The 72,089-nt window shown below is 36.9% G+C and overlaps 4 protein-coding genes and 1 long non-coding RNA gene across 12 annotated transcripts; 4 read left to right on the forward strand and 1 right to left on the reverse strand.

Annotated features, from left to right (window-relative positions):
• The first annotated feature begins 22,572 nt into the window (after window positions 1-22,572).
• Window positions 22,573-23,091, forward strand: LOC136071221 (uncharacterized). The gene has a single exon (XM_065782260.1). It carries the CDS (start codon window positions 22,573-22,575, stop codon window positions 23,089-23,091), a length of 519 nt encoding a protein of 172 aa, XP_065638332.1.
• A 448-nt stretch (window positions 23,092-23,539) lies between these two features.
• LOC136071222 (uncharacterized) lies at window positions 23,540-23,926 on the forward strand. Its single transcript, XM_065782261.1, has one exon. It carries the CDS (start codon window positions 23,540-23,542, stop codon window positions 23,924-23,926), a length of 387 nt encoding a protein of 128 aa, XP_065638333.1.
• Window positions 23,927-29,455: 5,529 nt separating this feature from the next.
• Window positions 29,456-43,547, forward strand: LOC111986235 (protein ACCELERATED CELL DEATH 6). Of its 7 annotated transcripts, none has more exons than XM_065782277.1 (6): window positions 29,456-29,859; window positions 29,926-31,001; window positions 31,691-32,518; window positions 32,609-32,656; window positions 41,855-42,396; window positions 42,667-43,547. In XM_065782277.1, the coding sequence occupies exons 2-6, from the start codon at window positions 29,987-29,989 to the stop codon at window positions 43,318-43,320; spliced, it is 3,087 nt and encodes a 1,028-aa protein (XP_065638349.1). In that variant the 5' UTR covers window positions 29,456-29,859; window positions 29,926-29,986; the 3' UTR covers window positions 43,321-43,547. The 7 variants fall into 7 exon arrangements, with proteins under 7 accessions (XP_065638349.1, XP_023873638.2, XP_065638347.1 ...); XM_024017870.2 differs by having other exon boundaries at window positions 29,936-31,001; XM_065782275.1 differs by having other exon boundaries at window positions 29,456-29,703; window positions 29,779-31,001.
• Window positions 43,548-44,566: 1,019 nt separating this feature from the next.
• LOC136071228 (uncharacterized) lies at window positions 44,567-48,290 on the reverse strand. Of its 2 annotated transcripts, XR_010632524.1 has the most exons (5): window positions 47,826-48,290; window positions 47,660-47,716; window positions 45,815-45,883; window positions 45,531-45,604; window positions 44,567-45,270 (listed from the first exon to the last, which is right to left on the reverse strand). It is a non-coding gene; the product is annotated as an uncharacterized LOC136071228 (long non-coding RNA). The 2 variants fall into 2 exon arrangements; XR_010632523.1 differs by having other exon boundaries at window positions 47,660-48,290.
• Window positions 48,291-50,497: 2,207 nt separating this feature from the next.
• LOC112039194 (protein FAR1-RELATED SEQUENCE 4) lies at window positions 50,498-54,455 on the forward strand. The gene is made up of 6 exons (XM_065782280.1): window positions 50,498-50,869; window positions 50,962-53,024; window positions 53,161-53,343; window positions 53,456-53,538; window positions 53,626-53,841; window positions 54,147-54,455. Exons 1-6 carry the CDS (start codon window positions 50,850-50,852, stop codon window positions 54,279-54,281), a joined length of 2,700 nt encoding a protein of 899 aa, XP_065638352.1. The 5' UTR covers window positions 50,498-50,849; the 3' UTR covers window positions 54,282-54,455.
• The last annotated feature ends 17,634 nt before the right edge of the window (window positions 54,456-72,089 follow it).

A 72,089-nucleotide genomic window follows, 5' to 3' on the forward strand; every position in this document is an offset into this window, starting at 1 on the left:
CCTTTTTTGATTCCAAAATAGTTTACAGCGTTTACACTACAGTTTACACAATCTGTACCTGTTTTGTTGTGTTATTAACAATAGGGTCCATAGCTATTTTTTATTCCAATATCGTCTGCAACTATCACATGGGTTGATGTGATATCACATCAACCCCCACTTTTGTTATTTTGTTATAATTTTTATTATCAACAAATGTTAAAATTATTTTATATATTTTAATTGGTTGTATGACTTTTTAATTTTTACCGATTTTCAATTTTTAATATTTGTACCAGTTTACTTAGACTATATTTTTTTGATATATTTTCATTAATTATCCTTTGTTTAGTAATAACAAACTTATAAATTTACATCCTATTATGTTGTTTATTGTTATTATTGACTGACTTAAATTGAATCCGACTTGTTTGCCAACCATATCATTTTATGTTATTATTATTTTTAAAATTTCTATCGAGAACACAGTTTCATATATTCATATCACCTCCTTTTGAAATTTTGAATAAATTTCTCCACCGTCCACACACTGACATGCGTTATTACACTTTACAGTTTACACCGTCTGTACCTATTTTGTTGTGTTATCAGCAATAGGGTCTGTACCTTTTTTTAATTCCAATATAGTCTGCTGTGTTTACACAACAATTTACACAATATGTACCTATTTTGTTGTGTTATTAAGAATAGGGTCTATAGCTTTTTTTGATTCCAATATAGTTCGCAACGTTTACACTACAGTGTACACAATATGTACCTATTTTTTTGTGTTATTAACAATAGGGTCCATAGCTTTTATTAGATTCCAATATAGTCTGCAACTATCACGTGGGTTTTGTTGTGCTATTAACAATAGGGTCCGTAGCTTTTTTTGATTCCCATATAGTTTGCAGCTCTTACACTACAATTTACACAATCTGTACCTATTTTGTTGTGTTATTAACAATAGGTTCCTTAGCTTTTTTTTATTCCAATATAGTTTGCAGTGTTTACACTACAGTTTACACAATCTGTACCTATTTTGTTGTGTTATCAACAATAGGGTGAATAGCTTTTTTTGATTGCAATATAGTCTACAACTATCACATGGGTTGATGTGATATCACATCAACCCCCACTTTGGTTATTTTGTAATAATTTTTATTATCAACGAATGTTATAATTTTTTTTTATATATTTTAATTTTTTGTAGGACTTTTTAATTTGTACCGATTTTCAATTTTTAATATTTGAACCAGTTTACTTAGACTATATTTGTTTGATATATTTTCACTAATTATCCTTTATTTGTTAATAAAAAACTTATAAATTTACATCCTATTATGTTGTTTATTATTATTATTGACCGAGTTAATTCCGATCCGAGTTGTTTGCCAATCATATCATTTTATATTATATATATTTTTTTTAAATTTCTATCGAGAAGATAGTTTCATATATTCATATCACCCCCTTTTGAAATTTTGAATAAACTTCTCCACCGTCCACACACTGACATGCGCTATTACACTTTACAGTTTACATCGTCTATACCTATTTTGTTGTGTTATCAGCAATAGGGTCCATAGCTTTTTTTTATTCCATTATAGTTTGCAGCGATTACACTACAGTTTACACAATCTGTACCTATTTTGTTGTGTTATTAACAATAGGGTCCATAGCTTTTTTTGATTCCAATATCGTCTGCAGCTATCACGTGGGTTTTGTTGTGTTATTAACAATAGGGTCCATAGCTTTTTTTGATTCCAATATAGTTTTTAGCATTTACACTACAGTTTACATAATCTATACCTATTTTGTTGTGCTATTAACAATAGGGTCCATAGCTTTTTTTGATTCCAAAATAGTTTACAGCGTTTACACTACAGTTTACACAATCTATACCTGTTTTGTTGTGTTATTAACAATAGGGTCCATAGCTATTTTTGATTCCAATATAGTCTGCAACTATCACATGGGTTGATGTGATATCACATCAACCCCCACTTTTGTTATTTTGTTATAATTTTTATTATCAACAAATGTTAAAATTATTTTATATATTTTAATTGGTTGTATGACTTTTTAATTTTTACCGATTTTCAATTTTTAATATTTGTACCAGTTTACTTAGACTATATTTTTTTGATATATTTTCATTAATTATCCTTTATTTAGTAATAACAAACTTATAAATTTACATCCTATTTTGTTTTTTTATTGTTATTATTGACTGACTTAAATTGAATCCGACTTGTTTGCCAACCATATCAATTTATGTTATTATTATTTTTAAAATTTCTATTGAGAAGACAGTTTCATATATTCATATCACCTCCTTTTGAAATTTTGAATAAATTTCTCCACCGTCCACACACTGACATGCGTTATTACACTTTATAGTTTACACCGTCTGTACCTATTTTGTTGTGTTATCAGCAATAGGGTCTGTAGCTTTTTTTAATTCCAATATAGTCTGCTGCGTTTACACAACAATTTACACAATATGTACCTATTTTGTTGTGTTATTAAGAATAGGGTCTATAGCTTTTTTTTATTCCAATATAGTTCGCAATGTTTACACTACAGTGTACACAATATGTACCTATTTTTTTGTGTTATTAACAATAGGGTCCATAGCTTTTATTAGATTTCAATATAGTCTGCAACTATCACGTGGGTTTTGTTATGTTATTAACAATAGGGTCCATAGCTTTTTTTGATTCCAATATAGTTTGCAGCTCTTACACTACAATTTACACAATCTGTACCTATTTCGTTGTGTTATTAACAATAGGGTCCTTAGCATTTTTTGATTCCAATATAGTTTGCAGTGTTTACACTACAGTTTACACAATCTGTACCTATTTTGTTGTGTTATTAACAATAGGGTGCATAGCTTTTTTTGATTGCAATATAGTCTAGAACTATCACATGGGTTGATGTGATATCACATCAACCCCCACTTTTGTTATTTAGTTATAATTTTTATTATCAACGAATGTTATAATTTTTTTTTATATATTCTAATTTTTTGTAGGACTTTTTAATTTGTACCGATTTTCAATTTTTAATATTTGAACCAGTTTACATAGACTATATTTCTCTGATATATTTTCATTAATTATCCTCTATTTGTTAATAAAAAACTTATAAATTTACATCCTATTATGTTCTTTATTATTATTATTGACCAAGTTAATTCCGATCCGAGTTGTTTGCCAATCATATCATTTTATATATATTTTTTTAAATTTCTATCGAGAAGATAGTTTCATATATTCATATCACCCCCTTTTGAAATTTTGAATAAACTTCTGCACCGTCCACACACTGACATGCGCTATTACACTTTTCCGTTTACACCGTCTATACCTATTTTGTTGTGTTATCAACAATAGAGTCCATAGCATTTTTTGTTCCAATATAGTTTGCAGCGTTTACACTACAGTTTATACAATCTCTACCAATTTTTTTGTGTTATTAACAATAGGGTCCATAGCTTGTTTTGATTCCAATATCGTCTGTAGCTATCATGTGGGTTTTGTTGTGTTATTAACAATAGGGTGCATAGCTTTTTTTTTTATTCCAATATAGTTTTTAGGATTTACACTATAGTTTACACAATCTGTACCTATTTTGTTGTGTTATTAACAATAGGGTCCATAGCTTTTTTTTATTCCAATATAGTTTACAGCGTTTACACTACAGTTTACACAATCTGTACCTATTTTTTTGTGTTATTAACAATAGGGTCCATAGCTTTTTTTGATTGCAATATAGTCTACAACTATCTCATGGGTTGATGTGATATCACATCAACCCCCACTTTTGTTATTTTGTTATAATTTTTTTTATCGACGAATGTTATAATTTTTTTTTTTATACATTTTAATTTGTTGTAGGACTTTTTAATTTGTACCGATTTTCAATTTTTAATATTTGAACCAGATTACTTAGACTATATTTGTCTAATATATTTTCATTAATTATCCTTTATTTGGTAATAAAAAACTTATAAATTTACATCCTATTATGTTGTTTATTATTATTATTGACCGAGTTATTTCCGATCCGAGTTGTTTGCCAATCACATCATTTTATATTATTATTATTTTTAAAATTTCTATCGAGAAGATAGTTTCATATATTCGTATCACCCCCTTTTGAAATTTTGAATAAACTTCTTCACCATCCACACACTGACATGTGCTATTACACTTTATAGTTCACACCGTCTATACCTATTTTGTTGTGTTATCAACAACAGGGTCCATAGCTTTTTTTTATTCCAATGTAGTTTGTAGCGTTTACACTACAGTTTACACAATCTGTACCTATTTTGTTGTGTTATTAACAATAGGGTCCATAGCTTTTTTTTATTCCAATATCGTCTGCAGCTATCACGTGGGTTTTGTTGTGTTATTAAGAATAGGGTCCATAGCTTTTTTTTTATTCCAATATAGTTTTCAGCATTTACACTATAGTTTACACAATCTGTACCTATTTTGTTGTGTTATTAACAATAGGGTCCATAGCTTTTTTTTATTCCAATATAGTTTACAGCGTTTACACTACAGTTTACACAATCTGTACTGTTTTGTTGTGTTATTAACAATAGGGTCCATAGCTATTTTTGATTCCAATATAGTCTGCAACTATCACATGGGTTGATGTGATATCACATCAACCCCCACTTTTGTTATTATGTTATAATTTTTATTATCAACAAATGTTATAATTTTTTTTATATATTTTAATTGGTTGTATGACTTTTTAATTTTTACAGATTTTCAATTTTTAATATTTGAACCAGTTTACTTAGACTATATTGGTCTGATATATGTTCATTAATTATCCTTTATTTAGTAATAACAAACTTATAAATTTACATCCTATTATGTTGTTTATTGTTATTATTGGCTGACTTAAATTCGATCCGACTTGTTTGCCAACCATATCATTTTATTTTATTATTATTTTTAAAATTTCTATCGAGAAGATAGTTTCATATATTCATATCACATCATTTTGAAATTTTGAATAAATTTCTCCATCGTCCACACACTGACATGCGTTATTACACTTTACTGTTTACACCGTCTGTACCTATTTTGTTATGTTATCAGCAATAGGGTCTGTAGCTTTTTTTTATTCCAATATAGTCTGCTGCGTTTACACAACAATTTACACAATATGTACCTATTTTGTTGTGTTATTAAGAATAGGGTGTATAGCTTTTTTTGATTCCAATATAGTTCGCAACGTTTACACTACAGTGTACACAATATGTACCTATTTTTTTGTGTTATTAACAATAAGGTCCATAGCTTTTATTAGATACCAATATAGTCTGCAACTATCATGTGGGTTTTGTTGTGTTATTAACAATAGGGTCCCTAGCTTTTTTTTATTCCAATATAGTTTTCAGCTTTTACACTACAATTTACACAATCTGTACCTATTTTGTTATGTTATTAACAATAGGGTCGTTTGCTTTTTTTGAATCCAATATACTTTGATGCGTTTACACTACAGTTTACACAATCTGTACATATTTTGTTGTGTTATTAACAATAGGGTCCATAGCTTTTTTTGATTGCAATATAGTCTATAACTACCACATGGGTTGATGTGATATCACATCAACCCCCACTTTTGTTATTTTGTTATAATTTTTTTTATCAATGAATGTTATTATTTTTTTTTATATATTTTAATTTGTTGTAGGACTTTTTAATTTGTACCGATTTTCAATTTTTAATATTTTAACCAGTTTACTTAGACTATATTTGTTGATATATTTTCATTAGTTATCCTTTATTTGGTAATAAAAAACTTATAAATTTACATCCTATTATGTTGTTTATTATTATTATTGACCGAGTTAATTCCGATCCGAGTTGTTTGCCAGTCATATCATTTTGTATTATTATTATTTTTAAAATTTCTATAGAGACGATAGTTTCATATATTCATATCACCCCCTTTTGAAATTTTGAATAAACTTCTCCACCGTCCACACATTGACATGCGCTATTACACTTTACAGTTTGCGTCGTCTGTACCTATTTTGTTGTGTTATCAACAATAGGGTCCGTAGCTTTTTTTGATTCCAATATAGTCTGCGTCGTTTACTCCACAATTTACACAATCTGTATCTATTTTGTTTTGTTATTAACAATGGGGTCCATAGCTTTTATTTGATTCCAATATAGTCTGCAACTATCACATGGGTTTTGTTGTGTTATTAACAATAGCGTCCATAGCTTTTTTTTTATTCCAATATAGTCTGTAACTATTACGTGGGTTGATGTGTTATCACATCAACCCCCACTTTTGTTATTATGTTATAATTTTTATTATAAAAAAATGTTATAATTTTTTTATATATTTTAATTAGTTGTATGAATTTTCAATTTGTACTGATTTTCAATTTTTTATATTTGAACCAGTTTATTTGGACTATATTTGTCTGATATATTTTCATTAATTATCCTTTATTTAGTAATAACATACTTAGAAATTTACATCCTATTATGTTGTTTATTATTATTATTATTGACCAACTTAAATCCGATTCGACTTGTTTGCCAATCATATCATTTCATATTATTTTTATTTTTAAAATTTCTATCTAGAAGATAGTTTCATATATTCATGTCACCTCCTTATGAGATTTTGAATAAAATTCTCCACTGTCCACACACTGAAATGCGTTATTACACTTTACAGTTTACACAGTCTGTACCTATTTTGTTGTGTTATGAACAATAGGGTCCATAGCTTTTTTTTTATTCCAATATAGTTTGCAGTGTTTACACTACAGTTTACACAATCTGTACCTATTTTGTTGTGTTGTTAACAATAGGGTCCATAGCTTTTTTTTATTCCAATATAGTCTGCAACTATCACGTGGATTGATGTGATATCACATCAACCCCCACTTTTGTTATTATGTTATAATTTTTATTATAAAAAAATGTTAAAATTTTTATATATATTTTAATTAGTTGTATGAATTTTCAATTTGTACTGATTTTCAATTTTTTATATTTGAACCAGTTTATTTAGATTATATTTGTATGATATATTTTCATTAATTATCCTTTATTTAGTAATAACAAACTTATAAATTTACATCCTATTATGTTGTTTATTATTATTATTGACCGACTTAAATCTGATCCGACTTATTTGCCAATCATATCATTTTATATTATTATTTGTGCGTTCCCAAAATTTGGTTGTTGGGCCTAACCTCTACTTGGGCTCATAATCTATTTGTTTTATGGGCTTTTGGGTTTCCTATTGTGGGTGGTCCTATGCCCAGCAAACCCAAATATGCTTTTGTTTCCTCAACTTTCTCTCTTCCTCATAGAGTCACTCCTTTACTCTCTTAGATGGATAGCTCTTTCTCTAATGGCTCTCCTTCTCTAGAATTGCCAACCCCTTTCTTCTCGTTCTTGTTTCTCATTTATAGCGTAATGTTAGTGGGAATGCCATGATTATCTCTGATCATAAGTGGAAATGATGGTCCAATTCCATTGTGTTTAAGTGGATGTTTTGTTGGGAGTGGTAGTGGTGGCATTGGAACTGGTTCTAACCTCCAAAAGGATGTTTGGCAGCAATATTCCCCAAGGCCATACCGGGAAGCCGAGACATGGATCCCCGAGCAATTGCATTCCCATCCGGGATGTAGCTGACCGGGCAAAGCCAGCAATGCTCCTGAGGAGTATGGGCCAAGATTGCGGTTCCGACGTACCTTAGATTAAGAATTGTGACACGGGGCCTGGGCCCACGGTTTAGCGGGCTTAGGGCCTTATCTCGTACAATGGGTTAGGTTCTGGGCTCGTACTATTGGGCTTGGGTCAAAGGCCCAATAGACTCGGGGATACCATATTGTACATTAGCCCCCTCTTGATTCATGTCCGGCTACCGAGAACGAATCAAGGATTTGGCAGGCCAGAAGTTTTTTGGGATGCTCAACAGTCAATTGCAAAATGGATAGGACGTTCATTAATGCACCCTTAAAAGGTGCGTTCTGCTAGACTGTTATATTCATCAATAATTATGGCTTGACGGTTCGCGAATCGTCTAACTGTTTGTGAACCACGCCTACGCGTGTGGGGGTTACCCATAGGGATCATAGGTGTTTTCCCGCCTCTTCCCCCATTAAATGCTTTTATCCTTATAAATAGCTCTTCCTGATTTCCCATTCCACTTTTTGCATCCTCCATTCCTCAAACTCCCTCTTTGCCAAGCATACTTCTTTCGTGCGCTCATCTTCCAGCCCAGACACCATTTCTTCCTAGGGTCCATAGTAAATTCTCTTTGTCTTTCCTTTCATTCTCTCTTCCTCTTTCAGTTTTCCTTTAATCTTAGTTTAGGAATGGGCTATTCTTACCTCCTGTCTTCAAAAGCATCCTTGGCTAGCTTTAGAGTAGCCTACAATGTCCCTGGAGATGTTGATATCGCCTATTGTCATGGGGCCAATATCGACCTCCATAGGCGTACCGGCTTAAACACTGTCTTTTTCCCTTTTATGTCTATTCTAAAGGGTAGAGTTAGGTTCCCCGTGGACCCTCTCATTATAGGTAGCCTTAGATTTCACGGCTTTTGTCTCGACCAACTCCTCCCCAATTTTTACCGAGTGGTGAGTTGTGTGAGTAGGTTAAACCAAATATTTTGTCTACAGTTAAACCACCATGATATTAACTTCATGTATAGTCTGTGCGGAAACATTAGGTCTGATTATTACTTAAAAATTAGGGACATGCTGTTACGGCTGATATCATGCCTTCCTGATTCTAACAAAAATTCGGCGGGGGAATTTGTCCGGGTGAGCGGCAATTGGCTTGCCGATGAACTCCCTTGCCCGTAATCACCGCTTGATGTTGGTCGGTACCGAGAACCTTCATTTGCTTCAAGTTTGATTCTTTTACCTAGTTGCTTACATATAAACTAATCAGTTTTTTTGTTGATTTGTTGCAGGAGGAAGAAGGTTTCAACCAGATCTCTGAGTTGTACACGTGAGGGATCTTAACTTTGTACTTAGGTCAGAAATTTTTGTGCACATGGACGGACAACTCCAAGCATCCCATTTGATACTCAGCGTTGACTCGGTATATTCTACCTGGCAAGCATTCAGCCAGGCATTATTAGTAGACTCCCCCCTCCTTTCTTATATTGACATTCGGCACCCCAATTTTCTCCCACCTTCCCTGACTGTTGGTGAAGCTTAGGACTGAGGCCCCCGGTATAATAAAGCAGAGGACCTTGCACCAGTGCGAGATGAATCGGCTGAGCGTGTATCTCAAAGTCACAAAGTCCATGAGCTCGTTGAAGAGCCTAACGCCCCCCCTCACGTAGCCGAGCTAGAAGCCGCTGAGGCCGACCAAGACACAGCTATAGTGAACAGGCGAAAGATGACCGTTGATCGGTTCCTGCCTGACACTCAACCTATGCCCTAGCCTCAAGGCGGGGACCATACCCCCCCTCATCGCGGCGCCAGCCATCTGAAGAAGAAGCAACGTGTTGGAGACCAACCTCCTAAAATTCCAAGCCACGCCCCAACAAAGACTCCTCCCCGGGGCAGGATAACGATCCGAGAACCGGTGGGTGATCCCTAGCCACCTGCCAAGGGCGGTAAGGACGTGGCCTCTTCATCTCGGTCTGAGGCCATTTGGCAGCCCACTTTTAAGCTCGGTGACTGGCCTCTACCAGCGTCAGCCAACATTAAGGCTTGGGCCTAGGGCCAAGGGGGGAGGGTGGCACAAAGCTTGGTGCACGGCCTCCTATTACCCGAGGACGTTCATTTCTTTTTGGACAGGACCGAGGAATCTTTGACAAGGCGATTACAATGGCATACCATAGCGGTAATTTTCTATCTTACTTTCACATTTATTTTAATGCGTGCGTACTCCTTACTCTTTTATACTGACCAATACTGCAATATCAGGTCAGTCAACTAACTCACATTCTCGACGAGAGGATGAAGGAGCTTGTCAAGGATGTCAAGTGGGAGAAGGCCCTGAAGGATGTTGCTGCTGCTACAGCAAAAGATAAAGGCAAAGCCGCCAAGGTTGCTGAGAAGAAGGCCCAATCCTTGGAGAAAGCTCGGTTGATGGCAGAGAGGAGTTTGGTCAAGGCGGAGGATAAGCTGGGGGATGTAGAGCTTAAACTGGCAGAGGCAGCCAGCCTAAATTTGGCCCAGGCTGACAAAATAGCTGACCTAAAGGTGGCCTTCGTAGCCTGTGAGAACAAGTGGTACGACGAGAACTTCGTGGAGCCTATCGTCCATCAAGCCCGGTCACATGGGTTTGGGGAGGGGTAGTTGGCAGGCGTCCAAACTATGGGAGTGCCGAAAGATTCCCCACTGAGGAATCTAGCACAAATTCCATACCCGACTCCACTTCCCCCTGTTCAAAGCCAAGCTGGAGCTGCTGATGAAGAAGATACCACTAGTATGATGGAGTTGGTCCGCACGATTGATGATCATGCAGAGAACATTGATCTTAAGGTTACCAGCAACCTCAACGCCACCGATGACATACAAGGCTAGCTACCACTAACCGGGGATGCGCCAGGGCAGCAGGCCGGCGATTCAACCCAGCTCCCGCCCACTGAACCTCCTATTTGATACTTGCGTTTTAGTTTGCTTTTATTTCTGATGCGTGTTTACTTTTCCCTTTTACTTATTTGGTTTGCCTAAGTCACCGGGTTATGGTGACGGAACAATGGTTTGATTCTTAATTCCCTAAGTTTTATTTGCCTATAGTCACCGGGTTGTGATGAAAAAACATTGGTTTAATCTTTATTTGTTTGCTTTAATTATGAATGTTTGCTACTAAGTTATTGTTTCGGTCATGTTCTTTGATTATCTCTCTTTCATATATACACGTATTCCAAATGACCGGGTAGTTTAATCCCGACTTGCCTCTGATCGGTAATATCCAGGCATGTATGGTGACTAGGACTGGCTTGGAGGAGATCACCTATGTCTAGAAAGAATTGGCTCCTCGGTGATAAGAACCAAGTTTGACATGCGTAGACTTATCTAGGAAGACTTAGTGTAGGGTAATTACCTTCCCTATGACTTGTGTTGTATTCGAGAAATTGGTCCCATCTGCCTGAATAATTCGATGTAATCTCTGTGTGTTCATTGACTAGAATAGATTTGGGAAGCTTGTTTCCATTCTTGGAATAGCCCAATGTAAGGTTTCCTCCAATCTGGTGATGATGATTTAATCAGGAAGCAGGTTCCTATCAGATAGAATTTGAAATTAGGTTTCCACCTGCCCGGTGATTGAGATCAAACCGAGAGGCAAGTTTCTGTCCTTATTGTGAAATTAGGTTTCCACCCGCCCAATGATGGAGATCAAACCGAGAAGCAGGTTTCTATCCTTAGATTGAAATTAGGTTTCCACCTGCCTTTTGATTGAGATCGAATCGAGAAGTAGGTTTCTGTTCTTAGATTGAAACTAGGTTTCCACCTACCCAGTGATTGAGATCGAATCGAGAAGCAGGTTTCTGTCCTTAGATTAATTTGATATGAAGTTGCCTCGTGTTTGTTGACTGGATTTAATGAGCTAACAACGATAAAATCATAAGCATTAATACACCTGCATGAATAACATCACTGTTGTAGTAATTAATAATATGCACATATCACATTACATCCAATTCCTACCCCCGTGTATTGATAGTTAGTGGTAAAATTTCTTTAGATTGTGGGCATTTCATGGCCGGGGAAGCGATCTCTCATCCAAGTCTTCCAAATAATATGCCTCAACGCCCGTGATGGCGGTAACTCTATAAGCCCCTTCCCAGGTTGGGGCCAACTTTCTTGCATTGATATCTCGTGTATCCCCACTAGCTTCCAAAGTACCAGATCTCCTACTCCAAATTCCCTTTTTCTCACGTCCCTGTTGTATCTCTGGGCAAGTTTTTGTCGATATTCTACCAGCCATATAGTCGCCGATTCCCGGCATTCTTCCACCAAGTTCAACTATTTCAACATAAACTCTAAATTCTCGGTAGGGTTGAATCTTTAAACCCGGGCATTACATAAGTTCACTTCTACTGGTATGATCGCTTCCGCTCCATATGCTAGAAAGAATAGGGTTTCTGCCGTAGACCTTCTCAGGGTTGTTCGATATGCCTATAGAATGCTAGGCAACTCCTCTGCCCACCTACCCTTAGCACCTTTTAACCTCCTCTTTAACCCGTTCACAATGACCTTGTTGGTAGCCTTAGCTTAACCGTTGCTCTGCGGATATGCCAAGGTAGAATACCGGTTCATGATGCCGAGACTGCCACAAAACTCACAGAAAGCTTTACTATCAAACTGCAACCCGTTGTCTGATACTAGGGACTCTGGTACCTCGAACCTCGTTACTATATTCCTCCATACGAACTTCTTAACATCCATATCCCAGATGTTTGGCAACACCTTCGCCTCCACCCATTTGGTGAAGTAATCCACGGCTATAAGGACAAACCTTCAGTTTCCTGTTGCTTGAGGGAATGGACCAATGATATCTAGCCTTCACTATGCAAAGGGCCAATGGTTTCTGTTGAGGTACAAATTTTCGGGCCTTGATTTTATTAGCCCACTCACAAAAATACCCACATGAGCCCACACATTATTCTAAACCCACATAAATATTCCCATATATATATATTACCCAAATATTCTCTATGCTATTGGTCTTTCACAAATACTCCATACATAAGCCCATAAATTGCCTTGGGCCCTCTCACAAATATCACCCATTATATCCCATATATTACCCAACTAGAAATTTTCACAAAAATACACATCATGTTAATACCTAAAATTGGGCCACAAAATTATGCTATCCCCACAAAAAATCCCAAGCTCATTTACCTTGTGGGCAAAGCCCAAAAAGGCCCAACAATATCATTTACCAAGCCCGTTGCTACACAGCACCCTAAAACCCGTTGCTACACGGCACCTCTAAAGCCTCTAAAGCCCATTGCTACACGGCACCCTAAAGCCTGTTGCTACACGGTACCGTTGTTACACGGCACCTCTAAAAGCCTGTTGCTACATGGCACCTCTAAAGCCCGTTGCTACACGGCACCCTAAAGCCCGTTGCTACACAGCACCTCTAAAGCCCGTTGTTATACGGCACCCTGAAGCCCGTTGCTACACGGCACCTCTAAAGCCCGTTGCTACACGGCAATATTTTACAAAATCCCTAAATCATTTTTACAAAGCCTAAATACTAATTTGGCACTTATTTTCCAAAAGCCCAAATACTAATTTGGCAACTACTTTCACAGAGCCCAAATATTAATTTGGCAACTACTTTCACAAAGCCCAATTACTAATTTGGCAACTACTTTCACAAAGCCTGTTCGCGTAAAATAATCTGCAAGCACACAAAATTGTAACAAGTAGTAAAGTGTTTTTAGAAAATGAATGTCGAACCCACAAGGATTAACTATATTATTGAATACCGAAATTCACTAAATTAATTACTATTTGGAAAATCGAAAATAAATGGAACATTCTACTATCTGAATTAAATTAAACTATTTAATAAAAATAAATCTATGAATAAAAAATTAACAAAACGTAAAAATCTAAAAGTGTAAAAATATGATAAGAATGGATCTAGAGCGGTTGATTTCACCTAACAAATCCCACACAATTTATTCTTCCTAATTATTAAATTCTAATAATATCCCGTTGATGATTAAAAATTCCTTAAGTATTCAATATCTTCCCTCGAATAATATCAAAAATATCTTCAACTAACAATTCCATATCTCTATACAAATTTAATTAATTGGAGACTCATTACGTACTTTGAATTTTCTGAAAAATCACACTAATCGCGATAAAGCATCTCTACTTTCGCTCAACTAGTGGTGTTTAATTCTAGAACTAAAATAACAAATCACCTCTCGGTCTCATTGCAATTCAATTGATCAAACAATAATTCGTAAAAAATAGTAAGCATTAAGAATAAAAATTAAATACTAAATCATGGAAATATTAAAAATAAAATAATTCAGAATATAAATTGTGTGTTCATTGCTAACAGGGGTTAAAAAGCTTGTTAGCATTTCGTTTATTATATTATATCCTTGTCTGGGACTTTAAGGTTTTGACCCCATAGAGATTCACTTTTTTGTCAAATCTATTGAATATAGATTTTGTTTCATTCTTCAATTGTTTTTTTTTCCCCATTTCACTTCTATAATCAAAAGTTTGGTTGATATACAAATATGAGTGTGAAGTTTTTGTGGCCAGTTTTGGTCCAGAGTAGATGGCAGATAAGAATCTTGCAAGAGTTTCATTTTTTGTTTTTGTGACATGGAGAATTATCATTTCTTTAACCCCATTTTATATATTAGTTAATGGTATTTACCAATCATATAGTTCAACAGAGTCTCTCATGTTGGAGCACCAATTTTTGCATCATGAAAGAGAAATCATTTTAGTTTGCTATGCTAAAAAAGTACGGTATTCTAAAATTTTGAATGTAAAAGGTACAAATTAAATAACACAACTACAGACCCTATGTGTTCTCTAAGAAATGATTGTATGCAACCACTGTATTAGATATTTTCTTCTCCTTTTTCAATCTAATTAATTTTGACCCAAAAAATAGTGGGTACCTAAGTTGGGTGGAGAAGAAAACAAAAACTCCACCCTGCTAAAATTCAAGTTTATGTGCGAGTTCTGATTATCTTAATTGATAAAGTTTTTTATCGTTGAATAAGATATTAGAAATTTAAATCCCATTTACACCAAAAAATAATTAATGTCTTAGTTTAATGATAAAAATCAATTATCATGGAGCATATATCATATATTGAAATTGTATCCTATCTATATAAAAACAAAATAAAATAAAATAATTTTCTTTTATTCCTATGTGTTAAGTTTCAACTAAGGAATTTACGCAATCGACACTAAAAATTGGCTTGCATGGAAAAAAGGAACATAACAAGATTTTTCCTATGAATAAAACAAAGTAATAAAATTTCTGCTCTAGCCAAATAGCCTATACTCCTTTGACTACTTTATTGGTTGTGATAATGCGACTAAGTTAGATCAATTAGTAAATTTTCTTGTTGATCCAATAAAAATTTTAAGTTTGAATTCCACTGCCACTCTCTCTCAAAAAAAAAAAAAAAAAAAAATCAAATTTTAGAAAAATTGAAAAAGTGTAACATATAATTGCAATAATATAAAACTGTTTAACATTTCTAGGAAGATTTTTACTTACGAAAAGGAGCAAAATGACAGACATAAATGTCCAAAACACACAAAACTTGAGTTCTATGCTGTGGATTGGCATCAAATAGCAAATGAGGAACATGGGTGGGGTCTGCCTTGCATGCCTTATAGTTTCAAATCCTCAAAAATTGGATTTAGACACTTAACCAACTCATAAAAAAAACCACTCATAAGTTTGATTAGTGTTTCAGATAAGCAGCCCCCATTAGGGTTAGGACCACTCAAATGGCTTCTGACTCAGCAACAGGTGTCATCTTTTTGTGAGACACCTGTACAATCTTGCTGCTGTCTTATGATGTATGTGGTTAACTTTATAGGATAAATTACAAATATACTTATGTGTGTGTATATATCCTTTCATGAAAGAGTTATTTTATGTTGCAATCAGGCTCAATTGGTATCTTTTGATATTTCTAATGGAGATATCAAAAGTTTAAATCCCCCAATCTAGCTATATGTAAATAGTTATTTTATGCTTTATTTAATGGTATATACCTCTTTGGTTTATGTGGTTAGTTTAGAGCAAGGAAGTCAATACCGTACCGGAGGCTGTACCGGTTTGGCCACCGGTACGATATATTTCGGATACCGGTCAATACCGGTGTACCGTTTCGGGTTTATCGCTATTTTATATATTTAATATATGTATATATACACACACACCCCCACACAAACACATCCACACAAATAAATCAACACAGAGATATACAAATACACCCACCCAATTAATAGTAAAAATAAACTAAATAATAATAAAAATTAGTTTTTTAAGCCAATGCCAAACAGTAAAAATAGTTAGTTTTTTAAGCCTGCCAAACAAGGAAAATAAGCTAGCCAATACCAATTACCAAACACAACATGAGTAAACCCAAAAAAAAAAAAAAAAAAAAAAAAAAAAAAAAAAGAAAGGGGAATGACGTCGTTCCCCTTCCCCTTGAAATCAGATATATCTAATACCCTAAGTCCCTAACCACCCGAGCATCTAAGTGTTTTGGCCTTTGGGGAGAAAGAAAGATGGGGAAAGAGAGAGACTTAGAGATCGTTAGAGGGAGAGTGAGAGACTGCAAGATCGGACCGTGGGAGAAAGAGAGTTTGAGACAGAGAGAGAAAGCGAGATCGAGACAGAGAGAGAAAGCAAGATCGAAATCGAGATAGAGGGATGTTGAGAGAGGGGGAAGACAGATCAGAACGAGAACGAGAAGACAGATCGGCGATTCGATGGCGTGGTGAGGTTGTTGTGTTTCTCTAGGGGCGCGATTTGGTGGGTCCTGTGATGGAGGCGCGGTGGCATGGGTCTGATTTGGGTGGTTCCGATTTGGTTCCAATTTGGTTCTGATTTCAGTAGTTCCGATTTAGTTCCGATTTCGGTGATGTTGCTGGATTGGGGTGGGTCCTTCTTTTGTTGGGTTTTGTTAGTCATTTGTGGGTTTTCTTTGGTGCCAATTTCAGTTATATTGTTGGATTGGTGTGGGGTTTTGTTGTTCATTTGTGAGATTTGTTTGGTTTTGATTTCAGTAATATTGCTGGATTGGTGTGGATCTGATTTTGCTTCGTGGCGCCTCCCTTGCTTTGTCGTCGTCTTCTTCTTCCTTTTCTCCTTCTTCTCTTTTTTCTTTGACTTATCATGTTTCGGTCCGGTATCCATTTACCGGCCGAAACAGTCGGATTTTTCCGGTACGGCCGGTATTTTTTCCGGTACGAAACAGGGAGTCTACCTGTACCGGTGCACTGGCCGGAACGGTAAATACCGGCCGTACCGGCCGGTACGGTACGGTATTGGCTTCCCTGGTTTAGAGAGAAACCTTTTAAACTCTCTTCCTTTATCTTTTTATTGGATGCAAATTTTGAAAATCTGAAAATTAGATTGTATGTTTTTATTATATCCTCTATATTAGCAAAATTTCAAGAAGATTAGAGATCAATAGCTATATCAATTAAATGTTTAAATTTCAAGTTTTTGTAGTATAAAATTACGCATAAAAAATAAGTTTATTGATTGAATAGTAAATAATATCTAATTAGAATGAAAATTTATGTACGTGTTAAGAACATAAAAAAAAAAAAAAAAAAATGTAATCCAACGGATAAATCTTCAAAGTTCATCTATAATCTATAATATCTATAAGAGAATTCTTCTCCTTGATCTGAATTTTTTTATGGTAAAAAAACCCTTATCTAGTATCTAACTTCTCTTACAAATATTTTAGGAATAGGGTCAATAATGTCACACTATTCCTAAAAAAATTCTCTTTTATGTGATTCAAAAAATACCCTTATATAAACAATGATCTCTTAGAAATAGGAACAACAATGTCGAATAACAAATTTAAAACACACGTTTTCTACAACACCTACAACTACTATTGTTTTGAATTAAAAAAGAGAATTTTAAAATTTTAAGCTTTTTTTTTCCCCTTTAAGTTCATCTCCCCCCTCCCCCTAAAATTTAGCCATTTATTATTCCTAATAAAACACCTCCGGTTAATTATAAATTAAAAAAAAAAAAAAACTAAGAGAACTCCTCAAATTTAGGCTTTCATCTTAAAATTCCTAAAATTTAGCCTTCTTTATTCTTTTTTCATCCAAATAAAACATCTTCACGTGATCCTTCACGTTGATCCTCACCCCCCCACCCCTCCCCCTCCCTTAAAATTTAGCAATTTGTTTTCCTTTTTCATCCAAAATAAAATACCTCTAGATTAAAAAAAAAAAAATCTACTAATTTAAAAAAGAATTACTTATTGTGGGGCCCGTAGGCCTGGTAGCCTGGGCCCATCTTGCATTTGGCCCAAGGCCCATGCCGAGGAGGGATGATCGTCCGAGGCTGGTGTATGAAGACCTATACTTTTTTGGACCCCGCCGAGGACATCCCTGTTCTCGGCGTACCGAGGCTAATTTCAGGTGGGGGACAGGCCTAGAACAGGTTGTCACATCCACACTAAATGCGCTCATCTAACCCCCCTGGCCGCATTAATGGGGATGTAACCCCTTGACAGGGTAACATTAATCATGGTGAACCACTCGAGTACTGATAAGGCCTCTGATGGGACGGACGGTTAGAGGGAAGGCAAATGGATGATCAACAGAAGGAAGAATAGGAGAGGAGGAGGAGAACTATATAAGAAGGGCGAGCAAAGCAGTCAAGGGGGAGGAACCTCCTCGGACAAGTGCCGAGGAGCTACCCTTAGTTGTAAATTGGGTTCACTCCCTTTCAATGATGAAAGGTGGCTTGTGTTCCGTTGTTAGTCTGTTAGAGCCTAAACCTTCGCCCCACTCTCTAGAAATGTATTGTTAGGGAACCTTTCTAAACTGAGTCCCTACAATTGGTGCCGTCTGTGGGAAGGAGGAGGAGGAGGGGGAAGCTTCTGCTGGGCGGAAGTCGACCTAGTTTTCAGAGGAGGAGGGGAAAACTTCTGCTGGGACTTCCTCGGTTGGCCTTCGATCAGGTCCAACAAGCTGGTGGGGGGCTTCCTCTTGTAACCCATTGTTAGTAGAGGAGGGGCTTCTGAAGCAAGGAGGTCTGCTTCGGTCAAACAAGGATCGCCCAAGTCCCCGGGAGGGTCCTCGGACTGATCAAGCTGGGCGAAAACGTCAAACGCGTCCTCTTCCCTCTCTGGATCCCCCTCGGCAGCCTCGGCGAATACTTGGGAAGAAGAGGGGACGGCTAGGGTAACAACTTTTGGATCGGAGGGCTCTTCGGGGAACAGAAATCCGTCCTCGGTCACATAAATTCTCTGAAGCCGAAGGTTGTTGGCTCGGATCACGTGCTTCAGAATCGGGAATGATTTCTGGATAGGAGTATACCCCAAGATTTTGTGGGCGGCTCTAACTTGATTGTCATCCTCGTTTATAAAAACTGATGCCCTCAACACCTTCTGCAAATCCTCTTGGTTGACCAGGTAGAAGTGGCGCTCAAAAGCGTGTGGGTCTGCAAGGAGAAAACACCACCACATTAGCAAAAAAAAAAAGAGAAGGAAAAAGACAAGGGAACTTGAAACCCCTCCTACTCCCACTGCCCCACCTGGTATTTCCTTTGTTGTTGGGCAGTGAAGGCCATCGTGCCACTCCCCGGACACGATGAGGAAATCCTCGTTCAACCCCTTACTGGACTCAGGGAGGCACTGGATGAGCCGTACCCTGTCATCCCTCGTCTTCAGGTAATAAGACTTGCCCTTTAGGAACTGAAGGTTGTAGCATCAGTTCACGTCATGGTGGGTCAACCTTAGCCTCATCTTCTCGTTTAGGGCGTCCACACAGCCCAAAATCCTAAAGACGTTTATTGCACACTGAGTGGGGGCCAACTGGAAGTGCGTGAGGTAGTCCCTCATCACCGGCCCCATGGGGATCCTCATCCCCCCTTCGAGGAAGGCGACAATGGGAATTACCACTTCGCCCTCCTGTCTTTGCAAGAGCCAATTCCCATCCTCACAGTATCTCAGACCTACATTGCTGGGAATCTTATAGTCGGCGATGAATTTCTCCATCGCCTCCTCGGTGTAGACGTATTTCTTAAACCTACCCATCCCAATTGACGCCTAAAGGAACTAAGAAAGAACAGGTGAAAGAGAAGAAGGGGTAAAGAAGAAGAGAGCTCAGAGAGGGATAAAGCGACTTACTGGAAAGAGGAGGAGCTCCTCGGACAGGCTTTTTGTACTGGAGATGTAAGTGAGAGTGTGGCTGAACTTAGGAAGGACGCGCGAGAANAAAAAAAAAAAAAAAAAAAAAAATTCTAGACTTCTAGTTACCCAAGTCTCAAAAAAGGATTTCTAGTTAACACATAAATCAAGTGCTATTTTAATATAACGATAAAGAGTATTCATTGAATGGACATCACAAAGTTGAAATACTATCATGTCTATTAAAAAAAGGGAATCTTAATCTGATGATCATCATCATAGAACCAATACTATAAGTTCAATTCATATGATATCTATAAAATAAAAATAAAAATAATAAAAAATGTTAGGGACAAACCCAACTCCATCCAAGTCCACAACATACTTAAGTGTCACCTTATGATTAGTGCACCTAATTTTTTTATTTTTACTAACAAGTATATGTGGTGGTTCTATATAAGGGTCTGTTTGAATACAACTTATTTTGCTGAAAACTAAAAATACTATAGCAAAATAATTTTTAAATATATGAATAGTACCATGGGACCCGTAAACAGTGCACTTTTTCTCCTGCACAATGAATCCATGTGCATGAATAGTGCAGTTACTGTTCATACGCGCTGAAAAAAAAATATGATGAAAACGCAAACCAAACGGACACTAAGTGTTGAAATCTAATCATAAATTGATGAAAATTGTGAAATTGAATTTAAACTTGAGTGTACTATTACCACTAAAGCAGTTTATACAGACCATTCCATATCCATATATATGAATTGAACTTTATGCTTTATAGCTGGTCACCATTTAGGTCAATCTGTGTCCTATTTTCTTCCGTTCAAAAGAGTGAATAATATACTCATACTTTTTACAATAATCTCAAATGCTCATATGACAGATGTTTTAATAAAAGAAGTCTTGACAGATTCTCCTTTACTAATCATTAAAGAAAATATTAATTGTGGTAATTTCTTGAACAAAGACAAATTTAATTTCTTAAGGGTTATTTATGAGTCTCTGACATATTTTCCTATTATAATCATTAATGAAAAAACTTTATGGAGAAGCTTTATTCTCGCAAAATGAAATATATAGGGTCCGTTTGGATATAACTTATTGTTGTTGAAAACTGATTGTTGCTGAAAATACTGTAGCAAAATAATTTTTAAATATATAAATAGTACTGTGGGACATATTTTTAATATTTTTAATACATAAATAGTGCATGAACAGTGTACGCACTGTTCATGAATAGTACTTTTTGTCTCTAAAAAGTCAAGAACTTCGGCAAAAAAAAAAAAAAAAAAAAAACTGAAAACTCGCAGGAGAAAACGCAATGCCGGATTAAGTTGTATCCAAACCAATACATAGTAATACATACATGGATAGAATCATGGCAAACTTTGAAAAAATTTTGAATTCCACTCACTCTGACAAGCTTCATCATAACTACCCTAATACCACTACTACTCAGCAAGAGCACAGAGGTGTACAGGGAAAAGTTTGTTTTATTATATACACTTTAAATTTTAAAGATGATTTTCTTATAAAGCATTTTAAAGAAATTTCATAGAAAGACATTGGTAAAAGGATTTTAAAAATGAATTTGAAAGAAGCTTTGCATGAAAATATTTATTTTCAAAATAATATTTCAAGACATAATCATTTTCCCAAAACCCAATTGCAAACTACTATGAGTTAAAGAACCTCTTTCTAAATTTAAATCTTTCAATTTTTCTAGGAGGTCCAAAAAACTATCATTTTTTCTTTCTACTATAATGGATCTTTCAATATTTTTTAAAGATTCTAATTTTTATTAAATATGTCTAAAAAAATATTATTGTGTCTATCAATCTGTCGGTTAGTTTTATCTCCTGTTAATGTACTCCAATTATTTGTATTATTATTATAGTTATAATTATAATCATCCATATCACTGTCAGAATCAGAATTTGTTTCATAATCCATATTACTATTTAACCAATTATTGTCTATACCTCTTGTGCTATAACCTTCATCATAATCTATATCATCATAGTCCATGTTTCTAATTAGTGTATGCCTAACCTAAGTGTGATCAAGCAAACAGATGATGAGCTGATAAACGTATTTATTCTAATTCCAAGCAATTAGTAATTACTAGTGAAAATATTACTAACCACTAGTATCCTTACTATTAGGACCACCTCCTTGGGAAACTCCATTGTGGGATCACCCAAACAACGCTTGTCCGTCGGCTAACAAAAACGGGCTGACCAATGCGAAACTATGGTTTGCCAACAAGTCTTGAGGCTAATCAACGCTAACAAGGAGCAAGTAGTGGCTATGTAGTAATATATGTTCCTAGTAACTTATATCTACACCATCTTGTTTCTTTTTTGTATTTTCTTTATTATCTTTTCCTTTCTTACCTTTTCACCTTTTCCACACGGTCGAAAGAGGATAAGAGTCACGCCTCCCAGAGACAGGACGATAAGGTGGCCATGCAGCAAAAGACAGATGATCTGAAGAGAAAGTTGCGCCATGCACAGCGACGGCGATCCGACCCAATCCCTGACCTACCCTCTGACGACGAAAATGATGGCGACTACAGGCAAAGATCGATAACACCCCGAGCGAAACTTTCTCCCACAAGAACGAGCGCTATCAGAGGCGTAGCTGTGGTAGCCCAACCCCTAGGGCTTAGGAAGTGACGCCATGAGCAGGGCGCTGGACCGGCTCTCCAGGTCGCCCTTTACGCGTCGCATAGAAGAGGCGGTGCTCCCTTGGAGGTTCCAGCAGCCAACCTTCACCGTTTACAATGGCAAAACGGACCCCGTGGAGCACGTGAGCCAGTTTAACCAGAGGATGACCGTTCACTCTAAGAACGAGGTGCTGATGTGCAAAGTCTTCCCGTTCAGCTTGGGACCTGTGGCAATGAGGTGGTTCAACGGCTTGAGGACAAACTCCGTAAACTCGTACAGACAGCTGACCCAGGCCTTTGGTTCCCATTTTGTCATGAACAGCAGACCTCCTCGGCCCATGAGCGCATTGCTGTCCCTGACCATGCACGACGACGAGACCCTCAAGGCTTACTCGGACAAGTATTGGGAGATCTACAACGAGCTGGACGGCAAGTACGATGACGTTGCCATCAACACATTCAAGAATGGGCTCCCGATGGGGCATGGCCTGAGGAAGTCCTTAACTGGTAAGCCCGCCACCAGCGTGCTGTAGTTAATGGATCGGATCGACAAATACAAATGAGTGGAGGAGGACTTGCTACAAGGTAAGGGAAGGAGAAAGCTATCCCTCAGGAGAGGAGGGATTCCAGGTCGGACTGATATAACAACGCTCGTTCGAGGAGAGATTTCATGGGGCAATCTGGGCGACGAATGCCCAGGCTGTCGGTGCTGTGTTCCGAGAACCGGTGCACAGGGTGCTGGAAAAGATCAAGAACAAACCGTACTTCAAGTGGCCGAATAAGATGTCGGGTGATCCTAAGAAGCGTAATCAGGACCGCTACTGCCAATATCACCTGGACCACAGGTACGCTACGGAGGACTGTAGGAATTTTTGGAACTATCTGGACTAGTTAGTCCGGGAGGGGAGGTTGAAGCATCTCCTGCACCATTCCAGCAGTCAGCAGGGCCAGACTTACCAGGAGCCACGGAGGGACACTACCATGAGGCAGCTCGCTGGAACGATTAATGTGATCTTGGCTGCGCTAGAAAGAATAGGCATGTGCCCTTCGCGAGTGCTGTCCGTGGCCCAAGTGGCCGCCGGGGAGTCCCATTCAGAGCCAAAGAGGGCCAGAAGAGGCTGTCACCCGACCCTGACTTTTTCTGAGGAGGACAAGGACAGGACCATCCAACCCCATGACGACGCTTTGGTGATCACCCTCAGGACTAGGGACTATGACGTCAAAAGGGTGATGGTGGATGGTGGCAGCGTGGCGGAGGTCATGTACCCCGACCTCTATAAGGGGCTGGGGCTAAAGCCCGAGGACTTGTCGCCCTATAGCTCCCCCTTGATGAGCTTCGATGGGAAGCTAGTCACCCGGAGGGCGTGATCAGGCTGCCAATCCAGACCGGCCAGAAGTAGTGGAGGTGGACTTTATAGTGGTGAACACGTACTCCCCCTACACTGTCATTGTAGGAAGGTCTTGGCTCCACACCTTAGGAGGCATCACCTCTTCCTTGCAACAGAAGATGAAATTCCTGTCCGAAGGCCGGATCCTCTCCTAAAATTTAGCCTTCTTTATTCTTTTTTCATCCAAATAAAACATCTTCACGTGATCCTTCACGTTGATCCTCACCCCCCCACCCCTCCCCCTCCCTTAAAATTTAGCAATTTGTTTTCCTTTTTCATCCAAAATAAAATACCTCTAGATTAAAAAAAAAAAAATCTACTAATTTAAAAAAGAATTACTTATTGTGGGGCCCGTAGGCCTGGTAGCCTGGGCCCATCTTGCATTTGGCCCAAGGCCCATGCCGAGGAGGGATGATCGTCCGAGGCTGGTGTATGAAGACCTATACTTTTTTGGACCCCGCCGAGGACATCCCTGTTCTCGGCGTACCGAGGCTAATTTCAGGTGGGGGACAGGCCTAGAACAGGTTGTCACATCCACACTAAATGCGCTCATCTAACCCCCCTGGCCGCATTAATGGGGATGTAACCCCTTGACAGGGTAACATTAATCATGGTGAACCACTCGAGTACTGATAAGGCCTCTGATGGGACGGACGGTTAGAGGGAAGGCAAATGGATGATCAACAGAAGGAAGAATAGGAGAGGAGGAGGAGAACTATATAAGAAGGGCGAGCAAAGCAGTCAAGGGGGAGGAACCTCCTCGGACAAGTGCCGAGGAGCTACCCTTAGTTGTAAATTGGGTTCACTCCCTTTCAATGATGAAAGGTGGCTTGTGTTCCGTTGTTAGTCTGTTAGAGCCTAAACCTTCGCCCCACTCTCTAGAAATGTATTGTTAGGGAACCTTTCTAAACTGAGTCCCTACAATTGGTGCCGTCTGTGGGAAGGAGGAGGAGGAGGGGGAAGCTTCTGCTGGGCGGAAGTCGACCTAGTTTTCAGAGGAGGAGGGGAAAACTTCTGCTGGGACTTCCTCGGTTGGCCTTCGATCAGGTCCAACAAGCTGGTGGGGGGCTTCCTCTTGTAACCCATTGTTAGTAGAGGAGGGGCTTCTGAAGCAAGGAGGTCTGCTTCGGTCAAACAAGGATCGCCCAAGTCCCCGGGAGGGTCCTCGGACTGATCAAGCTGGGCGAAAACGTCAAACGCGTCCTCTTCCCTCTCTGGATCCCCCTCGGCAGCCTCGGCGAATACTTGGGAAGAAGAGGGGACGGCTAGGGTAACAACTTTTGGATCGGAGGGCTCTTCGGGGAACAGAAATCCGTCCTCGGTCACATAAATTCTCTGAAGCCGAAGGTTGTTGGCTCGGATCACGTGCTTCAGAATCGGGAATGATTTCTGGATAGGAGTATACCCCAAGATTTTGTGGGCGGCTCTAACTTGATTGTCATCCTCGTTTATAAAAACTGATGCCCTCAACACCTTCTGCAAATCCTCTTGGTTGACCAGGTAGAAGTGGCGCTCAAAAGCGTGTGGGTCTGCAAGGAGAAAACACCACCACATTAGCAAAAAAAAAAAGAGAAGGAAAAAGACAAGGGAACTTGAAACCCCTCCTACTCCCACTGCCCCACCTGGTATTTCCTTTGTTGTTGGGCAGTGAAGGCCATCGTGCCACTCCCCGGACACGATGAGGAAATCCTCGTTCAACCCCTTACTGGACTCAGGGAGGCACTGGATGAGCCGTACCCTGTCATCCCTCGTCTTCAGGTAATAAGACTTGCCCTTTAGGAACTGAAGGTTGTAGCATCAGTTCACGTCATGGTGGGTCAACCTTAGCCTCATCTTCTCGTTTAGGGCGTCCACACAGCCCAAAATCCTAAAGACGTTTATTGCACACTGAGTGGGGGCCAACTGGAAGTGCGTGAGGTAGTCCCTCATCACCGGCCCCATGGGGATCCTCATCCCCCCTTCGAGGAAGGCGACAATGGGAATTACCACTTCGCCCTCCTGTCTTTGCAAGAGCCAATTCCCATCCTCACAGTATCTCAGACCTACATTGCTGGGAATCTTATAGTCGGCGATGAATTTCTCCATCGCCTCCTCGGTGTAGACGTATTTCTTAAACCTACCCATCCCAATTGACGCCTAAAGGAACTAAGAAAGAACAGGTGAAAGAGAAGAAGGGGTAAAGAAGAAGAGAGCTCAGAGAGGGATAAAGCGACTTACTGGAAAGAGGAGGAGCTCCTCGGACAGGCTTTTTGTACTGGAGATGTAAGTGAGAGTGTGGCTGAACTTAGGAAGGACGCGCGAGAATTCTTGATTGCAAATAAGAAACAGGAAGAAGCAGTTGGAATGGGTATTTATACCCCAAATCGAAGAGTCATGCGGGTTTTCCCGACCATAAATGCGAGACAAACTCCCACCGTTGGATTGGTAACGCCTCGTTAGACGTGGGGAGCACAGAGCCACCTGAATTTAATGATGGGCATGTTACGCACTCCGAAACGTTAGCAACACGCCTTGGGCAGATGAATAGACCCCAGTGCTGACGGGGAGTAAGGCTCGACTGGGCACGGAGCAGGCCTGAGGATGTCAAAATCCTTTTCCCCGCCCGAGGATGCGTGCAGCAAGATTTTGAGGGGCTATTGTGGGGCCAGAAAATCAGGCAGCCTTGGCCCACTCCAAGCCAGGCCCAGAGGCCCGCGCCGAGGATGCATGAAGGGTCCGAGGATGAAAGCGCGAGGACTGGCCCCCGAGGAACATATCCGAGGATGGCTCCGTCCTCGGGCATCCGAGACCTCGGAAGAACACGAGCACCACCCCACCAAAGAGGGGTCCTCTTGAATATCCGAGGAGGAGAGGGTCTAGTGCCACGCGTCGGCGACGGGAGCACGGCGAAGGAGCAAGCCTTAGGCGAGCTGTCACCTCTGCATTGAATGCCCTCAGCTAACGTCCTGACCGCATTAATGAGGACAGGACTCCTAAATAGTGCTGCCTTGGGTGCTGCAACCCACTGGAGGAATGGGGATGTGGCTGATGGGACAGGCTCTCAAGTGGTGACCTGATTGATCGACAAATGGAGGGTTAGGATCAGTTTAGAGAGGTATATAACGTAAGGAGTCTCTCTTGAAAGAGAGACGAAAAATTTGCATGAAGGAGTACTGCAGCGACTTGTATGCTCTCAACCTTTGTAATCGATCTTAAAAGAAGTAATAAAAACATCAAGCCTCGGAAGACCAGTCTGAGGAGCGTCATTGTGCATCCCAATCTATGTTTAAGTTGATAAATCCACATGCAACCATGCAGGGCAGTTGTACCCTTTACTAGGGCCTAGTTCTTGAGCCCACTCTCTATAAATTCATTGAAGGGCAACCTGGGCTTGGGTCCACTCTCTCAACCTGAAGAAGTGTCTCAAATCTAGTCCCTACACTTATCCTTATCCCAATATTTTATATATCACTTTTGTTATTAAACTCAAACAAAAAAAAAAAAAAATCACTTTTATTATTATTGCAGACTCTAGTATACCACTTTCAGATATACATTTAAAAGGAAAATTATAGTTATTGTTTATCTTTAAAATTTATTTATTTTTATTTGTTTGAAAAAAAACATCACATTTATCTTCTTTTATTTTATTTTTTTTAATTCTCACATCACACATGAGCGAGGTGTGACGTGAGATAATATAATAACCACAAATTAGTATACATGAAAATTATATATATACATATTAAAAAAGAAATATAAAAGAACTTTTGAGTACATGCAACATGCACGCTTAGAGGCTAGTATCTAATAAAAGGATATAAAAGAAGTTTGAATGGTTAGTTTGGAGAGGAACATTTTCTTCAAATAAAAAATTGTAACATCGTCTAGCGAGAAAAAATTAAAGTAAAGAAAAGGACTGTTCTACCCAATTGTAGTGTTTGTAATACTTTTAAGTTTATGCGCTAATTTGACCAAACACTGCTTTTGATTGGTCTTTTTAATTTTTTGGCTGAACGCTTTAGTTTTGATTGGTCTTGATATGCTTCAATGCCGAAATTTGACTTCATTTCTAAAATATTACTCGTCTGTCCTTCCCTTAACGAAGAGGAATTACGTTAAGTTTAAGGTTTTATTTTATTTTTATTTTTTTAAAATTTTTTTATTGAGGAAAAGAATTACGTTGAGGTTTTTTTTTTTTTTTTTTTTTTTTTTTTTTTTTTTTTTTTTTTTTACACACACACACACACACACATATATATATATATATATTTTTTTTTTTTCTAAATGGACATCTTCTTTTATTTAGGGCCTTATGCAATCATCAATTGCGTTCAGCCGGCCTTACCACACATTCACATGTCTCACATGTTTGAAAATATTTGCCTCATCAGATAATCTTTTCGAAAATATTAGCCCCATCACATGTCTCACATGTTTGAAAATATTTGCCCCAACATATGAATCTACTTTCTTAAAAGAGTTTAAAAATTTGTCCTTCCAAATTCATAAAATGCAAGTTCTAGGCTTCTAGCTCATAATAAGAGTAAGACAACACAAAGTATAAAAAGCAAAAGGTCCTATAAACAATATAAGACGCAATATATATGCATACATGTACCAAAAACATACACTCGTAGAAAATAACATTTATAGATTTATCTAAAGGCTCTATTTATTATTATCAGCGAATTTATTGCTCCTTACTAATGAATTAGAATGCAACTTTGTGGAAAAAAATGGAAAAGAAAAGAAAAGAAATACATACCTATGTAGCTAGAGGAAGAGACGTTTCCTTAGGGATTCGAGGATTCACAATTTGGTGTGAGTTTTATTCCACTAAGAATAAGATATATTATAGAAGGAGAAGATAAGGATAAAAGAAAACCTATTACATATAAAACAATATTTATGTAATTACATTTTTTTTCTTGATAAAATTATATTTGTGGTAGTAGTGTCACTTCATTATCTCTAAAAAAATTTCATATCCACAATTAAGCTTTTTTATTTATCTAAAAAATTAATAAAACAATAGAGAAAAAGTTGAAAAGAATAACTTTTTTTTTTTTTTTTGAGAAAGTTGATAAGAATAATTAGGTTGTGTTGTTTCTATCTAAAAAAATGACTACAATTTTTTAGTTGATAGAGTTTAACTTAAACTCAAACTTATGCCTTTCGTCTCATATTGTATGTCTAATTTAGAAAAAAAAAATTAATGTAGTTTTTTTTAGGGGTTTCTTTTAATGTAGTTTAGGCCCTTTAGGATAGTTACAAAGTTATTCCATAAAAGATAAACTATATATATACACGTGTAAAAAGAGAAAAAAAAAAAATTGTTATGTTTCTATCTAAAAAAATTACTGCAATTTTTTAATTAATAGAATTTACCTTAAACTCAAACTTATGCCTTTCCTCTTCTATTGTACATTTAATTTTAAAAATAATTTTAATTTAAAAAAATTTCTGCAGTTTGACTACACTTGAGGCAATTACAACTTTTAACCCCAACTCTTCTTATATACATGATTTGCCTCTCTATCCTGCACGCTCTCTCTTTTTCAAGTTTCATCTCTCTCTCTCTCAAATCCCTTGCTCCTGCCTCTGTCCTCCTGCTGCCGTAGCCCTGCTTCTCTCAAATTACTGGCCCTAGACTTGCTTCTTTGTAAAGCCGCCTCTAATCTGCTTTGATCTTGTGCGATTTGATGGTCGATGTACTGATATTGTGATGCATGCAGTGCGGTTCGGAACTGGGAGGAGTGGTGGTAGTGCCGTTTGGTGATTAATTCTTTTCTTTCTCTCTTTCTTTCAATCTTAGATCTGGGTCTCATCTTTCTCTCTCTTTCATCTCAGATCTGAATCTCATCTCTTCTTTCGGTCTTAGATTTGAGTTTGTAGTGTTTTGGTGCGATTTGGTTTCAATCTCAGATTTGGGTATGTGGTATTTTTGGTGTTATTTGATTTCACTAGTTTTGGATTGTGGTTGTGACTTGTGAGCAGTGTTCTTTAGGTTTGGGTTTTGGATTGTGGTTGTGACTTGTGAGCAGTGTCCTCAGTGCCAATGGAGGAAAATCCTGAAAGATACAAGGACTTTGCTTTCATCCTAGAAAAGTTGCGAGATACAGAGTGTTCTCTTCTCCTTGAAAGATTCTTCGACTCAAACACACTTCTTCATGTTGCAGCAAGCTTAGGCCATGATCAGATTGTAGAAGCGATCCTCTCGATACAACAGTGCCAAGAACTTTTAACGGCAAAGAACTCCAGTGGCGACCTTCCTCTTCATGTAGCTGTGAATGCTCAGCATCTGCCTATAGTTCAACTGTTGCTCCAGTCGTCTGACCAGCGCCAAGAAATTTTAACGGCAAAGAACTCCAGTGGCGACCTTCCTCTTCATGTAGCTGTGAAAGCTGGGTATCTGCGTATGGTTCAACTGTTGCTCGAGTCGTCTGACCAGCGCCAAGAACTTTTAACGGCAAAGAACTCCAGGGGCGACCTTCCTCTTCATGTAGCTGTGAATGCTTGGCATCTGCCTATGGTTCAACTGTTGCTCCAGTCGTCTGACCAGCGCCAAGAACTTTTAACGGCAAAGAACTCCAGTGGCGACCATCCTCTTCATGTAGCTGTGAATGCTGGGCATCTGCGTATGGTTAGACTGTTGCTCCAGTCGTCTGACCAGCGCCAAGAACTTTTAACGGCAAAGAACTCCAGTGGCGACCTTCCTCTTCAATTAGCTGTGAATGCTGGGTATCTGCGTGTGGTTCAACTGTTGCTCGAGTCGTCTGACCAGTGCCAAGAACTTTTAACGGCAAAGAACTCCAGTGGCGACCTTCCTCTTCATGTAGCTGCGAATGCTGGGGATCTGTCTATAGTTCAACTGTTGGTCGACTCCAATGTCGACGTGGCTTGTAAACTACTAAAGGAGAAAAATAAAGAGGGGATAACTCCTCTGCAACTGGCCTTGAATAAAAAAGATAGTCGTTGGTTGGAAGACGAGTACGCTGATGTGGCCAAGTTTTTAATTGAGATAGGTCGCAAAGCTGAAGATGGGGAGCTAATGGAATTCGAGTCTGGATCTGGTAAGTCACCACCCGGATATAAGACTTGTTTGGTACTGATATTTAAATAATAATTTTCAGTATTAAATATTATAATATATATTTTTACAATATTTTTTACTTATTCGTCAGCTCTTAAATAAGATATTAAAAATTTCTTATCAAACGGCTGGGCACGCTGATATTTTTGGTTTTTAATTCGCAAAACGAACATAATTTCCTACTTCACTTAGCCAAACACTAAATCTTTTTCAATTTCAATGTCTTATATTAATTATATACTGGGTAAACTTTATGATTAGGTTATCTTATTTTGTTAGCTGAATGAATGGTATGTGCAATGCAATGAAATTTCGATCTCTTGATCACAGGAAGAATTTTACCTTTCATTTAATTTACATGTAATTTCGATAGAAACACAATAAAAAATTTCATATAATAAAATCTAAATCTACAAAAAGACTAAAAAAAATGAATTAATAAATTGTTGCTTGGTTTTAATGGTTGCCAGATGGTCTTGCAATCAGCGGCCCCACCATAAGCATTTCAGGGTGTGCCCAAAATATATTTTTTATTTGTAAAAAAAATTATATGCCTAATTATTTTTAAACTAACATGTTTTATCTAAATTTGAATTTAACAATAATAGAGTAATATTATGTATTTTTACAATAATTTTACAAAAAAATCTCACGCTGAAATGAAACCAGATTGCGAATCTAAGATGAAGAAACAAAAATACGGATTGAAGGGGGACAAGGGTGATAAAGGCGTAATGAGTCGTGACGCTGAAATGAGGATAGCTGTCAACTCAAACAAACCTGAGCTGGAGAGAGGTCCCCAGAAGTCAAAAGACAAAGTTACTAGTATGGATCCTCTATTGTATGAGGCTGTGAAGAGTAAGAATATTGATTTCATTAGAATTCGAGCTGAAGATACGGAACATCCTGCTCTCTCGGACAAAACCCCCGAATTAAATACAATCCTTCATCTTGCTGCTGCAAGCTCAAACAATAATAAATTTGTACAAGAAATCCTAGAAATCCAACTATGCCAAAAATTTGTCACGGAAAAGAACTCCAATGGTGACCTTCCTCTTCATGTAGCTGCAAGTGCTGGGAATATGCAAGTAGTGGAACTTTTAGTCAAGTGGTCTGACGAGCATTTGCAAGATCACTGTAATTGTGTACCACTAATGGAGAAAAATATGGAGGAGAATACTCCTTTGCACCTAGCCTTGATAAAAAAATTCCAAGTGGGTCGTAATTTCGCTTTGAAAGCCAAGTACAATAAGGTGGCCTTGTTCTTGGTTGATAAATGTCCAGAGGTGTCCTTTTATCCAAATAGGGAACGCAAGACTCCTCTCTATTTGGCGACAGAAGGAGGAGATGAAGAGCTCACGAAGCACATGAGAAAAACCAATTTTCTGCCAAAAGGCATATCAATTGCTCACGCTGCATTTAATTATCTCATGACAACCACCAACAAATCAATTGCTCGCGCTGCCATTTATGGTTCCTTCACTGCGAGAAAAGAAGGTAATTTTCAATTTCAGGGTATCTCAATAGTCATTACACTTCTGTTTTCCTTTCCCTTCGTTGTGTCTCATACAAGTAGACATTGATCAGGTCATCTGGGTTTGAATATTTATGGTTCCTATACAAATGGGAAAACAGGTAATTATCAATTTTGGGGTTATGTCAATACACATACTTCCTTTTCTTTTACCTTGAGGAAAATCCGTAATTATCAATTTCAGGTGTCTTATTACTCATTTTTTTAATGGGTGTCCTCAAGCATTAGTTAATGGGCTATTTTTTTTTTAAACAATTGTTATTACTTTCATGGAAGATATAAAAATTATGAAAAAACTAGTTGATTTTTTATTTTCCCATAGCAAGATTCTAAAAATATTTCTTAAATCAATGCCCTTAGCTTACATTAATTTTTTCCTTACGTTTTTTAACCCACTTTACACACTACTATTTGTGGTTCCTATACCACTAGGAAAATACGTAATTTTCAATTTCAAGATGTATCACTACACGTCTTTTTTTTATTTTCCCTTCAATGTGTTTCAATACATAGTCACATAAAAGTGAACATTGACTAGGTTATTAAGTTATATTATTTTTTCTTAGATCATTTGTGTGGGTTTTTATTGGGCTTACCTTGGGCGATGCACCCTTGTGTGGGATCCCTGATCCTCATTATCCCTGCTCTAATTGTGAAAGAGACCTTAAATGCTTAAGCCTGAGGGATTCAACCCAGTTATGTTATATTGATTCTCCATCTCCTTTATTATTACCCAGTTATGTTATATTGATTCTCAATCTCCTTTATTATTATTATTTTTTCCATATGATACTTTCATGCATACGTTACATAGATCTTTTTTTTTTGAGAAACCACCCCAGGAAGAGGGGGGAAGAGACATATCATTAAGGAATATCAGCAAAGTACACAGACTCAAACTCAAGGGGAATTTCCTCCATCCAAACCTGGAAAGGGGAAAATTTACAAGCTGATCTTGCTAAACAGTGTGCTACTTTGTTTCCTATCCTATGTGTATGACTGAAGGTTAAGCATTGAAAGGCCGAAGAAAGGTGGTTGATGTCCTTGATGATATGCCCGTAGCTTGAAGAGTCCATACCACCTTTAGAGAGAGCCTTGAAAATTATTTCCGAATCCCCTTCAAGTTGCACCTGATTCAGACTAAGTTCAAGCGCCAAACCAAGAGCACTGCGAGCTGCCAACACTTCCATCGTTTCTACAGATGTAGGCAGTGGAATAATTTGTGTAAAGGCAGCCATGACAAGACCCCTGTCGTTACGAATCACACCACCCAAACCAGCTAAATTCTTGTCTTTGAAAGTTGCCCCATTGAAGTTGATTTTTGCCTAGCCCATTGGAGGAAGAGACCACCTGGAAGATATTACCTTCTTTACTGATGGCTGGGGAGGAGACTGGGCACACTGAAACTCCAACAAGCTGTCAGCAGCCAAGGCATTTATTTTCGCCAAAGGAGCCACGTGTTCACCTACCTGTAGCTTATTCCTGCGGGACCACAACTGAGAAATGATCATGGCAAAAAGATCAAGGCAATCACTATTTTCCTGGCAGCATTGGATGACATCCATCAGCGACAAACAGTTATTGGTTTTCTCCACAAGCCATGCAAACTTGGTAGCCCAAACCGGGGTAAAAGCACTGCAAGACCAAAGAGCATGCATCGTGGACTCACATTCAAGCGAGCAGCCAGGACAGAGGTCATCGGACACAATTTTCCTTTTTTTTAAATTTGCTTTTGAAGGCAGCGAGTCCGAACCAGCCCTCCATAATACTGTCTTGACCCTACTGGGGACACGCAAGCTCCAAACACCCATCCACAATCTCCTGGTAGCTGTCAAATCCGATGTTGAAGCCTCCTCTTTCCCTTCATTTTCTAAGAGTAGTCTGTACCCCGAACTGACAGAGTACAAGCCATCCGGGGTATGCGACCAGAAAAACTGATCCTCACAACTTCTAATGCTGAGTGGAATTGATTGGATCAAAGCAGCTTCGTGGGGCAAGAATATGTTGTCTATTGCATCTTGCAACCAGCACCGATGATCACTATCAATAAGGACGGAGACCCGAGCATCATCGCCAAGGAATTCCCTTGGGGACACCACACTTCTACTATAAGGATCAGGGAGCCAGTTTTCATGGTAGATCCTAATCAAGGACCCATTACCCACTCTCCATTGCACACCTTTCTTGATCACCTCTCTACCTTTTAATATGCTCTTCCAGGCAAAAGAACCATTGCCTTCTTTGGCATCAAGAATGGATCCGTTAGGAAAGAATTTAGCTTTAAAAAATCTGTGGAAAAGAGAGGTCTTGTTGTCCAGCAGTCGCCAAATTTGCTTTGCTAGCATGGCGTCATTAAACTTCTGAAGTTCTTTAAAGCCTATACCACCTAGGCTTTTTGGGTGACAAAGAGAGCTCCACTTGGTCCAATGAATTTTCCTTTGGTTGCCTCTCTGACCCCACCAAAATTTCCTAATCAAGATCTCTATATCATTGCAAAGAGAGGCCGGGAGTTTGAAACAACTCATGGCGAAAGTGGGTATTGCCTGAATTACGGCTTTGAGGAGAATTTCACGACCAGCTTGGGAAAGAAGCTGTTCTTTCCACCCTTGGAGCTTAGCCTCGACCCTTTCTTTGATGTAGAGTAAACTTGCTTTCTTATTCCTGCCTACTAGGGAAGGAAGACCAAGATACTTTTCATACTGTTTTATCTCTTGGACACCTAAGGCAGCCTTGATCTGATTAGTGATAAGTGAAGGTGTAGATTTGCTGAAAAAAAGGCCAGTTTTGTTGCGATTCAGCTGCTGGCCCGAGGCCTTTTCATAGCACTCCAACAATCCTTGGATTTTTTGGCATTCATCAAGAGAAGCTCTACAAAACACGACGCTATCGTCAGCAAAAAATAGGTGGGTTAACTGAGGGCCTTTTTTGCATATTGACACTCCCCTGATTTGCCTAGCCTCAGCTGCCTGTTGTAGCAGGCTGTGGAGACCCTCAGAGCATATAAGGAATAAATAAGGAGACAGTGGGTCACCTTGGCGAAGGCCTCTAGATAGGTGGATGATCGGAGAGGGTTCGCCATTGATGAGGATAGAATAGCTGACAGTTGTGATGCATTCCATGATAAGATTAATCCATCGAGCATCAAAACCCATTCTCTCCATAATCGCTTCTAGATAAGCCCATTCCACCCGGTCATAAGCCTTGCTCATGTCTAGTTTCAAGGCCATGAAACTAGACTTGCCATGCTGATGATGTTTCATGTAATGGAGCGTTTCAAAGGCCATCATGATATTGTCAGTGATAACCCTTCCTGCCTGAAAGGCGCTCTAGTTCTCAGATATAACATCGGGGAGAATATCTCTAAGTCTATTGGCAAGGACTTTTGAGACAATTTTATACACAACATTACAGAGGCTGATCGGCCTAAAATCTGTGATAAGCTCAGGGGATTTAACCTTAGGAATCAAGGTGATATTGGTACAATTAATTTCTAGAGGAATTTTGCAATTATTCTGGCAATCAAGCACAGCAGAGCAAATATCCACGCCAATTAAAGACCAAAAAGATTGATAGAATAAGGGAGGCATACCATCGGGGCTCGGGGCAGAGATAGATTTCATTTGTTTGACAGCCTCCTCCACTTCCTCCCTATGAAAAGGTTTAAGAATCTGGGCGTTCATATCCTTTGTGACTGAAGGTTTGACCGCCCCCAAAATTTCGGTAAAATTCGAAGGTTGGGAAGAGGTAAACAGGCCTTGGAAGTATTCACACGCAATATTTCTAATCACATTATCCTCCGTGCACCAAAGATTAGAAGGATCTCTCAAACCTGTAATTCTGTTCTTTCGAAATCTATGGGAAGCCCTGCTGTGAAAATAGCCAGTGTTTCGGTCCCCACATTTAAGGAAGAGGGACCTCGAGCGCTGTTGCCACATTTGGCTTTCCTTATCCAGGAGATCGTTAACTTCTGCTTTTAGTACTTTGACCAACTCATAGTCGAGTTTTCCATTAGCAGCATCAATTTCAGCTTTTGAGAGAAGCTTACTTTTCTTTTCAACTAGACGTTTAATGCTGCCAAAAGATTGCTGGCTCCATGTTGTAAGCTTATCCCCACAAGCTTGAATTTTACTAGCAACCTGACGCATATTTGCATCCTGGGATGATGACCCCCAAGCCTTAATCACCGTCTCACTGCAACCACCCTCCCTAAGCAACATTTGCTCGAATTTGAAGGGCCTATTTGGGCGCGGAGTTATACCATCCGGTTTGATTAGAATAGCCTTGTGATCAAAGGAGTGGGTGCGTAGGTGTTGGACCTTGGAGCCCGGAAAGCGAGAAAACCATCCATTGGAAGCAACCGCCCTGTCAAGTCTTTCCAAAACCAAGCCACCAGCTCTCTTACCTTGCCAAGTGAATTTATCCCTAACATAACCAAGGTCCATGAATCCGCATTCATCTAAGACATCACGAAAATCTTTCATCTTACAATCTTGTCTAGGACCCAGGCCGAGTTTTTCGTGCGACCAAAGGAGCTCGTTGAAATCACCGGCGCACATCCAAGGAAGAGAGAACTGACGATGAGGGCTGCGGAGAAGGGACCAGGTTTCGTGTTTCCTAGTCGAATCAGCAAAGCCATAAACTCTCGTGAACCTCCACTGTTCATCAAGGACAGCACCAATTAAAGCGTCGATGTGATTCGGAGATGATGAAACAACATCCACGTGAATCGATTTCTTCCACAACAGGACTAAGCAACCCGTTTTCCCCGCACTTGGGCCAACCCAGCAGTGATCAAACCTCAGTTCAGCACAAAGTCGTCGGAGCCTAGCATCTTCTGCCCACGTTTCGGCTAGGAACATGGCAGCGGGATCTTGTGCCCGAGTTACTACCTCGAGCTCTCGGAGTGTGTGTAGGTTCCCAAGCCCACGCACGTTCCAGCACAACCAACTCATCTTCCCCGGCGGGGCTGGATGACAGCCTCCGCCGATGGTGGGTCATTTTCCTTTTAAGTAGCGCAGGCACGGGCTTTGCGTTTTGTTGGTGTGGATGATTCAAGAGGAATGAGTGGGGGTCGTTTCCCTAAGATAGCTTCTGAGTTATTTATTTCTTTGGAGTAGGTAGGCCTTTGAATTCTAAGCCATTTACCTTCGGCTTGGGACTTAACGTTACTGTGGTCCAAATCCATGTTTGACTGGTCATTAAGTGGAATGGGCTTGTTGAGTTGAACAAGGGGGGGCCCCATAGTTGGGCCTAAGAAAAGGGCTGACTGGGCCGATTGGCCTTGGTGCAAAAAGGTTGTAGAATCATTTGCTACCAAGTGGTCTTCTGCCACCTTTTCAAAACCGTGAATATCTCTGTCTAAGTCTTGTAATGTCTTCTCAAAGTCATCTAGTTTCGAGGAAATCGGCGCTGAATCCTCCTTGGACTTTCCCATAGTACCTTGGTGAGTGGGGATCGATACGCTGACAGATTCGCACCCCGGTTTCCCGGGGCTCACATTTAATGCTCTCGGGGAAGGTGGACTGGGTTCCGAGGTGGCCTGTTGTGTTGTTACTGGCGTGATAGGAGGTGGGACCGCTTTAGGAGTGGCTGGGCTGGCCGGCATGTTCTTTGCAAAAAAACCCGGGACTGAGACCACTTTCTTCCTTGAGGTGTTAAAAGGGGTAGCACGGAGCCAGGATCCGAATTGCTGGTCATCGGAGTTAAGGCTTCCCTCGCTTTCAAACCAGGTCTCACAATCTCTGTCATCATGTGAGAGACATCCACACCAATAACAGAGATTGGGAAGTCTTTCGTATTTGAAGGAAACCCAGTGAGTCTTGCCATCTTCCAAGGTTATGAGTCTACCTCTACAAAGAGGCTGAGAGATATCCAGCAACAATTGGACTCGTATGAAGCTCCCTCCGTCGAGCTTCGTCGATTCGTTAGGAGGGAGAATCGTTCCTAAAGGTTCACAAATCTGTTCTGCAATCTCTCTGTGTCTGAAGTGCAGCGGAATGTCAAAAATTTGGATCCAAAATGGGACCTTTGTTAAATCAGAAGCTTTTACGATGATATCCTTATCGTATCGGGAGAGAACCATAATATGCTTGTCGAAGCTCCAAGGCTCCGCGGAGAGAATACGTTCCACATCTGACTTATTCTCAAAAGAAAAAAGGACAATATGGTCGCCAATGTTCTTGACCTTGAAGCCCGACTTGGATCTCCAGAGAGGGGCGAAGGTGTTGGCTATGGCTTCTATATTTAAAGGACGCTTGGTTAGAAACCTTGCGACGATGCCATGTTCAGTAATGGCTTGGGCGCTCCTTAAACGTAGACCAGGTCCTTCTACTTCCGAAAGAGACATAGAATTCCAGTGCTTTGTTAGATCTTCCATGCCAAAAAACTAAAAAAAAACTGAATACTTACTTAGTGTTTCCCAGACCCCAAAGGAAACAAACCCACTAGCCTTGCAATAACAGAGTTATTACAAGGGACACAACCACCTTTCGGGGAAGGGACGACAGTACTACGCTCCGGTGGGGTTTTCCTGGAGAGGAAAACTCAACTCAGCAGCGAGCAACCAAGGGTGGGATCTCGCTCTTACTTGTAAGTCGTAAAAAATTATAGGACCATAACTTATTACACAAACTTTGTCACAACTCTGTTATGTGGTTAGCTGTAAGGGGTGGAGAAAAAGTTTTCTTCATATGAAAGTGACATGTTGAGGTATTAGAATTATTGTTGAGTCATTGCCTCTCTATGGGCCTTGAGAATACCACCACCCCCACCCCCACCCCCCCCCCCCCCACCCCTCCCGGCGCTGTGGGCCCTAGAAATCTCTTCCTCCAAACCATGAAGGAATGTTGTTTTAGTTAGTATATTCAATGTTACTAATTTTGTTATGTTCCAGCTAGAATAGTTAGAATATCTTGTACCAACATGCAATCTGGTACAGTAAATACCACCCCTACCACTTCAAATACAATTCTAGCCAATTTTGGAAAATTTTAGCTGGGAACAGATTTTGACTAAAAAAAAAAGAATCATACCTCCTCCTTCCGGTTTCAGTCCAGTGCGTCTTCTTTATTATTTAGAGTAATTCTTAGGTACTCTTGGAGTATAGAGAACGGTGCTCTTTCCTCTTACATTCATAATGAAATGTTTACTCATTAAATTTTGTTAGAGATATTACACAGAGTAATAATGGAAGAACAAGATTAATATAAAAGATAAACAGAAAATATATAACTTGGAGGAACTATATCGTTTTTCTTAGATAATATTTGCCTCCTATACTTTTGTTGCTAAAGGGTTATAGCAAATTTGTCTCTAGGATACAATCAAGATATTGAGTTCTATGAATAGCAATTCTGGAGAATGACCATAAGATTTTTTTCACCTTGTAAACATAAGTCTTTATTTATACCTATAGGGTTATGTTTCATCAAAAGATACTTATTGAGAGTTAGTTATTTTTCAAGTGAACATAAGTTTCTATTTATACCCATAGGGTTATGTTTCATGAAAATGCATATATGGAGAGTTAGTTATTTTTTCATAAGATTGAAACGTTTTCAACTTTTCTGAACAGTCACAAGAAAATTTTGAAGAGAATTTCAAAAAATTTAGATTTTTGAATTTTTACTTAGAAAATTCCAGAAATTGAATTTTCACTTTGTGAAATTATATTCACTAAACTCAAATATCATTATTACAACTTATCCTTGTACATACCTACATATACAACAAATTCATGGTGGAGATCACTATGAATTAGAGTGGGGAGAACAACATTTTTTCGTATTAGTACCCAAAATTTTCCTATTTTTTGTTTGTCACTGTGTTGTATTGTACTCTTCCTTGAATGCTCTGTCCGACACTTGTATTTTAACTTATAAATTTTTTTCTTTGTTTTGTTTTTGTGAGCCCCACGTAATTCTCCTTCCTTCGCCGCTCTTTTGTTTTGTCCGCTTGTGTTTTAAAATTTAAATTTTGTCCTTGCTTTTTTTGTTTTTGTGAGCCTCACGCAACTCACAATAAAAAGGAAAGCTTTCGGCCATTTACAACTCTTTTAATGTTTCACCATCGCTGCCGTTTACAGCTGAAAATTGAAAACATTATAGCAAAATAATTTTTAAATGTATAAATAGTATTGTGGGACTAATTTTTAATGAAAAAGTTGTTGAAAAATGAAATTTGTGGGTCTGTAAATAGTAAAATTTGTGTGAAAAAGTCAAATGTTGCTGCTATTGTTTAATGAATAGTAGCTACGACAGTAATAAACAGTACAAAAAGCTGGCTGGGAAAGCTGAAAAGTAAAAAAGAAAAAAAAAAAAAAAGAAAAAGAGAAAAAAGAAAAAAAGAAAAATGCAAACATGTTTGAAAAGCGCATCAAACGGACCCTTACTCACATTAAGGTCTAGGTTTGTCTTTTATTTATTTATTATCATTACTCTTATCGTATTCTCCAAATAGTTGAACCGATAGTTATTATTATTATTATTATTATTGAACTGATATTTGGGCTTAAAGAAATATGTACTTATAACTTAGAAATCCTTAATAATTTATTTTAGGAGTTTTTTTTTATATGAATAATATATATATATATATATATATATATATAAAATAGCTGCAACCTCGAAATAGTACATTGAAATAGACTAATAAAAAAACATTCTGTTCTAATAGACAAACCAAAATGAGTTCGAAGTGTTTTTCAAAACATTGAGTATATTTGAGAATGGTGAAAAAGAAAATCATCGACCCATTTTGGTAGGCCGTTTCACCCATTAAACTATTTATGAAAGAATAACGAGGGAGTTAAAGAGGAGAAACAAAAATCCATTGACTAGTGTAGGAACTGGGGTTAAAGTTACAATATTGGGTAATGGGCACAAGGGCTTTCAAGTTACCAGCCAACGGAATCTAAATCATACTGAAGACGGTTTTGATTTGGCTAAGGAAATAAAACATTTTAGTATCGATTAATGTGGGTGTATGGTTTTGGGATTATTGCTAAATTATATATATGTACACACACTACAGCCCCTGTTTCTTATTATTCATTATTTTGATCAGTTTTTTTTTTTTTTTTCTTAGATTAAGATTAATATGTTGACATTCTAAAAAATAAAAATAAAAACTTGAAGAAAAAACTTAAGTGACCACGAGGCCTGGTAGAAAGTGGGAATTGAATAAAAAAATTAACCAATTTATCATGGAAATATATATTCAGGGGAGTACAATTGTCTCATCTTCCTAGCTCATTGTTGACTGATTATATCGAATTTCAATTGTTTTTGTTTGTGTTCCAGCTATCTTAGATACTGTTTTGGAAAGCCTGCCAAATGATATCCTCACAATGAAAGACGATAAAGGGATGACTCCTCTTACCTATGCAGCATCGATAGGTTATCTTAGAGGTGTTGAAAGCATACTAAAAAAACCTACAATACCTTGTGTATATGGGGATCATACGCGCTATTATCCCATTCATATGGCAACCTGGAAAGGTCATATTAAGGTAGTTGAAAAGTTTCTTCAAGATTATCCAGATATGATTGAGTTACTCACTGACGCGGGTCAAAACATTTTGCACGTGGCTGCTATGTATGGGAAAGCCAAAATGTTAGCTTATATGCTAAAAAGGCATGATCTTAAAGTTGAAATGCTTATCAATAATAAAGACCAAAATGGAAACACCCCTTTACATTTGGCCGCCATGAGAAGGCATCCTATGGTTGTTAGCATGTTGACATGGGACAAAAGAGTCGATTTAAAGGCTTTGAATAATAAAGGCGAGAGAGCGCTTGACATTGCATTGAACTACAGTGGGGAGAATCCCTCATTTCGAGAGGTATGTGAACATTGAAAGCTTGACACAATTGAAAATCCTCTATCAATTGATTTAAACCCCCCTTTTGTAGTAGAAAATTTTTTCCAAACAATATATATATCATAGTTATATATGACCTCACCACTTGAATTAAACCAAATGTACCTTTGTTATATATATATATATCGTAATAATTTTTTGTTAAATTAATATTTTGAAATTCTACAGTTATATTACAATTTTTTTTTTCTATGATCATCTTAATCAAAATTTCTCTCATTTACCATGCAGCGATTGACATGGGAAGCCTTGAGATATGTTAGTGGCCCTCGAGCTCCTCCTCGACGCGTTAGTGGTGAGAACCAGCAATGTTCAAAGTTTGGGATGACTCTAAGCACAGACAAATACAAGGACAGGACTGGGACTCTCTTATTGGTCGCAACCCTTGTGGCCACTGTAACTTTTGCTGCGGCTTTCACTATGCCAGGTGGCTACAAGGAGTCTGGAGGCATGGCACAATTCCTAGAAAAGCCCATGTTCCACGTATTTGTAATTAGCAACTCCATTGCTATGTATAGTGCCATTACTGCTGTTGTTACTCTCATTTGGGCCTATTTAGATGATTTGAACCTGTTCATTGTTGCCTATAAGTTCAGTGTGCCACTTTTGGGACTAGCTATAACAATGGTCTCCTTAGCATTCATGGCAGGTAATTACCTAGTATTGAGAGACCTCAATTGGCTTGCCTATCTAGTTTTGAGCATTGGCTCATTTTTCCTCTTCACTCTCTCGATCATATTTTTTCCACTTTGTTTACCAAGTTCCTCACCCCATCCTATCATTCGTTACATCCTCCGCTACCCATTTCACCTTCTGATTAAATTTACTGGGTGCGACACTGATGTTAGGGAAGAAGAGGAGTCTCCTCTGCATATGTTGTCTTGATACGGACCTTGCATTGGACATGCATGCAGAGATGGAGAACATTAATTTATGTTAAGTTGGTCGTTAGTTTAGTCTGTTAAAATTTGCAGAAACTCTTCAAATAAAGATATTCAAATATCATGTCTAAGGAGGTTGGGTTTCCTCGAAAAGCCCAGTATTGTATTTATCTTGAAATTCTGTTGTTGCTCTTATATAATATATACAACTATGGTGTATTTAGTCTGCCATTGTCGTACTGTTTGGCACATTGATATGACGTATGTTTTGGTTACAAATGTTAAGGACTCACTATATTAACAACTCTATCGATGTTGTACGTTATGGTTACTGTAAGGAAATTTAGAATCTTGGTTGAAAATACATCAGTATTAATCCACTTGTTACATTAATCAGTTATATGGACTCAGAATGATTTTTAGGTTAATTCTCACGAAGCAACTGCCATATGAAAAATAATAAACAACCAAACAAATAACACAACATATGGTGATGCAGGAAAAACCAATGGAAAAACTATTCCAAAGTAAAAACAATTGTGAGGACTTAATCACCAACCCCAAAGCAAAACAAATCCACTATATAAAATTGAAGTTTACAAATAGAACAATCATATTCTAATTTACTACCTCATATAGAATTGTGTGTGTGAACTCTATTGAACCCAGTCACAACTCCAGGCACCTACTTGAAGATTTTCTCCATAGCAGCAGTACTGGGATAAAGGCTTTCTGTGGCTTCTTTTGATATCACCAACAAGAAGTGACTTGAAGAATATTTCTGCTGAACTCATGGGTCACTCGATGGAGGCTAAGATCTTCTCCAGGAAAAGTTTAGAGTTTTTGCCTCTACAATCTTCCTATTTTTTGTGCTCAATGAGCCTTTATATAGGCTCTATATTAGGTTTATTAGAAAACCACAAGTACAGCTGATATAATAGAAAATATTCGGAATCTGAAATCATCGATCGATTGTGGAGGAGTATAGAAGGTGTAGCTGTCTTTGCCTTGGACTTACAAATAGACATCAGACTCAACAATTTTGTCGTGAGTTGCCAACATCAATCCAAACTTGGACCAATGATTTTAGCCTTGAAAGTCTCGAATCAAGGAAGAAGCCATTCTTTGGCTTTGGGGGGCAGTGCCTCGCCCCCCCACCCCACCCCTCTTTCTTTTTTTCTTTTTTTTTTAGTATATATATGTAGGTAATAATTCAGTAATTTGGTTCAATAAAATTATACTTGCCCTCTTTAAAAATAGCAAACTCAAAAAAATAAGCTCCATAACAAAATCAACAATAGGGAAGTTACAAAATTTAGCCTAATCTACCAATTTTACCAAAATAAAAAAGCTCAACCCTTAAAAATTTTTGAAACCAAACTATTTTGTGAATTTAAATTTTCGATCCTTCCATCAAATTCCCAAAAAGAAGAAAAAGAAAAAAAAACCCTAAATGAGAGAGACACTAAACTGCGGCACAACTTGACGACAGATTGAGCACACTTGTCACGCCCCAAACCCAAAATGGTTCAAAGCATGCGAAACCAAACCTTCAAGAGAAATTATAAGGGACTTTTTTTCTTCTTCTTTTCATATGATAAAATAAATAAACATATTGATCTCTTCACAATATAAATCAAAACTCTATAACACGTATACAAACAATACGAACTACAAATCATGTGCCTCCAAAATTTACGCAAATATTCCAAACAACAAACGATTTAACATAAAACCCCATTATTCTCAAAAATATGTAACTCCAACATAATTCTTGGGCTAACAAAACTCAAGAGAGCCCAACTTCTAATAGAATTAACTACTACTTCCTTAAAAACAACCAGATCGAATCACTAACCAATAATAATGTCAGTCTCCTAATTCAGCACAAAACACCAATAACCACCAATAAGATAAGCTCCATTCCCGAGGTGTAGCTAATTTATCTGTAAAACTGTTGGAGAGTGGAATGAGATAAAGCCCAGTAAGTAGCATAATTAATGGGGGTGGAAGAAATGCAAGTATAATAATAATGAGCATCCTACATAACATGTTATACTTTGGGAATTTCAATTTGCTTTCTAAAAATTCTATTTCAGTAATGGCATGACAAAAATGCTTGAAACAACATAACACAAAACTTCTTCAAAACATCTCAACGTGAAACAACATAAGTATATATTTCTCAAAATATCTCAACATGAAACTACATACTATGACTTCGGGTATATCGGTGGTTCCTTTGTCACTGTTCACTTCAACTGTAGATTGAGGCCTTGAGCTAGTAGCTGAAGATTTAGCAAGCTCAGGTCGGTTAAACATGCACGCATGTATATTAGGGATTTTCTTTAAGTTAAAAAAAAAAAATGGCCCTACAATATTTGGAGCAATTACAAATAAGTCAGGAAACAGTGTACAAAGACAACAAGTCTGTCCTACATTAATGTGCTATGTGCAAGAATTAAGAAATTACCAAAATTCAATGCATTTCTTATTACCTCATGGGAAAGGTTGCCAATATAGATAGTAGCGTATGCTAGATTGTTTTCAGGAGCCTCCTCATTGATCTACAAAACAAATAAAACATAAGAAACTAACTGTCAAAATCCAGATATTCCAAACCAATTCTAGTCTAGCATACTTTAAATTAGAGCACATGCTCTGGGATACAACAGGAAATAATTTGAATTTAATTAAGCCACGTAATATATGAGCTTAGCTCTTCTGACACAACTTGATATCAGTTAAGATACTCCTAAAGTTCTCGTGAGCCTATTGAGCTAAGAAATTTCCTAAGACATATCGTGGACATGAAGAAAAGGAGACATCTTACTCCAAAGCCCTTTATTTTACATTAGAAAACCATTCTATATATTAAGTTTGGCGAAAAGGATTTTATGTGGGAAGTGAACATCTGAATCCCAGAGTTTATAGAAATCCATAACTTGGTGACCTCTAAAATGATTGTAAATAAATATGATGGCTTCTACAATTTGGAAATTATAGAAAGCCATGTAGTGGCTAATCTTAAATACAGCTATACTCTTCACAATGAAATATTTAATGCACTATGCATACGATTATTGCACTTTAAATAATAAGTTTTAGCTATTAGAGGTTTCAAGTAGCAGTAAGTTTTAGGCGACTGACAGAATTTCAAAATGGCAGTAAGTTTTAGTCATATGCATAACCCCCGTAATTGAAACCTATCCAGACAACTATTCTCAAGACCCTTCTTTTAAGGTACTAGCACTAGATTTGGATGAATTTTCATAAGTCAACTTCTCTGTGTTTATCAACTCAACCAAATCCCATGGACACTGTAAATTGGGATATCTATTAATGCTGACACTCGACAGCCAAATAGATAAAAAATATAATAAAATCAAATTAAGATCCACACAAAGTTGAGACTCCTTTTTGCAAGTGCCTTCGGCAATAAAGATTGACCCTCCAAGAAATGCAGTACACTACTAGAAGAAACAATTGAGTATCAAGCATCTTATCAGGCCTATAAAATAAAACGGCAATGATGAACAAAAATTGAACACATCATAGCATAATAACAAAGACAAGCAGCAATTTTATTGGCACGGTTTCTAGTCCACCCTTATTGGGGATAGAAGCTATTATCAAAATATCTATGAATCTATCTAACACAAAGTTGAAACCCACCGTTTAAAAAAACTCATCTTTCTCTCTCTCTCTCTCTCTCTCTCTAAGGCTTTGCCATTTTTCTGTCTTGCATTGCTCTTTGTGCTCATGGAAGTCAACAAAACGGTTGCACCAGCAAGCCCACCTGATCTTACTACTGCAAACAACCACACGCAAAAGCACCATCACTTACATTCCCAAATCCATAGCCACAGCCACCACCATGGCATTTTCCCCTCCACTTCCATTCTTATACTCATCAAATCCATCATCTTTATTATCCTCCTTTTTGCCATAATTCTAATCATTGTTCTACTCAGAAGATTCAAATCTGCTAAAAACAATGGCGTACTTTTGCCTATTATATTACCAGTATAAAAAAAATGTTAAAATAGTGATTTCACCAAGTTTATCTTAGTCTCAACAAGTCTAATTACCTCATCACCATAACCATGGATCGATTATGTGTAAACCCTAATTTTCAAAATAGTCCAAATACAGGGATTCTAAAATTGAAAAAAAAAAATCAATAGCACCGAGATCCAATAATCAATCAAATAGATGAGAAAGCAAGAACACAAGCCCAAGAATCAATCAGATAGATGAGAAAGCAAGAAAATCGCAAGGAATTCAGAGATCTAACCAGAAATAGAATTGCAAAACTAAAACAGATATAGAAAATCACTTACCGAAGCCTTGAAATTGAAATTTTCCAATTCGAGCAGACGAAACCAAAAGAAATCAATCTACAAAGAAAATAGATTTAGGTTTTTCTGAGAGAGAGAGAGGGAGAAAAATGCTACTGAGAAGGAAAAAAAAGGGAATTCAAAGAGGGAGAACAAGTTGATTTTGTACATGTTTGTGAAAATTAATGCTTCTATCAACATTTTTTAGTAACGTAGATAAAAATATGTTGAGAAAGCTCAAGTTATTTGTAGTGTGAGGATGTAAAACATGCACTGTGGGATTGTGAAGCAGTGAAGATTGCCTAGTGCAAGGAATTCAGCTAGGTTAGCAACCACGGCATGGTACATTTGGACCCATTGGAATAAAACCAAGTTGGTGTAGAAGGCTACACAGTTGGGAAGTCCTGGGGAAGCTGCAAAAACTTATTTGCTGCAATTCAGGGCAGGCCGAGAGGTGCACAGCAGTGGAAAAATCCCTCGTCGTTGAAACTGGTTGCCACTTGAACTAGGTGAGTTTAAAGCAAACTTTGATTGTGCGATGTTCAGTGAGAATGATGAAGCTGGTGTTGGTGCTGTGATTAGAGACTCTATGTGGCAGATTATAGCAGCTTTGGCAGAAAAAATTCAAAAACTATTTAGTCAGTGGCGCAGCCAGGAATTTGATTTAGGGGGGTAAGATTAAGATATAATATTGAAAACAAAATTAATATAAAAATTATTAATATAAGAAAAAAATTAATTTATTAAACAATATTTGATTAACATAGAAAATATAATGTAAAAGTTATAATTTTTTTCTTTTCATACTTGATTTTAATTTAATTTTTTTGAGCCTAGCGTAGGAGTTAGTATAATCATTGTAATGTTTAAACTACTTCATAATTTAAATAGGCTAAAAATGTATATTGCAAACAAGTATTAATGTATGAAGCTAAAAGATTAATTTAAATATAAGATATTCGAACAAATCATATGAATGTAAAAAGATTAAACGTTAGTAATCATCATTGAGGAGAGATAAGCAGATGAGTTGTTCAATTGATTTACTTGTCTTCGCTATTAATTGTTCAAAACCATAATGTTATTACATGATAAGACTATCACATAACAATTAGGACCATGTTAGGAACTAGTGCTACCTTGTTTATTTCTTCTCGTGGCTATTTTAACAACTTATAGGAAAACTAAAGTGAATGGTGACATAGACTATATTGAATAAAACCCATCGAGTTAAATTATTCTTAAACGGAAATACTAGTAGTTAAGAAGCTAATTGAAATCAATTTATTTCCATTAAAATTTGTCTTATGAAACTTAATTATTTATTTCCTCAATATCACATTCACGTCCTTATAACCCCATAAGAACAAAGCTTTGTATGTGGAATATAACTTTAAAAAATAAAATTACAACAACAAATGTGGGGTAGGGGAGACCTGGGGTGGGGTCAGGGGGGCACTGTCCCCCCCCCCCCCCGGCTCTGCCTCTGCATTTAGTGTGGAGTGCTTGGAGATGGTTGCAGCTAGATGGGTAGTGCTCTTTGCGACGAAATTGGCCTGCCACTTTGAAGGTGACTCAAAAATTGGAATAAAGGTCTTCAAAATGGTGACATGTTTTCCTCATCCTTTAGACATCTAGCTAAAGACACTAATTTATGTAACCTCCCTTAGGAGTTTTTCTTTCTTTTATATTGTTAGGCAAGGCAATACAATTGCGCATGTTTTAGCTCAGAGAAAAAGACTTTCTTTTCCTTTGATAATTTGAATGGAGTATGTTTCATTTGATGTAAATGTGTTTATTTTAGCAGATTATTCAGTTTCTTAAATAATATCCGTAGACTTGGTCATGTTTTCAAAAAAAAAAAAAAAAAAAATTAATTACTTATGGTGCAGCGTAATTAACAATCAACTGCAAATTCAATAAGCATAGTTTAAGAGTGCAGCGCCAGAGGGCTTAATCACTAGCGATTGATTGGATGATGAATGGATACATGCCTTATTCTCTTTTCGAGAAATGCTACGTCTACAATAATTCTACAATATTTTTACAACATTGCTTACCTGTCACTGCCATATCACAAAACACAACTTAAATAATCTGACTAGGAAAACATCTGACCAGGAAAAGAAAACAAAAAATAAAATAAAATGAGAATTAAAAACAAAATAAAAAGATTAAGAAAACAAAACAACAATCAGATCAAATTTAAAACATCAGCATATTTAAGGGTTTTGCCCTCACACACCGAAGGTGGAGGTGGAGGCGGAGACGGAGGCAAAGCGCAGAGGGCAGAGGGCAGAGGGCAGAGTCGGAGGCAGAGGGCAGAGGGCAGAGGCAGAGGTAGAGATGCTCACTTCTTCTCCCTGCCGTCGCACATCATCGCTTCTCTGTCTTCCTCAAAACAGTGAGACCCATGTATCTTGCTCTAACACTGATGGGTTTTTTTTTTTTTTTTTTTTTTTTTTAAGAACCGATTTTACTGCTGCTTGGGTATTTTTGCTTCTTAGGATGCAAAATGGTGAAAAGATTAAAGATTTCATCATTCATTTTCATTTTTTGACAGTAAAATTTAGCCAAATGGGTCGAATTTCTGTAAAATTTTCTGGCTGTGATTATAACAAGTCTTCAGTTTTTTAAAGTGGTATTAAGTCTTCAGCTGTGATTGTAATTTTGTTGTTTCTTGCTTTGTAACATTTCATTCTCATTGAAAGAAAGCTGGACTTCTCTACATTCACAACAAAAAATAATAATAATTGGACTTCTATATTTGTTTATTTTCCACATAAAAATGTCATTAAAATTTTTAAACTGTTTTTTTTTTTTTTTAAAGAACATATTGAGGTATAAATGATGCTCGCAAAGTGTTTGATACAATGCTTGAAAGTTTTCGAAGAGTGGAGAGTATTTGTGACGCACTTTTACTCTTATTTTGCTTTGTTTTCATTAACAAAACATAAAAATCTTACTTAATTCTTCCGTTTGATTAAACATTACTTCCTTTACTACATTAACTAATTATTATCATTGATCTCACTAATTTAACCATCATACAGCATGGGAGACTTTTACATTTCTTGCGTTATATGCCCCCCATTTTTTGCGTTATATCTGATTATGAGAATCCATTGACTTATTTCATTTTGAATGTTTAAGGTAATTGCTGAACTTAAAGATCCTGCTGTGAGTTAGTACTATGCTTTACGCTTATTACAGGTAGAGACTAGTAGTAGTTTTTTTTTTTAAATTTTAATTCCATTTTCATACTTTGTTTTAAAATACTGTGCATTATATAATGTACATTGCAGACACATGAAAGAAGAAATAACAAGTGCTTCTAGGCTTGTAGAGTTGAATGAGCACAATAGTGATAATGAAATGAAGGATACAGTGGATCTGAAAAATAATGAGTTGAATAAAGATAATGTTGAGAATGAAAAGGAGGAAACAAGAAAGGTAGAAGATAAAGTGGAAGATGCTTGTGTAGGAATGTTGTTTGGTTCCATTGATGATATCATGGAATATTTTACAAGGTATGGTAATAAAAAGGGTTTTGCAGTGGTTAAAAGAACATCTAGAAAGGGAAATGATGGGGAGGTGGAGTCTTTGACTGTAACTTGTAATCGTGCTGAAATGCAACAGATTAAAGCTAGCAACTCACTTAAAGCACAGCCACAATCAAAAACAGGTTGCAAAGCTCATTTTAATATGATTCGATGCTTAGATGGGTGGATATTGAAATCCATGGAACTTGACCATAACCATGGATTAAGTCCAAGCAAAACCCGATTTTATAAATGCAATAGTGTATTAAAACCACATGTGAAAAGACAACTTGAGTTGAATGCCAAAGCTGATATCAAAATGAACAAGAGTTTCAATTCATTGGTGGTTGAGGCAGGGGGGCATGAAAACTTGCCATTTCTAGAGAAAGATTGTAGAAACCACATGGATAAAGTCAAGCGTTTGGAGCTCAGGGAAGGAGATGCTGTAGCAATGAATAAGTACTTTTTAAAAATGCAAGCTAACAATTCTAATTTCTTTTACATGATGGATTTTACTGAAGATGGTCAATTAAAGAATGTATTTTGGGCAGATGCAAGAAGTAGGGAAGCATTTAAAGAGTTTGGTGATGTGGTTACATTTGACACGATGTATTTGGTTAACAAATATAGCATGCCATTTGCTCCTTTTGTTGGGGTAAACCATCATGGACAATCGATATTGCTAGGATGTGGATTGATTTCAGGTGAAGATGCAGATACATTTAGATGGCTATTTGAGTCTTGGCTTACATGTATGTCTGGAGTTCCTCCTAGTGCAATAATTACAGATCAAGACAAGGCCATAAAAAAAGCAATACAGATTGTCTTTCCAAAAGCACGACACCGATGGTGCTTGTGGCATATATTGAAAAAGATGACTGAAAAATTTAAAGGATATAGAGAATATAAATCAATCAAATTTTGTTTGAAAAATGTTGTTTATGATTCCTTAACAAAAGAAGAATTTGAAGAAAGGTGGGGTAGGTTCATTGAAAAATATCATCTTGAACGCCATGAATGGTTACTTGAGTTGTATAATGAAAGGTATTATTGGGTGCCTGCCTTTGTGAAGGATACATTTTGGGCAGGAATGTCAACCACACAACAGAGTGAAAGCATAAATGCATTCTTTGATGGGTATGTACATCATGAAACAACCTTGAAAGAATTTGTAAAACAATATGATAAGGCTTTGGCAAAAAATGTGGTAAATGAAAATACTGAAGATTTCAATTCATTTCAATCATCCATACCATGTTTTACTCATTATGCTATGGAGAAACAATTTCAAAGTGTTTACACAATAGCAAAATACAAAGAGTTTCGAAAAGAGTTGCAAGGAAAGGTTTGTTGTAATTTTTCTTTATGTAAGGAAGATGGTGTCATTTCAGAATATGAAATACGTGAAGATGGAGCATTTGGAGAAAATTCTGAGCATGCAACCTTCCTTGTTTATTTTAACAAGGATACCAATGAAGTAAATTGTAATTGCCGGTTTTTTGAATTTAGGGGAATATTGTGTAGGCATCAAATTACGGTGCTCTTTCACATGAAGATTGATCAGGTACCAAACAAGTACATCTTGAAAAGATGGTGCAACAATATTAAGAGGAGCCACACCAAAGTTCGCATCAACTATGATAACCGACTTGTCAAACCTAAAACACAACGCTTTGATAAAATGTACAAAGTCTTCAATGAGGTTGCAGACTTGGCAGTAGATTCTGACGATAAGTGTGAGAAGGTGGTGGCACGAATTCTTGAATTAAAAGGAGAGTTCAAACAAGAAAAACTTGTTTGTGGAAGTAATGAACCCATTTTTGCAGGTATTAATTGTTAGTTTATTTTTTTATTTTTTGTCTTATCATTTTATTTTGCATCATTTTTGTGCCTACTTATGTATTAGGATTGCACTTTTCTATTAATAAATTTATTAACTTAATCAAAATAAAATTTCTATAGGTATTCTTACAAATTCAACCTCATGTGGAGATGATCTTGCAATTTCTAAAGAGACTAAAAACATACTTGGTCCAGTAATGGTTAGACAAAAGGGACGACCGCCATCTAAAAGGAAGCAGTCAATAGTTGAAAAAGTTGTTAGAAAAAAGGAGGAAAGGAAAAAGAAAAAGAAAACCAAAATAAGTGAGAGAAATGAATTCAAGAAAAAGAAGGTTTTAGTATATTTCTTGTTAATTTTAAATTAATAATTGTTTATAGTATTTACTAATTATTATTGTTTACATTTTGTAGATAGCTACTAAGGTTGAGAATGTGTCTTGTACAACCCCTACTATGGGATTGAGGGTGCTTGGAGTACAAAAGAGTTTTAACTTAAATGTTGGAATCTTTATTTTATATCACAAGGAAATTAAGATTTGGTTTAATCGTTTAAGTATATTGAATTTTATATTGTACATAATGTAGGAGTTGGAACTGCAACAGTCACAACAGATTGGTAAAGAGAGTTATGAAGAATCCACCACGTGGCCAAACATTAATTGCCCTCCAAATATCATCGGGATGAGTCCATATTATGGGCTGCCAAATATGCTACAAGGAGGAAACTCACCATTTCAGTCAAGTATGATAAGACAAGTGGTTGGAATGCAACCATTTAGTTACCATGAAAACACATCTCAGGCATGTACTTATTTACTTTGCTATTCTTATATGTTTCTGATTTTTTTTCTTTTTTTAGTGTAGGGTTAACTGTTTGTCTATCTACACTTAATTTCTAAATATTGTAGTGTTTTCTTTACATTTAAAGAACTCATGAGACTCAATTTGAATTGTAATTTATCATGTTGTAAATCATGGTATTACTGAGAATAATATCCTTTTAATATGCAGTTGAATTTAAATAGATTAGCCATTTTTTTTCTTTATTCAATTGCTTCTCATATATGTAATTTTATTAAACTAAATGTTTTCATTTTATTTTTTAGGATGATTCTCCACTCCATAAGGCATGTTATGATTTGTCAAATGAGCATCCAAGCAATTCTATTGGGAAGTTTGGTACCAATGATGTGACAAAGTTTGGAAATCCAAAATTACATGAAGATGGCAGAGGCAATTAGTTTGTTTAAGATATATAGGGTCATAAGATTAGTTTAAACATGGAAACTTGACAGTTAATATTTTTATCTCATAATGTAGCCCATTGGGCAACCTTTTGTAATAAGGTAGGAACCTTCTTTAACTTTAGAACATTAATGTAAAAGTTCTTTTTAAATGCAAATCATTTTTTGTCATCATTTGTTTGTACATAATTTCTTTCTCCTTTGCTAACATAAGTTAGCTAATATTAAGAATTAATAAGTCTGTTACAAGATAATCTCTCTTTATTGAGTTGCAAAGATGATCCACCATAGGCGGCAAATTTTGAAATCAAACAAAAGCATCATTGCTAGTATTGCCCATCTTTGACAATAGTTGTGGTAGTTAGTTATCATAGAAATGATATATATCATATCACAACAAAGGAAAAAAGAAAAAGAAAAAGAAAAAGAAAATCAATCTTCTAGAACTTTATTAACCACAACTGGTTTTAAAATATCCACTTAATATTATAACAACTAATTAACAAAAAAAAAAAAAAATCTAATAGACTAATTCTATGACTAATATAGACTCTTGTTACAAAGAAACGGTAAGTATACAACACAATAGGTGACCAAAATATACATCAACACCCAAAATAAACAAATACATCAAATGATTGCAAATAGCAACTTTGGTTGCATTGCATTCCAATTTCCAAAGCCAGCACTTGAGCATTTATGCTTTATGATATCCACTAGAGGAAGTACATCTTGAACAAAACCACACTTGAATTGGTGCCAATAGTAGCAACATTGCCTTCCAAAGCTAAAATTTGAGCTTCCATGCTTTAAGAGATCTACAAAAGGAAGTACATTTTAGGCAACACCATAATAGAATTTCTTCACACTCTAACCAATATTTTCCGACTAGTATCCAACATATCTAACTGTACCATGTGCATAAAAGCAATTAAAAATTGTGAGAGGAAATAAATCCCAAGTGATTGGTAGAATCTCAGAAAGCGAACTAGAATGAAAAGAAATATTCCTCTAACAGGTACACAGAAAATGAAATGCCTAACATGCAAAGCAAAAAGACAATAAAGATTACATATAGTTGATAACTATAGATGAACAACTCAAACTTGTTAGTTCTCACTGGATAAAGTGGTGTCATCCACTTTACTGCTAAGAACATGAAATGACATCACCAAAGTTCCAAACTATCACTAAAACATGAAATTGTACATAACACCCTCTCCCTTTCTCTTCCTGTATGTGTCCATATACTTTATACGGATTAATGGCTTATACAAAACTACAATTTTAACTTTATAATATTAGGAAACTACTAATACATCTTATTGAAGAAAAAGCAATCAGACCAAAGGCATTGAACACTTTTGACTTAACTAAATTGTCACTTCATCAATGTACCCATGTATGTTATAAGATACAAGAACATTGGATGGAAGGAGCTCAACTTGCGGCCAACAAGTACAATTTAAGAGGGTGAATCTCCATACATTTCTTTCACCACAGCCACAACATCATCGCACATAGTCTGCAAATATGAAAGTACCAATTTTCATGACAAAATAATATATTTAAAAGGGGGCAAAAAAGGCCTAAATTACATGACCAGCGGAATGCATTTTCTGCTGCTTATATTTACACCTCAATAGAAAGGTCTATGCGCTAATTGATTTCTTATTCTTATTACAACACACACACTAGAGAGTCTAGATTAAGAATGGTAGTTTGACATTACATGCAATTGTGCATCTATAGCAGCCTTAAGGATAAGGAGAATTGTGAATACCTGGTTTAGTTTTTTTATTTTCAAAAAGTTATTATATTTTAGAAATTAATTTTGTGTGTTTAGGCATGCTGATATTGACCTTATTTTTTAGGTACAGAAAAAGTGCTTGTGACCTACGAATCTTAATAACTTCTTATTTTTAGCAACGTGTGTTTTTTATGTTACCTAAATGCACTCAAATGTACAAGTTTGGTTGATATCTCAACATTTATATGAAGTATGGGATTTAAAAAAAAAAAAAAAAATTGTTAACTAGTTGTACACAACAATGCAATCCTTACAGTTATAAAATCAATTAATAAGCAAAAAACAGCCCAGCCAGCCTGCCCTTGTTTGCCTTTTTTTGTTATTGTTGATAAATAACAGTTATGAACTTGTATTGTTTGGGTGTATGTATATTAGGATGAATTGTGGGGCCCAAAGTGAAGGGATGCATCAAAGTTTGGCTCCCCAATCTGCCATGAATTCAACTCATTTGTGACTTTACATTCATCTCAAGTTATTTACAGAAATTCGACCCGTTTGGCTAAATTTTACTGTCAAAAAATGAAAATGAATGATGAAATCTTTAATCTTTTCACCATTTTGCATCCTAAGAAGCAAAAATACCCAAGCAGCAGTAAAATGGGTTCTTAAAAAAAAAAAAAAACAGTCCCTTCCATAGTGTTCGTCTAGTTTGAAAACAGAGTGTAAAGAAAGCTAGTAGCCAAATCAATCTCCAGGCTTCCATATGGATTTCATTTATAAGGATAATTACAAGCATATGAAAAATAAAAAAGATTACAACAAAAGGGATAAACTCTAGTTATCTAATGTTACGTGCGATTGTGTTTCCAGAGGATGACAAAATTCTGCAAAATAAATGTCAGTTATTCTAACTGCTTTGGGGGCGGCTGATTTACTAGGATTTACTAGGATTCATATTCTTAGCACTTCTACCCATCAGTGTTAGAGCAAGATACATGGGTCTCACCGTTTTGAGGAAGACAGAGAAGCGACGATGTGCGACGGCAGGGAGAAGAAGTGAGCGTCTCTACCTCTGCCTCTGCCCTCTGCCCTCTGCCTCCGACTCTGCCCTCTACCCTCTGCCTCTGCCTCTGCCCTCTGCGCTTTGCCTCTGTCTCCGCCTCCACCTCCACCTTCGGTGTGTGAGAGCAAAACCCCTAAATATGCTGATGTTTTAAATTTGATCTGATTGTTGTTTTGTTTTCTTAATCTTTATATTTTGTTTTGAATTCTCATTTTATTTTATTTTTTGTTTTCTTTTCCTAGTCAGATTATTTAAGTTGTGTTTTGTGACATGGAATTGACAGGTAAGCAATGTTGTAAAAATGTTATAAAATTGTTGTAAACGTAGCATTTCTCTTTTCAAAATGCACAAACAGTAATAATTTCTTAGGTCATTAACACAAGATTTTTTGCTCGTACAATTGTTATTGCCCTCTATGCATTTGCATTAGTCAATATCTGTGGTGGTAATAAAACCCATCTTAAGTAACTTAGACGCATAATCAAAAGCAACATGCATATTATTGACACAAAAGGAAAATGAAACGTAAACCCATATATGGCAGTAATTAATAAAGCCCATCTTTAGGTAATTTAGACGTATAATCAAAAGCAATGGCATGAATATTATTGAGACGGAAGGAAAATGAAAGGTATTTCCAAAAATAATGTAAAAACACAAAGAAAAGGGCTAACTATAAACTATATTGGTTGAAGTTTCTTATAATTGTTAATATATAAAATACAAATTAACTCAGTATATACCTAATGTGGAACTCAATATGCATCTACGTAGAACGCACTCAATCAACATGTAACCCAATCCAATCTTTGGCGGGGTGAAATAAAACAATACCTTGGCAACCGTCTTTGAGGTATGGGTTCCTACGGTAACCGTCCATGCATGCACAGGCAAAAGCAAAGTACGTACCCATGCATGTTTTCGGGATCCTCACATGTGCTATACCTCTACATGCGTAATTCTTTGTGTTTACAACATATTTACATGTTTCATTACGGACTAAATCTTCATTTCTAAGGGAATCAGCAAAGAAATAGAATGTGTATTGTTGCACAATAAGGCAGAGCTGCATGGATTAAATTTCCGTAATTTGTGTGATTAGAAAAGCTATGTGCCTCCAAAGTAATTCTTGTTCGATCCTTTAGGAATTTCAGCCAGGCAATATCCGACCCCAGAACAAGCACCATTGACCACATTGCTAATGTTTAATGCCCATATTCGAACATGCAGCCGAGAGAGAATGGTTCATTGTTAAGTAAATCATCGAGGTATGCATAGGGTGTCACACCCAACGGCCATGAACATGCTTAGAGTGTCAGAAGAAATAGTGAAAATGGTGGACCAAAGAGAAGACAGGTTGCTTATTACCACAGGTTCACCCGACTTGTCGCAACAGTTAATGGCTGGATACATTAAGATCTCCATATTGTGGCCTTTGATGGAAACAGGTTACTGTCATCTAGCTAAGGTAGGTAACATCTTTGAGTCTGAGTCATGCCAAAAGGATACGGAATTTGAATTTCTACACCTCCACAACTGTTCAGGCAATTAGGTAGGGCTGATTGATATGCCACAGCTAAGGCTGAAGTTACTGATAATAACGCACTAATCTATGCATGTGACTTGCATAACAGCATAAGCATGTTGTGAAAACCCATAGCCCCCAATATTTCTAAGAATAGGAGATTACTGTGTTTGTGCATGAATTACAAACTTCCTATAACCCGCGTACCTGCGTGTTTTGTAGTATGAGTCCATGCATGTTGCGTAATACAACACAACCAGTGAATGAACTTAATTAATAATACACTTAAGTCCATTGCGACGCTATAATGAGTTACATCTCAAATTAATGGGGGGAAAAAAAAAGAAAAAAAAAAAAGAGTTACATCTCAAATGAAATCCTATCAACTCCCATGCTTAATTTTGTATGTCTTATTATTATTTTTTTTGCAAATATATTCCTTTTTTATCTGAGCAAATAATATTAACACAGTAAAAGCCTAAAATTAGTGCCAAAAAATATAGTATTTAAATTAAAAAAGGAATTAATTCAAAACTCCTTATTTGCACCATTCTATAGTAACATGCCACTTTAGCATATTATAATTCAATGAATAAAGACAAACCATGTAGAATACTTACTCATAAAAAACTCATCCTCTTGCAATTCACGAACAATTTAATGGAAATATCTACAGTTTAAATCATTTCATTCTCAAGCAACTGTAGTCGTCCCACATTATTTTTTTTTTTTCTGAAAAATAGTGTCGCAAAGGTGTCCCATGCTACCCTTGGTGTGTTTGCAAGCCCGCCTGATGTACTCCAACATCTCTTCCTTGACACTTGTTTTAATTGCAAACATAGCATTTCCAGTTTTAATCTTCCACTTCCAAAATGCTTTAGCATTCTCAGGAGGTGTGGTTTTGCCACCAACCACAATCTCCCACATATCTTGTCCTCGCAAGTATGACTCCATGCAAGTCAACCACGTGTTGTAATTCTGGTTGTTGAGCCTTCTAATGCTACCAATAAATTGGAGGTCCGCCATCACGGCTTGGCGAAATCTCTCACACAATCGAGTAAGGTTATTCCTAGATCACAAGCTTCACAATTCCAGATTGTATATGAGCAAAATGAGCACCTCCAAATATACTCAAACAACACAATCACAATCTTTGATCGCCTTGTTCTGATACCAGATTGTTGAACTAATGGAAGCTCTGATACTAAATTGCTGAACAAAAAGAGCACAACATGAAACAAAACAAACAACCTTTTATTTCAAAATAATGATAACACGTACGCTTGTACATAGACACAATCTACATTCACTTAGACACACACGCCAACTTATATACTTAATGGACACCACTCCACCATACACACTTTACTTTTGTAAGACACATGGACACAATCTACATTCACTTAGACACACACGCCAACTTATATACTTAATGGACACCACTCCACCATACACACTTCACCTTTGTAAGACACATGGACACTCTAAACAAAGGCCTGGTGATTATGCTAATATACACATGTGGGAACTCCTTGGCTCCTATCTATACTTGCTGGAGGTCAGTTAAGTAATCGACATTATTGAAGCTCCGAGCTGGCTTCATTTATTTTCTATCAGTTTCTACAAGTTTTCAATTTCTGTACTTCTCCCCTTTTCTTATTTCTTTCTCAAGGCAGCTTCTAGAACTCTGGGAAAATTGTGGCTGAAATTAAATTGTCTAGGGGAGCTTCTAGAGGAAGTACGAGAAGTGTTTTGAAGATATTTCCGGAGTGAGCAAGAGAGAGAAAGCCCTACTATATTCTTCATGGAAAACTTAAAAAGAAGTGTTCTCATGGAAAACTTAGCCAATGATCTACCTATTGGGACTATATTCTTCAAATGCAGAATAATCACGGTTAAATTGGATCCAATAACTTCTTATCCTATCCTACAACTTCATGATGGGGAGGGCTATTAAAGCCAACGCATAAATCTAAAGTAAATTATTTAGGTTGACCATAATTGTTGAATGGCATTCAAAAGTAATTGCATGTGTTGGTAAATCATGTATGGAAAACTTTTATTTTTTATTTTTTATTTTTTTAGTTACAATATACTGTCAATCTTGTAGGTCAAACCATTTTTTCTTAGACCTCCAAACACTTAGTCCACAGGAATTGTCAGTTAAGCTACAAAACTTTTGGCCATATATGGCTATAAAGTTGCCATTTACAACTATGTGTTTTCATTGGCTTTTATTCCGTGCAAAATTTGATTGTAATTCAATCTTTTGTACCTTGTATTTATTGTGGGATTTGATTGTAAGGGTTATGTGATAGAGAGAGAGAGAGTGAAGACTCAAGCAATTGAAAACTGAAGAGTTTTTGTGGATAGCTCGCGACTAAGTATTCCGCGAAGTGACTCATGTGCCTTGTACATGCTGGAATGCGAAGAGTTAGGCTAGGATGTAAACAGCTGTGTCTCGTGAGTATCTTACGGGTAAGGCCTTCCCGCGAGACACCCGTGAGATATTCTATTCTGCCAGCCTGTACATTTCGATACACACTTTCTGTGCCTACACTATATATACCCGCATTACCCATAAATGTTGAGGAGTGCTTCTAAGAGAAAACCCTAACCAAACACCTTGAGAGTTAGAGATTGTTATACTCACAATCCTCTGCACATTTGCTTGTGAAATTTCCTCAACTCATACCTCTTCATTTCTATACTATTATGAAGTTGATAGCTCAAACACATACCACACCCTTTCAGAGTGTCAAGTGAAATTTTGGTGCTGCTGGGAAGTATTGGAAGAAGCCAAGGATGGCAGATGCAACATAGAGCTTGTTGCGGGATTTGAAGAACGAGACAAGACATGGTTCCGAGAAGCCTTGTTAGAGTAAGAGCTTAGAGAACTTAGGTACATCAGGTAGATTAGGCTTAGAGGGTCTCTTGCTAACCCAAGTATATCAACTGATTGTCTAGTGGATCAATTTCTGCTTGGAAGGCGGCGGAGAGGTTTTTCGCCAAATTCTTCGGTTTCCTTTTCGATAACACATCGGCGTGTTATCTTGTATTTGCATCTTTCTTCCTTACTCTTTTACTTTCCATTTTACTGTTGTGATGCTTTGATTATGGATTAGAATAGCTTGTTTATTTATCCGCTTGCTTTTACACTCTTCCATACTTAGTATTAAGTTAGTGTAAAATCAATCGAGCCGCAACTTTAATTTGGGGGTCTAAACAGCTCTTGTGTTTTCAATACATTTTCGAACTTTCAATTGGTATCAGAGCAAATACACTTGCTATGGTCTAAATACCCGAGTGTGATTCTTGACCCTATTTGAGATGGACCTGTCTCAATCTTTAAATGTTCCACCATATTTTGATGGTAGTAATTATGCCTTTTGGAAAGTCCGAATGAGGGCATTTTTGTGTTCAATTGATGATACTATTTGGGATGTGGTAGAAGTAGGATGAACTAGGCTGGAGGCCGCTAAATCCACTTGGGATAAAGCAGCTCTTGCGGCAGCTAACGCTAACAGTAAAGCTTTGAATGCAATCTTTTGTGGTGTTTCTCCAGATGAGTTTCACAGGATTTCTCACATAACAGTAGCCAAGGAAGCTTGGGAGATATTGGAGACCACCTATGAAGGAACAAAGAAAGTGAAGGATACAACGTTTCAGATGCTTACCACTAAATTTGAAGAGCTTAAGATGGGAGATGATGAGTCCTTTGATTCCTTCTATGAGAAGCTCAACGAAATTGTAATTGCTAAGCTCAATCTTGGTGAGAAGACTGAAGATGCTAAGGTGGTAAGAAAAATTTTGAGGTCCTTACTGGAGAGTTTCCGAGCAAAAGTCACAGCTATAGAGGAAAGCAAAGATTTAGATGAGATTAAAATCCAAGAGCTCATTGGATCTCTCCAAATGTATGAGTTGGGGCTGCCTTCTCATAAGTCGAGCAAATCTCTTGCTCTTAAAACTATCACCGAAATAATGGATGATTCCTCCAAAGAAGATGGAGTGGAGAAGGAGGTAGCATTTCTTGCAAAGAACTTCTGAAAATTTTTGAAGATGAAGAACAGTGGGAAACTGTTCAGCAGAGGGAAGTTTTCATCCTCCAAAGGTGATAGGAAAGAGTTTAAGAAGAAAGAAAGAAAGGATACCCAATCGTCTCAAGGCATTGTGTGTTATGAATGCAATGACCATGGACATTTCAAAAAGGAGTATCCCAACTATTTAAGAGGGAAGGGCAGGGCATATGCCACAACTCGTAGTGACTCGGATTCATCTAATTCTGATTCTAAGGAAAGCTGTGATGGAGAAGGAAATTACTCTGCTTTCATGACTATTGCCCATGTTGAATCAACAGATGATTTGAGTAGGCTTGTTAAAGAGCTTGGAGAGCATAGTGATGAAGAATCAATGGGAGTAGTAGAAGAATCTGATACTGATGAAGATGAAAGTGCAATGGAACTTCAAGAAAACTACAATTCCTTACTTGAGAAGTCAGGAGAATATACAAGGGTGGCCAAGGAAGTTGTTAAAAAGATGAAGAAGGTAGAAGATAACTTTAGAAGTCTCCTAGTGTGATATAAGGAGGTCAAATGTGAAATAGAGATGTTGAATGGAGAGCTGACCGATGGAGAGCTGACCGAAGCCTATTCAAAGATAAAATTCCTTGAGCTTGAGGTGGTTCAAGCCAATGCAAAAGTAGAGCGAACCTCCTCCAAGAAGCTTGATGAAGTCCTCTCTTATCAAAAACCTTTCTCTGACAAAATTGGACTGGGATATACTAGAGAAAGTAGTTCAGCTGTCAAAATTACCAAGGAAGTGAAGTTTGTGCAAGCCAAAGAACCAGTAGTAGCTGCCTCTACTCCTAAGAAAGTGGAGGATGAGAAAAAGAAGAATGTGGCTGACCAACAAGTGTTGAATAAGCCTCGTAACCAATCAGTGGTCGAGCCTAAGGTTCAAGGAAAATCACCTCCAAAGTCACAAAGAGGTTCAAGAATTCAACATTTCTGTCATTACTATGGACTTCAAGGACACACCAGACCAAATTGTCATAAGCTGAGGGCATTGAAGAATGCAAGTGATCAGAGGTCAAAAGGACCAAGAAATGACAAACGAAATTGGGCTGTTGAGCAATCAAGAGGTCAAGTTGGTGATTCTAGTGTGATAGACGTGATGAAGATGATCGGTGCATTCACCACTTGCTTGGAAAGCTTCACTAGACGGTTTGAAAGTTCTAACTCTTGTACCCAATCCTATAAGGATATCACCCCAAACACACGTGCCATGTGGGTGAAAAGAGATACTCATGCATAAGCATTTCAACATATCCATGCATTAATACTTTCGATGTTTAGGGACATTTGTTCATGCATCATTACATGGATAATTTACTTTGTATCATTTGCTTTTGGTTTTTAGCATGTTTCTTTTACAAGCTTTTGCTTTGTTATTGTTTTTATTGATTATCTTCTATTTTTGAGTGTGTTCAAAAAATTCAAAAACCCATAAAAATTGAAAAATCTTCAAAATGTTTGATCGTTTGTGTTGTGTATATCACATGTTAGCTTGGTGCATTTACGAGCTTAGCTTGTTATGTATGCACATATATCTGTGTGGAAGAAATCTTGAAAACTATGTGTGATTGTTGTAAATAGATCTTCAAGCTTATCATGAATGATTGGTCAATAGTCTCAATGGTCTTAATACTTGCATAAACTTGTGCCTTTATCTCTTCCCACTTTATTTTTATGTTTTTGCAAAAGAGCTCACCAAATATAAATCTCCAAATTAAAAGAGATATTGAGCTGCAAAAACCTATTGCACATACTAGTATTTGACTAGGAAAAAGGGAAAGCGACTTTTGTTTTGAAATGTATGGTGCTAAAAAAGCCAAAGGCTCATTCTAAATGTTGAAATATAAAAAATTTCAAGCACCGATATTAAAAAGAGTTGTATTATCCAAAAAGGATCAAGTGTTATGATTTATGCATAAGCCAAATGAAAAGCTTCTAAGATTTGTAATCAATTTGTGGGAGGTCATATATGTTCATTTCTATAATTGAGATAGACCACTTAATTTAGTACTAGCTGTGTATGACTTGAATGAATTGGTCATTGAAGCTTCACTCTGATCTAAGGACTATTTCACACTTGATACTCACCCACAACACACAAGACTTTGATTCAATTAATGCTTATCTCATTTGTGTGATTGTACATGTTCAAATGTGATGTGTATGATCAAGCACTTGTTGATCAAATCCAAAAAGTTTTTTGAGTGTTTTATATGTTTTTGAAAGCGATTTTATACTTTCGTGTCTTTAGTTTTTGTTCAAAATGCATTTTTGTGTTTTTCTTCAAAAACTGGTTTAGAGGTTGTTTCGCGAGAAGCTCGTGACTTAGAGCTTCCTGCGAAAAGTGCTTAAGGGAAATAAATTTTTGGTCATCTCACATAGAGACTCTCGCTACTGTCTCGCAAGTATTTTGCGACTAAAAACTTCTCACGAAATGAGTTTTAGGCAAAAACTGGAATTTCTTCAAATTTAGACAGAAGCTATCACGATTGTCTCGCGACTTAAAGTTTCTCGTAAAAGCTTTTGAGCTTCAGTGGCCATTCTCGTGACTGTCTCGCTACTACCTAACCTATGAAAAACACGTGTTTTCAGTTTTATAATGCAGATGTGGTAGTTTTTCAAATCATTCCCATTTCCCTCGCATAAGCCTCTCTCGAACCCTTCTCAACCTAAAATCACATTTTACTCAAATCTCATCATTCTCAGGCTTATTTTCTGCATTTCCAACTTCAAGGTATGTTTTCTAAAACATTTTCCTCATGTTTTTCTAAGATTATGCAGAAATTTAAGTTAGGGTTTCAAAATTTGAGGATTTTTCGAAAATGGGTTGGGGTTCTCTATTTTGTGAAATGTTTTCCAAAATCTTTGATTGAGCTGTGTCCCATTTGTTGTTTGTGCATCTGTGTTGGCCCCATGAGGCATTTTAGCAAGTATTGAGGCATATTTTCACCATGTTTATGCATTATTCATATTTGTTGTGCATTGTTGCATATCAAGTGTTTGACAAAATGTCCTAGTGACATTTTTGTGCTAAATTGGATTCAAGTGAATTCCAATTTCTGGGTTTATACTTGTTTGACCTTGTTTAACTTGTTCTGGTGACTGATTATGTGTTTCACATACTTTGCCCATGTTGCACACACTAAGGCCCTCTGAGCACACCACATGCATTAGCACATGCACACTCATGCATCAGCACATGCACACATATGCACACACATGCACAGCTACTTAATTTCATGCATTATGTCTATGTTGTTTTGGATTGTTTATGCTCTGTTTTAGGTTATTTTACCTTTGTTTTGGAACTAACTTGAATCTAATTAAGTTTTGTGTTCTGTTTTTGTGTTTTTGCACATGTTTCTGGTTTGTTCTGTGTTCATTTGTGCAGATGTCTCCATTTAAGTGCTCAGTTATGAAAGGAGGTAGCAGCAAAGGGAAAGAGCCGGTAATTGATGTTGATGACCCGTCACCAAGGTCAAAGAGGACTTGTTTTTCAATGGAAGTGTATGATCTTGACTTGTTCAGATCTTATGCTGCATTTTAGACCTATACGACCTATTTTCGAGATGCTCCATTGCCGGTTGAAAGGGTCGTTGATCAACCATCCCACCGTGAAACTAATATTCCAATATGGTTTGCCACAAAGGATTGGAACTTTCTCCTTTCAACTCTTGAGGATACATACGAGAACATGGTAAAAGAGTTCTATGTCAATGCCATTGTTAAAGGAGAAGAGTTAAAATGTTGGATTAGAGGAAAAGGTTTCTCAGTGACACCAATTTATTTGGCAAAAATCCTACACATTAACCGGCCAATACTCCCCATACCACCGGTATATGATGAGTTGAATCCAGATGAAAAGGTTCTTAGAGAAGCTTTAGGAGCTAATTTGGAATTCTCCTCCAATAGGAAATCAATTAGTGTGGCATCCCTTTCCCCAAAATTGAGACTGCGCACAATGATCATGTGTAGCAATCTCTATCCTTTGTCTAGCACCAGGTATATGAATCTCAGTTGAGCATTATTCTTGCACGATCTGATCACTGACGAAGAGATTGATGTGTGTTCTCATATTTTCCACATCTTGGCCAAACGATTGACTGGACTACTTCAAGGAATTGTATTCCTTTCTGTCGCCTTATCTCAAGGATCTTGAAGCTCAAAGTTGTCCATCCCTCGGAAGATGAGCGTCCATACCCAAGGCCAAGTCCAATTAACATTCGTACTCTTCATGCAAGTATGAGTCACACCAAGAAGAATACTAAGCAAGAAAGTCATGCAACTCCGGGAAGCATAAGTTCTACCCCTCATGCCTTTGATGAACAATTAGAGAAACATCGTGGAGATTAATACCAAGATATCCGGACTATCTACTATCATGTACTCCCAGCACATTCGCTTTGATACAAAGTTCACATCTCTCCAAACTCAGATGGACGAAATTCAAAGGAAGTTAGAAGAAAATGGAGACTAGTTATTCCATAACAAAAAGGGGGAGATGGTGTCCATGATAAAAAGGAGGAGATGGTGTATTGATAAGGGGAGTGTAGTGACAAGGGAAGGAGAAGCTAGAAGTTACTGCTGTTTATAGTTTTTTACTGCTTTTGTTTAACTGCTGTTTACAGTTTTTATAGTTTTTTTGTTTAAAGCTTAATTACTCTGTTTTTAGTTTCAGTTTATATTCAGTATTTGTGTTTATCTCTATGCTTTGTAGCATCTTTTTGTACTTTTAAGATATTGCTAATATGTCTTAAGGACCTCACTCTTGTATCCTAGTAGGATTTTGTATCCTAGATGCAAATACTTCGTGTATTTTGCATTGATTAAGTGTTAGACATGCAGTTGATCCTTGGGATTGTTCTTAATTGCATTGCGTGTCCGGATGAGTATTTGCTTACTAAATGTTCATTGTAGTCATTCTTTAATGACTGATTTTGTTTGATCAAGGTATACTTACATGTTTTATAGTGTTTACAAACTTGATCGCACTTTACTTGCTCATGTATGTAGCTTGCGTTCAACTTGTCATAAGCTTAATGAAAGCTTTGTTTGTGTACAAATGTTTCAGGTTACAGGTATATACGTGCAAGTGCTTCACAGCTTCTAGATTAGGTGCGAGTGAGTTTTGTCATTGTTCCCAAACTCATGTTTAAGTCTAGAGCCTGTTTTAGGGATTTTGTCACAGAATAGCCAAAGGGGGAGATTGTAAAATTGTTATTTACAACTATGTGTTTTTGTTGGCTTTTATTCCATGCTAAATTTGATTCTAATTCAATCTTTTGTACCCTATATTTATTGTGGGATTTGATTGTAGGGTTGTGTGATAGAGAGAGAGTGTGAAGACTCAAGCAATTAAAGACTCAAGCAATTAAAGACTAAAGAGTTCTTGCGGGTAGCTCGCGACTAAGCATCCCGCGAAGTGACTCATGTGTCTTGCACATGCTGGAATGCGAAGAGTCAGGTTAGGATGGAGACAGCTGTGTCTCGCAAGTATCTCATGGGTAAGGCCTTCCCGCGAGACACCCACGAGACATTTTATTCTGCCCACTTATCCATTCTGATACACACTTTCTATGCCTACACTATATATACCCACATTACCCATAAAGGTTGAGGAGTGCTTCTGAGAAAAAACCCTAACCAAACACCTTGAGAGTTAGAGATTATTATACTCATAATCCTTTACACATTTGCTTGTGGAATTTCCTCAACTCCTACCTCTCCATTTTCATACCATTGAGAGGTTGATAGTCCAAACACTTACCACACCCTTTCAGACTGTCAAGTGAAGTTTTGGTGCTACTAGGAAGCATTGGAAGAAGCCAAGGATGGTAGATGCAACATGGAGCTTGTTGCGGGATCCAGAGAACTAGACAAAACATGCATGGTTCCGAGAAGTCTTGTTGGAGTAGGAGCTTAGAGGGCTTAGGTACATCGGGTAGATTAGGCTTGGAGGGTCTCTTGCTAACCCATGTATCCCAACTGATTGTCTAGTGGATCGATTTCGCTTGGAGGGTAGCGAAGAGATTTTTCGCCGAGTTCTTTGGTTTCGTCTTCGATAACACATCAGCATGTTATATTGTGTTTGTATCTTTCTTCCCTACTATTTTACTTTCCATTTTACTGCTGTGATGCTTTGATTATGGATTAGAGTAGCTTGTTTGTTTATCCACTCGTTTTTAAACTCTTCCGCACTTAGTATTAAGTTAGTGTAAAATCAATCAAGCCGTAACTTTAATTTGGGGGTCTAAACAGCCCTTGTGTTTTCAACACATTTTCGAGCTTTCAATGGCAAATTTAGGTTGATTAAAAAAAAAATGAAGAAGAAGAAGAAAGAAAAGATAGAATCAGCGTGACATATTACAACATTAAAAATAATAATTAATAAATGGCAAAGGTAGCTAATCCCATTCATACGAAATTTTGGTTACAATTAAAAACTCAAATAATCTACAAAATAATTATCAAATGAATTATAAAGAACTTTCTAGTCATTGTTTTACTATGTAACTAAGTTTTTTTTTTTTTTTTTTTATGAGAAAAACTAAGATTGATTCTTAAAACCTATATATGACTTAAAGATATAATCTATTGTTCAAAATCTACCAAGAGTGATAAGAAAAAACATAATTTCCCGACTAGAGTAGCCGAGTTTTACTAAGGCATTAAAAAGGTTAAATTTCAATAATGAATAATGTTAGTGTCTTCAAATGAAACTCTTTATCAAATACCTACAACCATTGACAATGGAAAATGGTGGTTAAAATACTATTTTCTTAAACCTCAACAGTGTGGCAGCTAGTCACTTAGTTCTCGTCCACCATTTCCTTTCTTATCCAATTGAATGAAGATGACTTATTGCCCATGTAAAAACAATATAAAAAAATAATTAGAAAAGCCATCTTCAAGCCTCGAGAAGATTATCCCAAGCTAAATCGTCATAAGACAAAGCAACATTGGAATTGAAACTCAATCTTCCTCTGGTTCATTCTCTACATATTTGAGACAATAAATAGCACAAATTAGGAAAGAAATTTCTTGTCTTCTTCAATTTATACATTGTCTCTATTTGTTTTTGAAGAAAAGGGGGAAAAATCTCATTGCATAAATGAAATCCATTTCTCATGACATTGATGGTAACAAAGAATTATTAAAGGAAAACTTAGATACATGAAAAACAATACATGTCTAATAATTGTATTGTATCTAAATAATAGAGTTGTACAATATGTGGTTAATAAAAAATGGAACAAGCATTTAAATGGGTATGATGCAGTCAGTTAAATACTTTCAAAGCAATCATATATAGAACATATAAAAAGAAAACAAAATGCATATGCTCTGTAATTTTATTTTTTTTCAAAGTAATCATAAAATGGTTTGTAATTGACCTTGAAATCAAGTCAAAAGATTGCAACGGAAAACTTGTAGGAAGGGGTAGATGGGCAAAAATCAAAGACCAGATTTCCAAAAGATAACTTGCCACATCTATGATAGTAAGTATATAAGTATAATGACAGTAGGCTTTATGAATTCTTTTTTTCCAATTACCAAGGTAACTTAGCAAAGGATAAACATGAAGAACAAGAAGAATCTTAAGAGATTACTAACTTAGGATTCCATAACTTAGGATTCCATGCTAGAAAGTTTGGTAAGAAAATGCACATAAAATCATGTAAACTCAAGGGAAAAGAAACATCTAGTTCGTACTTCCAATAAACTAAACTAATGGATTGGCCCATTATAAATCGACCACATCATATATAACATATTACTATATTTTTGTGGTTTCGAAATCTAATATATATATTTTTTGAGATAGCTACAATATTATTCAAAACTCTTTAACCCACTAAATTTTCAATTAAACAATTTCTGCATGGAGAAAATGCTAATTAAACTACAAGGCTTTTATCTTGAAATATATCTAATATTAATCTTAAATATATTAGCAAGAAGTTATAATAGGTAAAATGTAAGGAAAGGAACATAAAATCCTACGTAAATGTTGTAAATGATGCTATCGCTTTTTGTTGTGCATAAGATTTAGAAGATAACAGTTCAAAAAAAAAAAAAAATAAATAAAATAAAAGATTTAGAAGATAAACTTAAATTATTGGTTTCTAAAGTTTATTTATTGGGTACTTTTAGACATTGGTTCCTAAAATTTCGAAAATGAATGTTATTAATCTCTCCATCAAGTTCTATTAGTTTCTTTACTTATGTATTTAATGGAGTAATGAAGTGACATTTTTAAATCTCTCTCTCTCTCTCACTCTCTCATACACACACACACACACACACACACATATATATTATACGAGATAAAAATTGTACTCTAATTTAATCTAAATGTATTTGTATAAAACTCTCTCCTAGATAATTAAATTTCGACCTTGCTCTCTCAACTCCACAAGAACTTAATACTTGTAGAGTGAGCGGTGGTGCCTTGTTTTATATTTTAAAATTACTTGTAAGTGTATTTTGACCTAAACCGGTTCTAAGTGGTCTGCCCACTCAGTTCAAACAAGTTAACCCAATTCTAACAAGTTAAACGGGTTAATTCTTTGAATTGGAGAAGGAGAAACATAAACAGATGTAGAAAGATGTAGAAGCAAGGGCGCCTTTAATTGCATGCATGTCCTGGACCATTAATACCAATACAACGACAAATTTCGCCTTTAGATGCAGAAGCAAAAGCGAAGCTAGGGAATCAATGGGTGCAATTGCCATCCCCCCTTCCCATCTTAAAATATTGATTTAAAAAAAAAAATATATATATATATATATTATTTCTTTTGGGTAAATTGCACATGAAATCAAGTCAAAAGATTGCAACGGAAAACTTGTAGGAAGGGGTAGATGGGCAAAAATCAAAGACCAGATTTCCAAAAGATAACTTGCCACATCTATGATAGTAAGTATATAAGTATAATGACAGTAGGCTTTATGAATTCTTTTTTTCCAATTACCAAGGTAACTTAGCAAAGGATAAACATGAAGAACAAGAAGAATCTTAAGAGATTACTAACTTAGGATTCCATAACTTAGGATTCCATGCTAGAAAGTTTGGTAAGAAAATGCACATAAAATCATGTAAACTCAAGGGAAAAGAAACATCTAGTTCGTACTTCCAATAAACTAAACTAATGGATTGGCCCATTATAAATCGACCACATCATATATAACATATTACTATATTTTTGTGGTTTCGAAATCTAATATATATATTTTTTGAGATAGCTACAATATTATTCAAAACTCTTTAACCCACTAAATTTTCAATTAAACAATTTCTGCATGGAGAAAATGCTAATTAAACTACAAGGCTTTTATCTTGAAATATATCTAATATTAATCTTAAATATATTAGCAAGAAGTTATAATAGGT

Source organism: Quercus suber, unplaced genomic scaffold, assembly GCF_002906115.3.
Source record: "Quercus suber isolate HL8 unplaced genomic scaffold, Cork oak 2.0 scaffold_295, whole genome shotgun sequence".
NCBI lineage: Eukaryota > Viridiplantae > Streptophyta > Magnoliopsida > Fagales > Fagaceae > Quercus > Quercus suber.

What these genes read in the sequence shown, in the direction of transcription:
- LOC136071221 (XM_065782260.1), top strand. Translation starts at nt 22,573, where the DNA reads ATGAGCAGGGCGCTGGACCGGCTCTCCAGGTCGCCCTTTACGCGTCGC.
- LOC136071222 (XM_065782261.1), top strand. Translation starts at nt 23,540, where the DNA reads ATGAGGCAGCTCGCTGGAACGATTAATGTGATCTTGGCTGCGCTAGAA.
- LOC111986235 (XM_065782277.1), top strand. Translation starts at nt 29,987, where the DNA reads ATGGAGGAAAATCCTGAAAGATACAAGGACTTTGCTTTCATCCTAGAA. An exon ending in GGAATTCGAGTCTGGATCTG is followed by an intron (nt 31,002 to 31,690) that starts GTAAGTCACCAC and finishes AAATGAAACCAG; the next exon opens with ATTGCGAATCTAAGATGAAG. An exon ending in CTTCACTGCGAGAAAAGAAG is followed by an intron (nt 32,519 to 32,608) that starts GTAATTTTCAAT and finishes GACATTGATCAG; the next exon opens with GTCATCTGGGTTTGAATATT.
- LOC112039194 (XM_065782280.1), top strand. Translation starts at nt 50,850, where the DNA reads ATGCTTTACGCTTATTACAG. An exon ending in ATGCTTTACGCTTATTACAG is followed by an intron (nt 50,870 to 50,961) that starts GTAGAGACTAGT and finishes TGTACATTGCAG; the next exon opens with ACACATGAAAGAAGAAATAA. An exon ending in TAATGAACCCATTTTTGCAG is followed by an intron (nt 53,025 to 53,160) that starts GTATTAATTGTT and finishes AAATTTCTATAG; the next exon opens with GTATTCTTACAAATTCAACC.